We start from the raw sequence: 72,089 nt of genomic DNA on the forward strand, positions 1-72,089 counted from the left end.
TTATTATTAGGACTGTCAGAAATAAGGCATTGCACATTTCATTAAATGTTTAGCACTGCCATTTTTAAATAAGGCATCAACAAATTTAATTTGTCATTAGGTCTTTTTCACACAGAAAAAAGTTACGAACAGAGTATGTGTTCGTCAGTACATTAAGAGAGACATTCTTTACACATAATTTCTGAAACCCAGTAAAGAGCGACATTCAGTGTCATTACACAAAGACATGTATTCTGATGAATGTAATCTTCAGAAATTGCCAAACACAATCACTACACATATAATTTTGGTTTCGTTTTATATTTATCTAGAAGGTGTTAACTACAAAATTATGAAACTAATTGTTTAAATTATAATTTAGGGCTAAAAGGGCTATCAATCTACTAAAATATAGTAGACTATTATTTGTTATAATACTTATAATTCATATAATAATAATAATTCGTTACATTTATATAGCGCTTTTTCTGAGACCTCAAAGCGCTTTACATAGATGGGGGAATCTCTTCAACCACCACCAATGTGCAGCATCCACTTGGATGATGCGACGGCAGCCATATTGCGCCAGAACGCCCACCACACACCAGCTTACTGGTGGAGAGGAGACAGTGATGAAGCCAATCAGTATATGGGGATGATTAGGATGCCATGATGGACAGGGGCCAAGGGGCAAATTTGGCCAGGATGCCGGGGTTACACCCCTACTCTTTCGAAAGACATCCTGGGATTTTTAATGACCACAGAGAGTCAGGACCTCAGTTTTACGTCTCATCCGAAGGACGGAGCTAACTTGTTAAAATCAGTTTGTAACTCTTACCTTCTGTGTCAGTTTTTCTTTCTTTTCTTTTTTTGCAGATCCAGAAGATCCCGAGTGCAGCAACAATCATCAGAGATCCAGCAGAGATCAACACTATCAGAGACACTGAGACTGAAGGAGGAGGAGGAGAGAGTCATTAGTGTGAGTGAATCTGTATATAATATCACATATATCATCAGAGCTGTGGTACCTGCACATGTGTGACAGAGTGTGTTGATGTCCAGATGTGTGGTCTGGTTGCTGATGGGATTGTTCAGCACACAGCTGTAGGTGTTTTTATCCTGATATTCCACCTCCAGAGGTAGAGAGAGACTGATGCTGAGATCACACACACTGATGCTGGACAATACACTGATTCCTGCGTACCAGGAGAGAGTCGCATCACACACATTCAACACTGATGAACACACCAGTGAACAATTTGATGATGATGATGATGATGAACAGTGTGAAGAGTTACTGAAGATTCCAGGAACGGGCAGACGAGCTGAAAAACACGAGAGAATAAACAGAAATATGAACAAAACAATCAGTCTATTTTAGGTGTTGTGAATTGTAGTTTGTGTTGAGTGAGTGTTTAGTGCGTTAACGGTCACTGAATGTTTCTGTCAACAATTATTTAATCTATGATTGTATGTAAATAGAATATGTGCATGTTTAGAGAAATGACGTCTCTACTCACCATAGACAGAAACACTGAATGTTTTTGATGATTTTTTCGCTCCATTTATCTCTAGTTGATAAACTCCAGCATGTTCAGTTGTGGTGTTTGTGATGGTCAGAGATCCAGTTTGATCGTCCAGCTTCAGTCTGTCTCTGAATCTCCCATCAGGAACATCATTTGTGGAGAAGATTTGCTTCTTTTTATTCATTCTAAATATGAGAGAGTTGTTAGCTCCAAATTTCCACAGTATATCATCGTCTTCATGTATTTCAGTAAGATCAGTGTTTAGAGTAACAGAATCTCCCTCCATCACTGACACTGAATCACCAAACACACCTGATGAACAAACAGATTTACACAGATTAAGGTTTCTGATGGTTTACTAAGCCCGAAATCAGCTGTAGTTTTTATAGTTTACAAGTTGAGCACATTCAGAACAGCGGCAGAAACACAAAACTAAATGAACAACCACGTAGAGTTTGTCGCATTACTTAATGTTAAACACAGATTAACAAATCAGGGATTATTATTCTAATCTGGGATTTAAGTTCATCTACAGTTTATTTGGTCCACAACGATGGATTCGCAATTGCAAAAAACATTAACAATGTTAATATTCAATTTCCTTTTTTACTGACACCAGAAACTTCTCTCTGACATCAGCAGCTTTTGCAGATACAGAAAAATAAATGTGTAAAATGTCTTTATAAACCTGTACTGTCACAGAGAGATTGTCAGAAACAAGCAGAGAGAGACAACATTGCACCAGCGCTTACGTGATTGCCTGCCTGGAAATATAAAGGGGGGCAATTAATGGACTAATTTGGCAGCATAATTTTTGAATAAAGGACAGATAACCAGGCCCAGATGAAGAACACATGTAACAATCTAGACCCCTTCATCGTGTGTTTGCTACCCTTATTATTGATTTCGCAAATGTCAATTTTAAACAAGCACATAACCAAACACACAGTAAAACATCTGATTTTCATACTAAATATCCCAGGCTACTTATTGCATTACAAAATAAATCCATTATTGATATGAACTCAAAGCAAACAGGTTTCTAAAAACAGCTTTTGAACCTTTTTACTGAGCGTGTAGCAGCCACTGTATTACTCTAAATTGAAACAAAAAAAAAATTAAAAAAAAAAAATAAACCATAATTTTACTTACCAATCAGACTCCAGCAGCACAAACAGAATACAACAAACACATGAAACATTTTCCTCAGTTGTTCAGTGTCTGATGAAACTCTGCTGAAAAACACGTCTATATGTGTGAATCCTCCCACAACACAGTTTGACCCTCCTAGTTCCCCTCGCTGCATTTGATTATCATATAATGTTATAGTTCATCTGGCCTTATTAAGACTTTAACTGTTCTTAATTTGTGAAATACTCTTTATTTCTTATCATTTAACATAATATTTGAAAAGTAGTTGTCTGACTGTGTTAAATGGCAAAAGTAGAAGAATATCTAGTGAACTCTTCGAATTCTAGTGATTTTAAGATGGTTATGTATATTTATTCAGTTCTCAATTTTAGAGCATTTAAAAACCAAAGTAAAAAGTTAAAACTGTGTCTGATCTCATAGTGCAAGTTCTATTGAAGTTCATCTTCTGAGTCAAACTGAAACCTTGGTCGGTGTACTTGAGAAATGTGGTTTGATCTGGACCATCAGCTCTAGGTGAGAGTGTGTGTTCAGTGTATGTGTGTTAAGGTGAAGAGTTTCTTCCTGCCCTGCTTTTTATGAAAACGAGCAAGAAGGTGGCTGGCCACACACTGAATTTAGTACAGACTACAGAAGTCTATCAAAACTTTTTTTTTTCTGTAGTGCATCATGCATAAAGTGCAAAGTGAGTTTAAACTAAATGAATAAGAGCAAACGTTTCAGCACTTTGCTATCTTCAGTGCTCACTCTGCAACAAACATTCACCCTTTTGTTGGTAAATTAGCAATTAGGGGTCATCAGCTGAAATAAAATCAGCTGCTTTTTATGAACCTCACAGTTAATGCCCTCACAGAACAGCTTTACATACAAAAAAAAAAATACTGAATCCATAACACTAAGCCTATCAACAGTCAAGTCAGATTCAGAGGTCAATATAGACTCTCCCACACCGGCTAAAACCATAGACAGTATATAAACTGGACACAGCGACCCCATTGGATTCAACGGAGACAAGTGAAGTCAGTTAGAAGCACTCACTTCCTGATGGTCGAGCGTACTGCGCAGACTCAAACTGAGCTTGACGACGTAGATGTGACGTGAGCAGCCCGTCTGTCTTCTAGTAGCTGTGCCAAGAGAAATCTGTATCATTCCCTTCCGAAACTTGCAGAGACGGAGAGTGTGAGTAGGAGCTGTCCATGAACTAGGAGCAGGAGAAACTTTTGCTAAGTATTCTGATTAATTATTTTGTAATTTTGCCTCCACGTCCCCCCGATTGACTGCGAGCTTCTCCTCCTGTCCATACGGTAATTTCTTTACTGTGCGACAGAGAGTCGCAGGTTATGATGCAATCGTTAGCCTATTTTTACAAAAACTGCTTCTACGGGGCCATAACGTAAGATACAAGGTAATGGAGCCTTTTATACATTTCCGTGTTTCTTTAGAAATAAATAATGGACAAATGGAGTCTTTAAACGCCTCAGATGTAAAGTTATTTGCTGTCAAAGTGACGCCAAAATGAATGGTAGTCAATGGAATGCTAACAGCAGGTGATGGTTTGTTAGCCAATGGCGGCCCTCGGGGATGCTACGCTTTTCGGCCTGGTCAGACCGTGAGACTGATGTGTCTGCAACTTGGAAATAAATATGCCAAGAACGGCTAAAGATAATTCATCTCTATCGTCCATTCTTTTCCTCCTTATGCAACGCTAGTTGCAACAATAGTGTAACATACCTCAACACTACCGACTCATTAAATCAATCGGTGCCAAATTTCGGTTCCTGAGAAGTGAGATCGCATCTGGGCGCGAGAGTAAGACTATTTAAATACGAATCCTTTTCTGCGTGTCTCTGTGTGAATGTGGTGCAGACGCGCGGTCTTGTTTACCACACACACACTGAAGCACGAGTGACGCTCGCTGTGTTTTTCAGCCTCTGCAGTCTCACTATGAGAACATGAATGCATTTCCAGAGTCGCTCTGAGAGTCTCTGAAGTTGTGATGTAGTTAATCTGAATAATTTCTTCTTCTTTGTTTAGCTAGTAGAAGTTCTGAATGGCCGGTATCTTAAAAATTTTGTAGGCCAGTGGGGGAAAAGGTTAATATCAAATCCTGGTTATATCCAGGGGGGTTATCTATCAGCCGGAAACTGAAGCTTCCCCGGGCGCCGCCATTGATTAGCAGACCATCACCTGCTGTTAGCATTCCATTGACTCCCATTCATTTTGGCGTCACTTTGACAGCGAATAACTTTACATCTGAGGCGTTTAAAGGTGCATTTCGCAAGTCTCTGAGTTTTTGCAGAACTATGCCCCCTCTGGCGACAAGCGAAACTGCAACCAGAGGTGTGCACGCTGCATGACGTCACGCCCAGTCTCAAATTCCGTCCCGAATCCCTCTTATTTATTTTACTGTACAGGATTATAGAGGCAATCGCAGTGACCAGAGAAGGGCTCATTCAGCCCATCAGGCAATTGTTTAAGCATGTATGGGTTAGAAAACGGGTATTTTTAACATGAAATGTTGCGCAATGCACCTTTAAAGACTCCATTTGTCCATTATTTATTTCTAAAGAAATACGAAAATGTATAAAAGGCTCCATTACCTTGTATCTTACGTTATGGCCCTGTAGAAGCAGTTTTTGTAAAAATAGGCTAACGATTGCATCATAACCTGCGACTCTCTGTCGCACAGTAGAAAGATTACTGTATGGACAGGAGCAGAAGCTCGCGGGCAATCGGGGGGACGTGGAGGCAAAATTACAAAATAATTAATCAGAACACCTACTAAAAGTTTCTCCTGCTCCTAGCTCATGGACAGCTCCTACTCACACTCTCCGTCTCTGCAAGTTTCGGAAGGGAATGATTCAGATTTCTCTTGGCACAGCTACTAGAAGACAGACGGGTTGCTCACGTCACATCTACGTCATCAAGCTCAGTTTGAGTCTGCGCAGTACGCTCGACCCCCAGGAAGTGAGTGCTTGTCGCTGTGTTCATTTCTTATTCACCTTATTTTCGAACGCGGAAGTAAACATGGGTCCAATATCCGGTTTTTGTGCGGCACTTCCGTTTCCTCGCTTCCCTGGGCTAAATAACCATAGATATCATATATAAACGCTAGATGTCTTATGGCGCAGTCACTTCCGGCATCATCGTTCTGCCATCTTGTCACAGTGCTCTGTGCATTAAGGTGAATGATCAGCACGCACACAAATCCTCTTATCTCGCTGAAATCTTGACGGATTTACAAACGGTTTGGTTTCTTACAAACGTTATTAACGTGGCTATAATTCCGAATGCTTGAACATGTATGTTATAATTTTTCATATGTATGCAGTGTATGTATGCAGTGTCATAACTACATCTCTGACGTTTATAACAAACCAAACCGTTTGAAAATCGGTAGAAAAATGAGCAAGTTATGGTTATTTAAAAGTACATGCACCATTGAAGTAGTGAGCGAGTACACTGTGGCAAGATGGCCGCCACGTGCGGACGTCGACCTCCATTGGCCAGCAGTGCGCACGAGACATCTAGCCTTTATATATGATATCTATGTAAATAACAATATCGATCGCGAAGGATTATGCAGAGTTAACAGAAAAATGTTACACATGCCGTAGCAGATGAATACTACAAAGAACTAAAGCCCCGCCTCATTCAGTTAGGGTACCGGACCTGGTTGAAAACACTCATGCATCTAGCTGGCAGAGTGCCAAAACTTCGCCGGGCGCATTCAGCACCGCCCTAAACACAGTCGAGCCACCGCTGGACTAATATATCTATGGAGGTATTTTGTCATGTCAAATGTGTTAATAATGCCATCAGAATGCAACCAAAGCATAGGATAGCAATAAGTAGATGGCTATAAATAATTGTAAATAATACAAAATAAATGCCATGATCATGCCATTATGCCATGATCACTAGATTTTATACAGGGGTTACTACAGTGATTTTGTTTCTCCTTTGAGTTTTTATCATGGTTTTTATTGAGACTTCATAGCCCAGCCACTTTTCTGGTATCGGGTGGTCTTCTGTAGTTCTTGTGTTCACGAAATGAAAAGAACAAACATACGGTCGTTTCGATGGTTTCTTCAAATGTAAAGCTTTTAACCACAGCTTTTATTCATCAGGCCGGCGACACACTGGCTGCATGCGTGTCCGTTTTTATTTTGGCTCCCATGTTAACTGGTTAGAACGTGCACACTGCCTGCGTGACACGCGCGTCTCGGAAAACGCGTGCATGCTATAAATAGAATCGACGCCTATTTTTCACGCGACACGCAAGCGTTTTGGAAGCGTTTCCAGGCTAAATAGAATAGGAAAAGATGTTTGTATGTCATTTTGACATGAATACATATTAATAAATTACATTTTGATGGTTGAAAGTTTAGGTTTTGACAAATGCAGATATAAATGCAATGAAAAAAAAATATCCATTTTCTAATATTGCACCTGTCAATACAGAACGAAATATTCTGTAGCCTATTTTGCCATACTGCCGACGTTGTCTTTGCTGCTAACGTTATATATTTATGTTTAACATTAAGTATAGGCCTTCCACAACTCTCTCCCCATTATGTCGAATATAATCACCAATGAATGAGGCTTATCATATGTCACCTAGCAGTGCCGCGTCAGACACGTTTCTGGTGTGCAAAGACATGTAAAACGCCACGCAACAGAAACGCCACGCAGCCAGTGTGTCGCTGGTCGTAGGGCGCCTGATGATTAAATGTCAATGATTTCGATGATTAAAACACTCCTGCTCCAAGTAAATCTTTCTTTTGTACCAGTTATTATGACAACCTCTTGTGTTGATATGTTGATAGCTGTAGTCAAAAATAAGACGAGAAAGTTTACACCACAGAAGAAGAACAGAGAAGATTTAGCAGCATATTCCTGCAAACGTTGTGGTAGCAGACATGAGCCCCGGCAGTGCCCTGCCTATGGCAAAAGATGTTCGAAATGCAATGGAAAAAAACATTTTGCAAGACAATGCTTATCAAAAGACAAACCCAAGTCAGTGAGGCTAGTTGAAGATACTGACCCGAGTGAGACTTTCTTTGTTGGCATGGTGTCAAGTGACGATGTAAAAAATGATGCCATAGAGGAAAATGTTAAACACTTAGAAAATGAGGATACATGGATTGTGTCAGTGCCAATTAATGGTGCTTTAGTGGCACTAAGGATTGACACAGGCGCACAAGCAAACTTGATAAGCATGACAGAGATAAAGGCCATGAAATAAAAGCCTAAAATAACCAAGAAACCAGTGCAACTGAAAGACTACAACGGAAAAGACATAGAAAGCAAAGGCCAGTGCAGACTGAAAGTAACGGTAAAGGACAAAAGCCACAATGTACTGTTCTTTGTTGTACCTGAGGGCCGGGAGTCACTGATCGATGGTGTATCTTCAAAGAAATTGAACCTGGTAAGAAGAGTCTACCACATCAACTGCTCAGAAGCAGTAACTGCTCACACAGGAACAGTTGAGTCCATTGTGCTTCGTTACTCTGACGTTTTTAAAGGACTAGGATGCCTTCCGTGCACATACAAAATCAAACTCAAAGAGGATGCAACTCCAGTTATCCATGCTCCAAGGCGAGTTCCAGCTCCACTTCGATAGCGCCTCAAAAAGGAACTGGAAAGGATGTGTCAGTTAAAAGTCATCACAAAAGTAGAAGAACCGACAGAGTGGGTCAACTCAATGGTATGCGTTGACAAAAAGAATGCAAGCAAAGAACTGAGAATATGCATGGATCCAGGAGATTTAAATCAAAACATAAAACGTGAGCACTTCCAGATACCAAAACGGGAGGAAACTGCAAGTGAGATGGCAGGAGCTATATTTCTCCAAGCTAGATGCAGCACAGGGTTTCTGGCAAATCAAGCTGGACGACGAGAGCTCAAGATTCTGCACATTCAATACACCTTTTGGGAGGTATAGATTCCTGAGAATGCCGTTTGGCATAATATCAGCATATGAAATATATCATAGAGCAATGGACAATATGCTAGAGGGCCTAGAAGGGGTTCGTTGCTATGTAGATGATGTGGTGATCTGGGGATCCACGCTACTTGAGCACAATGAAAGGCTGACAAAAGTGCTCCAAAGGGTGCGTGAGAATGGATTAAAGTTAAACCGTGCTAAATGCCAATTCGGTGTGCAAGAAATAACATTTCTTGGAGACAAACTTTCTTCTCGAGGGATAGAGCCTGATGAAAAGAAAAGAAAAGCCATATTGGGCATGCCGCGACCCACAGACAAGAAAGGGGTGCTCAGAATAATGGGGATGATCAATTTTATTGGAAAGTTTATTCCCAACCTATCAGTGAAAACATCAGCATTGAGAGAACTTCTCCATGACTCCAATGAGTTCAAGTGGACATCGAGAAATGAGCGAGAATGGAATGCTCTAAAGATAACACTGACAAATGCACCCGTGCTTGCGTATTACGATCCCAACAAAAGGCAGAAGATTTCAACAGATGTGTCGAAGGACGGACTTGGAGCTGTCTTGTTGCAGGCAGAAGGAGATAGCTGGAAGCCAGTTGCTTACGCTTCTAGATCCATGACTAAGACTGAAACAAGATACGCTCAAATTGAGAAAGAATGTCTTGGACTAGCTTATGGATTACAAATCTTTCATTGCTATGTCTATGGGCTTCCAACATTCACAGCTGAGACAGATCATCGCCCCCTTGTAGCAATCATAAAAAAAAGTCTCAATGAGATGTCACAGAGGATTCAGCGGCTCATCATGAAACTGCAATGGTATGATTTTGAGCTTGTATATGCACCAGGCAAGCACTTAGTGCTGGCAGATGCGCTATCACAAGCGCCAGAGATGAGTACTGCTTGCTCCACTGAAAATGGCATTGAAAATCATGTCAACATGATCGTTGAGTCTCTACCTGTATCTCACGTTAAAGTAAAAGAGATTAGTGACGAAACAATCAAAGACAAAGAGCTACAAACAGTGATGGAAAACATTCACAGTGGCTGGCCCAAGGGGTCCTGTCAGAAATATTATCACATTAGATCAGAGCTAAGTGTGGCAAATGGACTGTTATTGAGAGACAGTAGAATTGTCATTCCACACAGCCTGAGGCCAGAGATACTTCGTAGGCTACACGAGGGGCATCTTGGCATTGAGAAATGTAAAAGGAGAGCCAGGAACGCCGTGTATTGGCCAGGAATCAACAAAGAAATTGAAAACATGATAGGAAAATGTGAAACCTGCAACAAGTACCAGAGCAAACAGGCAAGGGAGCCTATGTTGGTTCAAGATCTTCCCATTGCTCCTTGGGAGAAAGTTGGAACAGATTTGTTTCACTGTAATGGTAAAGACTATCTGCTAGTGATAGACTACTATTCAAACTTTCCTGAAATTGCTCTACTCGCAAGTGCAACATCCAACAGTGTCATTACTCATGTCAAGTCCATTTTTGCCCGGCATGGGATACCAGAGACTGTAGTGAGTGACAATGGTCCTTGTTATAACAGCAAGGAATGGCAACAGTTTGCAAGGCATTATGGATTTCACCATGTCACTTCAAGTCCACAACATGCACAGGCAAATGGCAAAGCTGAAAAAGGTGTGCATATCATCAAACAGCTTCTCAAAAAAGCCACAGACAGCAAGTTGGATCCTTATTTAGCTTTATTAAGCTACAGAACGGCCCCGCTTAAATTTGGTTTATCCCCAGCAGAACTGTTGATGAATCGCAGGTTGCGCACAACCCTACCTTCTTATAAAGACATCAAGGAGAATGCTGAGACACAGACAAAACTGGAGAATACAAAATGGAAACAAAAACAGCGTTATGACAAGTCAACCAAAACACTCAGACCACTTGCCAAAGATGATGTATGCGTATTCAAGACCAGGATGCTTGGAATCGAAAAGCAACTGTTCTCCAGGAGGTCGGACTGAGATCATATGAAGTAAGGACTGAGGAGGGTCACGTGCTCAGAAGGAACCGTCGCAACCTTCTCAGAACCAAAGAGACTTTCAGAGAAACAGAAGATGAAGATGATAGTGCTTCTGTGTCACATGCAGAAACAGTGCCAGAACTGAAATCGGAGCGATGTGTGCATGTGGACACAAGTGAATGTCACGCAGGGTCACTTGTCCTAAGGAGATTTGAGCGTCAAGTCAGAAGACCAGTCAGACTCGATCTGTGAATGAATGGACTGGACATGTGATGTTCTCTTCTTGAGTGTAAAAAAAAAAATATATATATATATATATACACTGCTCAAAAAAATAAAGGGAACACTTAAACAACACAATGTAACTCCAAGTCAATCACACTTCTGTGAAATCAAACTGTCCACTTAGGAAGCAACACTGATTGACAATCAATTTCACATGCTGTTGTGCAAATGGAATAGACAATAGGTGGAAATTATAGGCAATTAGCAAGACACCCCCAATAAAGGAGTGGTTCTGCAGGTGGTGACCACAGACCACTTCTCAGTTCCTATGCTTTCTGGCTGATGTTTTGGTCACTTTTGAATGCTGGCGGTGCTTTCACTCTAGTGGTAGCATGAGACAGAGTCTACAACCCACACAAGTGGCTCAGGTAGTGCAGCTCATCCAGAATGGCACATCAATGCGAGCTGTGGCAAGAAGGTTTGCTGTGTCTGTCAGCGTAGTGTCCAGAGCATGGAGGCGCTACCAGGAGACAGGCCAGTACATCAGGAGACGTGGAGGAGGCCGTAGGAGGGCAACTATCCAGCAGCAGGACCGCTACTTCCGCCTTTGTGCAAGGAGGAGCAGGAGGAACACTGCCAGAGCCCTGCAAAATGACCTCCAGCAGGCCACAAATGTGCATGTGTCTGCTCAAACGGTCAGAAACAGACTCCATGAGGGTGGTATGAGGGCCCGACGTCCACAGGTGGGGGTTGTGCTTACAGCCCAACACTGTGCAGGACGCTTGGCATTTGCCATAGAACACCAAGATTGGCAAATTCGCCACTGGCGCCCTGTGCTCTTCACAGATGAAAGCAGGTTCACACTGAGCACATGTGACAGACGTGACAGAGTCTGGAGACGCCGTGGAGAACGTTCTGCTGCCTGCAACATCTGTGAAGAGCACAGGGCGCCAGTGGCGAATTTGCCAATCTTGGTGTTCTATGGCAAATGCCAAGCGTCCTTTAGGATTAATTTTAGTATGGATAATGTACCCCTAGATCCTTTCAAACCATTCATCAGAATACACACAAATACATGCATACGATGTACTGTGTACAGTATGTTTACATGTAAATGTATACTGAAATGAATCCCGTTTACAGTAACGTTAATGTTATAAACATCAGTTATCCACTCATTAACCATTTCTCCAGTTTAATTTCAACTGACCACACTGCTAAATCTGCTGCAAATGGTTGTTGTTGTTGTAAATGTATTCTACATTATGGGAGCACCCAATTTCCTTCCAAAATTAAACACAAAAACGTATTAATGATATTGTATGTAACGGTTAAGTCATTTAAGTGTCAACGTAATAATCAATGTAGCCTACATTATGCGTCAATATTTACAGATAATTGCTGCAAATATAGCTGCTGCTGTCTGCCCCGCTTAAAATCATTGGCAACGCGGATTTGTTTGGAACTATTGAGAGCTACATAAACCACGTGACTGCGTGGCGGCGAGATCAAAGTGTGTCGCAACTCTCATATTTAACGGCTCTGAATAGAACCAGAGCACCAAAGAGACAGAGCAACAGTTTCAATCTTCTTTTATCCTTTCCTGACCATGTGACTAAAACCCAGATGTGAGACATTCAAACTGACCAATCAGATAATTACACTTCCCCCACTGTGCTAAAGGTGTGACAATTCATCAACCCCCAAAGTACAAACATATTGGCCTACTGGTCTAGATCACTAGGTGATAGGAACTGCAAATGGTCCTTGTGGTGGAAAGAGGGCATGGAAACAGTAAAGCAAATATCTTTGTTCATTTAAAATATCTTGGATTATTTTCAATCCTACTATGCTTTAATATCAAGTTACTGAAAACACAAACAAACATAAAAACACATTTTTACATTCTCAGACTGGATCTCTGATCATCACAAACACAGACTCTGGACTCAATAAACATCAACCGCAGAATCATAAAGAGCTTCAGTGTTTCTGTCGTTAGTAAGTGTAATTTATTTATTTACTGCATTTTTCTTTAAAATACACTTTTTATTTAAATACACTTTAGTATTTTGAAATCAATGCTGTCTTCGCTGAAATTGGCTTTGAAACTATTTTCACTCAGAAATTGCTACCAAACTTCACAAATAATTACAAATAGCACAATAGGTGAATAACATATTGGATTAATGTGAAATTATTCACATAATGTGAAAGTAGAAAGAATGAAATATTTTCTTGCCCTCAAAATCTTACTTTGAATAATCATTTTTATGCTGTAGAGCCCAAGCCCTGACTTCCAGCCTTAAACTCATGTAAATATATTGTTAGACTGCTGTACAGACACTATATTGACTTCCTGTTGACGAATGCGCATGCGTCGCGTCTGAACGCGTTGTTGTCGTTGGAGCTCCATCGATTTGATTTATAATTCTTGATTTTCTCTTTAAACTCACTTACAACGAACATTTTCTACTTTTCCTCACTGAGAAGCACTGCTGCTCAAACCTCATAGTTACAACGCGGACTGTTGAGCAGACGTACGCGTCTCAAGCCTATCAAGCCGCTTGTCTCGATTTCTGACGCGACGCCAAAGCCCATTCATTTACTATGGAACTACGCCCCCGCAAAGCATGATGGGTCGCGTCGCGTCGATTTGGTCAACAGCAGCGCTGCAAAAAAGTATCTCGGTGGATACTTTATGCAAATGAGAGCGTCAAAACGCGGGGCAGCAGCCAATGGAAACTCGGCGGCGAGAATTTGTGTATGGGCGTTGCTATGGTTTCATATTTCCCCAAGCAGCGAAAACGTCACAGGCTCAAAAATTGATCGGACGCTGATGGACAAGCGGCTTTAGTGATCCAACAACAGATACTCTTATAGGTTACTCCTGTGGATCACGGCTGAACGTGTCTTCTCCACACTCATTTACAAACATTTTTTTCGCCTATCGTGCGTCTACTCTACACCCGTACCACAAAAAAAAAAACGGATTATATCCAAGACTTCAGTCATAAACTAGTATTAATATTGATAGCATCACTGGTAGCGTCGTTGCTAACGTACTGTCCATCTGTTAAAATGGCGAATATATCAGATGCAAGTAGTCTACCTTTTGGTGCAGGTGAGGACACATTTGAGCTGCACGCGGTGCAGTCTGAGCTGGAAGCTGTTGAGAAACAGATCCACGACCTTTTAGTCAGACAAGCCGAGCTGCAAGACCGGCGTCTAGCTCTTGAAACATCACGCGCCAATGCACACAAATGAGTGATTAACGTTACTAACCTGCTGACTCCGACCTCGTCTACTCCGTGCGTTTCTCAGCATCGGTCCCGAGCGCCGAGTTCGCGATCAGCCATGGTCTCGTTCATTCCGGCTCCAACACGCCATCACGAAGCCTGGATGGTTCCGCAGCGGAAGACGCGAGTCAGGTCTAGACCAAGAATCTCTCCGCCCTTCCCGGTTTTCGAGATATCCACCCAAAACCGCTTCTCCCCTCTTCGCGAAACAGAACGCGATGCTGTAATCATCGGCGATTCCATCGTTCGGCACATACACGCTACGTAGTTAAAAGTAAGGTGCACAGTCACTGCTTTCCTGGTGCTCGTGTTTCTGACATCGCTGCTCGCGTTCCCGAGATTCTAAACGGTGACGAGCACGTCGGAACTGTTGTCCTGCACGCGGGAGTGAACGACATCAGGCTGCGCCAGACGGAGGTTCTGAAAAAAGACTTCAGGAATCTGATAGATACGGTACGCAGCACATCGCCCGAAACAACGATCATTGTGTCAGGACTGCTTCCCACGTACCGACTAGGACTTGAAAAGTTTAGTAGATTATTCGCGCTAAATTAATGGTTAATGTCATGGTGCAGTGAGCAGAAACTGCTCTTTGTAAATAATTGGAATCTGTTTTGGGAGCGTCTTAGGCTTTTCCGTGCTGATGGCTTACACCCAAGTAGAATCGGAGCAGATCTTCTGTCGGATAACATCTCCAAAATGTTAAATACCTTTTGACTAGTGCCCAAAAGTCCAAATCATAGTCTCTGCTGCACCAATTTAACTGATATAAATACTAGTGTAGAACATTGTATAGAAACCGTGTCTATTCCTCGTTTAGTGAGATCAAATAATAAATCTACTGCAGGATCTAGGAAAAATCTAATTGTTATTAAAACAGAAAACGTTGCTATTAGTAAACAAAAACAATTTCTAAAGCTAGGTCTTCTAAACATTAGATCACTCACACCTAAGGCAGTTATTGTAAATGAAATAGTCACAGATAATAGCTTCGATGTACTTTGCCTTACTGAAACCTGGCTTAAACCAAATGATTATTTCGGTCTAAATTAATCTACTCCATCAGTATACTCCTATAAGCATGAGCCCCGTCTGATTGGTGGCGGTCTTGCAACGATCTATAAAGATATTCTTAATGTTACTCAGAAAGCAGGTTATAAGTTTATTTCGTTTGAAGTACTTGTACTAAATGTTACGCTCTTAGATGTTAAAAAAACATCCCTATTATCTCTAGCCTTGGCTACCGTATACAGACCGCCTGGGCCTTACGCTGAATTCCTAAAAGAGTTTGCAGATTTTCTCTCAGACCTATTAGTCAATGTCGATAAAGCATTAATTGTTGGAGATTTTAATATACACGTAGATAATCAAAATGATGCGTTAGGGGCTGCGTTTACAGATTTATTAAATTCATTTGGGGTCAAGCAAAACGTTACCGGACCAACTCATCGTTTTAATCATACACTCGATTTAATTATATCACATGGAACCGATCCAACCGATATAGATATCATTCCGCAAAGTGATGATGTCACTGACCATTACATGGTAACTTGCAAATTACGTACTCCGGTAATATATCATGCTGCGCCGCGTTATCGACCAGGCAGAACAATCCTTCCATCCACCATAGATCATTTTTCAAATAGCTTATCTGATCTGTCTCTGCTGCTCAGTGAACCCAAACAAGCAGATGAACTAGAGGAATTAACTAGCACTATGAGCACCATTCTCTCTGGAAAATTGGATATTGTCGCACCCATTAGATTAAAAAAGGTCAGAGAGAAAAGTAAAGCACCATGGTACAACAATACTACGCATGTTTTAAAGAGAGAAACCCGTAATTTAGAGCGTAAATGGAAACAAACTAATTTAGAGGTCTTTAGAATCGCGTGGAAAGACAGTATGTCACGTTATAAAAAGGCCCTAAAAGCAGCCAGGGCTGAGCACCTCCGCAAACTAATAGAAAACAACCAAAACAATCCTAGGTTTTTATTTAACACCATGGCTAGACTAACAAATAAACAGATGTCACCTGAACAAAATATTCCGTTACAGTTTAGTAGTAATGATTTCATGAAGTTTTTCACTGAGAAAATAGAAAACATCAGAACCACAATTGTAAACGTTCAATCTTCGATCGCGCCTCATAATTCAGCCTCAATTATCACCCCGCAAGAACAATTACAGTGCTTTACATCTATAGAACAAATAGAGTTAAATAAACTTATCACTTCATCTAAAACAACAACATGTTCATTAGATCCTATACCTACTAAACTATTGAAAGAAGTGTTACCTATAGTGGAAGAGCCTCTCCTCAATATTATTAACTCATCTTTATCTTTAGGTCATGTTCCAATGTTTCCACTGGCAATTATAAAACCTCTCATTAAGAAACCACAATTAGACCCACATAATCTAGCAAATTATAGACCCATTTCAAATCTTCCTTTTATGTCTAAAATACTAGAAAAAGTGGTGTCCGCTCAACTGGGCTCTTTCTTGCAAGAAAATGACATCTAAGTTTCAGTCTGGTTTCAGGCCGCATCATAGCACTGAAACTGCGCTCGTTAAAATCACAAATGATTTACTCTTAGCTTCTGACCAAGGCTGTATCTCAATACTAGTTTTACTTGATCTTAGTGCTGCGTTCGATACTATAGATCACACAATACTCTTAGATCGACTACAAAATTATACAGGTGTTCAAGGACAAGCATTAAGCTGGTTCAGATCATACCTATCTGACCGCTACCATTTTGTCTATTTAAATGGAGAAAAATCGATCATAACTCCAGTAAACTATGGAGTGCCACAGGGATCTGTGTTAGGCCCTCTGTTATTCTCAATATATATGCTGCCACTTGGAAATATTATAAGGAAACATGGAATTAGTTTCCATTGTTATGCTGATGACACTCAAATATATATTTCATCACGGCCGGATGAAAACGCTAAATTATCCAAATTGACAGAGTGCATTAAAGATATAAAAGATTGGATGACGCGCAATTTTCTTTTATTAAATCCAGACAAGACAGAGGTAATACTTAATGGTTCAAAAAACCACCTACAAAACCTCGCTCACTACAACTTTAATATAGTAGGATGTCCTGTTACTTTATCCTCTACAGTAAAAGACCTGGGTGTTATACTAGACTGCAACTTGTCTTTTGAAAATTATATTTCATATGTTACAAGAACAGCCTTCTTTCACCTTAGAAACATAAGCTACGTAATATGCTATCAGTTTCTGATGCAGAAAAGTTAGTTCATGCGTTCATGACCTCGAGACTAGATTACTGTAATGCTTTATTAGCTGGTTGTCCTGCATCCTTAATAAACAAGTTACAGTTAGTCCAAAATGCCGCCGCAAGAGTTCTTACTAGATCAAGAAAATATGATCATATAACACCGATTTTAACATCGCTACATTGGTTACCTGTAAAGTTCCGTATTAACTACAAGGTATTGCTACTGACTTATAAAGCCCTAAACGGCTTAGCTCCAGTCTATTTAACGGATCTTCTATCGCTCTACAATCCATCGCGCTCTTTAAGATCACTAAATTCGAGGCTTCTGGTCATACCTAGGATATCCAGATCCACCAAAGGAGGGAGGGCGTTTTCATATTTAGCGCCACAACTCTGGAATAGCCTTCCTGATACTGTTCGTTGCTCAGACTCGCTCTCCCAGTTTAAAACTAGATTAAAGACGCATCTCTTCAGTCAGGCATTCATATAATATTTTTAATCTTACAGTTAAATCCGGTCTCTAGTTCATAAACGCCAGAGGAGAACTGGCCCCCGACTGAGCCTGGGTTCTCCCAATGTTTTTTTTTTTCTCCATTGGGTCACCTGATGGAGTTTTAGGTCTCCGTCAGGTCACTTGATGGAGTTTTTCGGTTCCTTGCCACTGTTGCCTTTGGCTTGCTCAGTTGGGGATATTTTGGGAATATTAATTTATTTTCATCAATCAATAAATTCCACTAGAAACAAACCTTGTTGTATTATTTTAATTTAATACTGTGAAGCTGCTTTGATACAATTTGTATTGTGAAAAGCGCTATACAAATATACTTGACTTGACTTGACTTGACATATCATCAGTATAATAGTGTTTCCTGATGAGTTCACAGTGATGATGCTGTTCTTCAAAAACACACCAGATGGAGCCATTAATCAGTTCAATTAATATCATACAACTGATAATCAATGTAGAAAAGTGTTAATATCAAAGGATTCACCTTTTGACCTTTACTCAAGCCAACTAGTTGTTCAACTCAGATATTTATTTAATACATACTTATATTGGATGGTGTAGGGGATTCCTGGCTATGATAAGATGATGTTCTAGTATGCATAAGACTTAAATACTACTGTATATTATCATCCATTGTGTACATCTCAGATGCACTATTTTCACTTGCTGGACAATAAATAGTTGAAAAAAAAACATAGACGCACATTGAAGGAGGGAGCTGATCTGAGGTGGGCTCTTTTGACAGATAAACAAGCACGAGACCACCCTATTGTTCCAGACCTAAAGTCTTTTTTTGGGCACAAGATGGAGCTCTGCAGTGGGAAAAAACAGTTTAACCCCTGCTGTTAAATTTAAGCAGCATAGTCACTGAGGGGGACAAGTCCGCCCCAATAATTAGAAATGGACAAATTCCCCCCACCCCCAATATTTTTTTAATTAAATTTTTAGTCTGGTCTGCCTCAGCGGTCTACCAGCACTCATCAATGTGAAAATGGTTGAGATGAAAATGGCTCTCCCCTGTGAAGGCCTCCTTCCCTTCCCTCTAGGCCTACTTCTCCACATGGCTATGCGGACGCGATAAATAATTCTGTATAATAAATATTTAAGGCCAGACAAGTAGTTTGTTGAGGGTTGGTTTGCAAAAAAGGACTACATGCCTGCGCACATATATATTCAAACGCGCATACCTGAACACGTGATGCACATGTGCGCGACGTCGGTGTTTGCACAGAGGTTTGCCCAGAGGTTGCGTAGATATGCACAGAGATAGCGAATAATCGTTCGCACCTTTAATTCGAACCTATTTTCGGGAGTGCGTTCTGGAGACACCAGACACTCTCTTGTGCGGATGAGCGGGCCAGAGCGCATTAAGTCAAGTCAAGTCATCTTCATTTATATAGCACTTTTAACAATGTAGATTGTCTCAAAACAGCTTTACAGAGATAAACGTATAATTTAAGGTAAGATTGTTTTGGCTTTATAGCGGTTCTTTAATAAAGTTATTTTCCAGCTAAAGTTAGTTTTGATTGATTCGCTTCCGTCGCAACGATCATTTGTTATTAAATTAGGGGCCGCCAAGACGACACCATTCTCTCTACACAAACTTTAAACGCAATCCTGTGAGAAATGGTGATGGCGTTCACATGCGCATTAAGAATTGGTTCTATAGTTATGTGCGTTTGAATATATGTGTGCAGGTTTGGAATTCCCTACAAACTAAGCCTAAACAAATTACTGGTGTTTCCTTATAGTTTTGATTCAGAATTTTGTTTTATTTTATTTTATCAATTCGGGGTAGATACGCAAATTGAGTTTTCCCGACGACGCTTTATCTGTTGAGTGGTAAATGGATCCTCCATAGGGAGAGACTAGTTGGCACTTCAGCACTGCATTGACATCGGGTCCAGGCGAAGGTCCTTCGTCAGATCTGGATACGGCCTGGATCCGGCATGCTGCGGGAAAACCTCGGGATAAACAAAGACACTAAAATTAGCGTAGATGCCATTCTTCTCATGATGTAACAAGTACATCAGGATTTATGGGAAGTGTTTCCGGTTCCAGCTGACCTAATCTATGCAGCCTAACATTGAATTATAGAAGTCTATAATGTATTAGCCTATGTGAATGCTATGTCAAAGAGATGTGTCTTTGATCTAGCTTTGAACTGACAGAGTGTGTCTGCTTCCCGGACAATGTTAGGAAGACTGTTCCAAAGTTTTGGTGCTAAATAGGAAAAGGATCTACCGCCAGCAGTCGATTTTGATATTCTAGGTATTATCAACTGGCCGGAATTTTGAGATCGCAATAGACGTGAAGGAGTATAATGCGTTAAGAGCTCGCTCAAGTACTGCGGAGCTAAACCATTTAGTGCTTTGTAAGTAATCAGCAATATTTTAAAATTGATGCGATGTTTAATAGGGAGCCAGTGCAGTTTTGACAGAACTGGGTTAATATGGTCATACTTCCTGGTTCTGGTAAGAACTCGAGCTGCTGCGTTTTGAACTAGCTGTAGTTTGTTTATTAAGCGTGCAGGGCAACCACCCAGTAGAGCATTACAATAATCTAGCCTTGAGGTCATGAACGCATGGACTAATTGTTCCGCATTTGTCAATGAGAGCATATGACGTAATTTAGATATATTTTTAAGATGGAAAAATGCGGTTTTACAGATACTAGACACGTGACTTTCAAATGAAAGATTGGTATCAAAGAGCACACCCAGGTTCCTAACCGACGACGAAGACTTAACAGAGCAGCCATCAAGTGTTAGACAGTATTCTAGGTTATTACGTGAGGACGTTTTTTGTCCAATAATTAGAATCTCTGTTTTTTCAAAATTTAGAAGTAGGAAATTACGAGTCATCCAATTTTTTATATCAGCTATGCATTCTGTTAATTTAGTGAATTGGTAAGTTTCGTTAGGTTTTGAAGAAATATAGAGCTGAGTATCGTCGGCATAACAGTGGAAGCTAATTCCATGTTTCCTAATGATATTTCCTAATGGTAACATGTACAGAGTGAACAGCAGCGGTCCTAGTACTGAGCCTTGTGGTACACCATACTGAACTTGTGATCGATGAGACATCTCTTCATTTACTGCTACAACAGACCCCCCAACAGACCAACAGACCAACAGACCAGCAAAATCCGATTCATTTTCTCCATAGGATATTGATTTTCAGCCATAATCTCTAAACCATCCAAGGTAGATTGACCACGAGGCTACGAGGTTGTGAAACGAAAGTTTCTGCTCCTTTAAAGCCACAAGGTATGAAATTGACCTTGTTATTTGTGATCTTCTGAAATACACTACCCACAATTCTAAGCAAAACAGTGACGTCTCTGATTGGTCGAACTCGCGCCACGGTTACCATGGCGACGTTTACCGCCCCGCGAACGGTTTAAGCGATCTGAAGTTTATATTTATCTGCTCTATTAGTTGTTGAAATGGGCCCCCAGATGCTTAAGGCCGCCGCTGGTCAGCTAAGTTAATAAGTAATGATCTTTACAACGGAAGTGAATCGATCAAAACTAACTTTAGCTGGACAATAACTTTATTCTAGAGCTGCTATAAAGCCAAAACAATCTGTTACGCAATTTCCAATTATCACTGTAAAGCTGCTTTGTAACAATTCATATTGTTAAATGAAGGTGACTTGACTTAACTTGACATGTCCAATCAAATCAAAGTAGGCGGGGTTAGCAGAGCATGAATTTCCATCAGTTTAAAGCATAGGTGTAATTTGCGGGTGGGACATGTCCCCACCACTTTTTGCTATGGTCGATATTGTCCCCAGCACTTTTGAAACATCTCACGGCACGAATGTACAAATAAACAAAACATCTCCAGTTAACTAGCAGAGCATTCATTTTGTTCGTTTGTTAAATAAGAGGCGATCTAGCACTGAAATGTGTTGTTTTTTAAATCAAGTGATCACAGTGCTTGTTGCCGCTGCGATCAGTGGCGCGGATACTGTGTTTGTTTGTGGCTCGCGCACATGTCTTCACTTGGATGCGCGCTTCAATCCGTTGTGGAGACTCTCTATTCGTTCCGGTGAAATTACAAAACAAAATGCACACAAACGTGTCGCTGCCTGATATATAACCACTGAAAAACATAATCGGTTTTGATGAAAAAAAAAAAAAACACTTGACTGCGGATTAGAACCCAGAACCTCTGACACGCTTGGCAAAAGTTCTGCCCCTGGACCATTTAAACACGTGCTTAAAATAGTAAATAGTCAGATCAACATATAATAGGCCCCATTAAACGACTAATTAAACCCAATCAATGTACTATTTAGATCGATTGCTGGACATCGTAATGTTATTGTACATACATCTGTTTTATGATTTAGCATTGTGTTAAGTATAATCACTGGTACACCTCTCCACACTCTACAAGAACTGAACTCATCCAGAGTGAGTAAAAGGGCTGGCAAAATCACTCTGGACCGCTCATTTAGAAGTGTATCGTGATGCCTGTGTCTGTCATGTAAATGTTTTGTCATGTCAGAGCCAAAATACTGTTATTTGTCAAACCCCTCCACAGGTTGAAAGATATATGTATGTGCATGCAATAAATGGCATTAAAAACATCTAATGAACATCCTTTTAATAGTGAATTCCTAGTTTTGACACTAGATGGTGGTCTAACACAGTATGGATACTACTTGTACACACTTTTTGTATTAATGAAATATCAATTTATTCACCTTATTTTTTAACGTGGAAGTATCATGTTTTCTGTGAATGTGCGATACTTTTTTTATTAGCCTCATAGGGAAATTATGAGAAGAATATATCAAAGTTTAGTAAAACTTTGCCTTAGCCATCCACCCATCAGATCAAACCACATTTCTGTTCAGATGTGAATACACGAGATGCACAGTCTTCATGAGTGTTTTGCATCTATGTTTTAATGAGATTTTCACAAATGGTCTCTTTAAGACTTTAATTATTATACTTTAAACTTTGATCCTGCTCTACGTCTGCTGGGATGTCCTGATACAATATGGTGATTCTCACCTAAAACTCAACCATAGACTCGGGTGCTTTCACACTCAACTTGATTCTATCGAACTCTGGTGCGTTTGTGTGCATCTTACGTCTTCGCAAACATGCACGGCGTATGATAGAAAACAGAGCTTATTTATTAACTTTTTTTTTTTTTACTTTTGAACTAATTTATTAATTTGGTGCTAGTAGCCTATACGCAGCTGAGTAAACAGCACAGGTTTACTGTGTCTGTGTGTGTCTGATAGTGTGTGTGTCTGTGTCTGTGTCGCATAAAGGTGGCTTTCCGCTACTTGCAAACGGACTCTTTTGAGGATACAGTGGATTTGTGCAGGCTCACTCTCGCTCGTATCCAAGCTAAATCATCAACACTATCATCCCTTAAATGTGTTTTATTTAACTAAATACATCATAATCAGCTAAAACGCATGAGCAGGATACTTTACTTCCTGAACAAGTGTGTACCCGAGTCCATGTTGCTTTCACATTCATGCGAACCGCAGCACGGTTCGAGTGCAACCGAACTCAGAGCACCTCCTCCAGGTAGTCTTGGGTTCGGTACCCCAGTGCGCACCCAGGTCCGCATGACTGCGTTTACATTAGCGATTTTTCATGCGAACCGTGCCCCGTTCCTAACTAAAGGCCAGTGGGAAAGCACCCTAAGGTTGTCACAGTTGGGTCTTGTACTGAGAAAAAGACTGAAGTTTGTTCATCATCTCGTTGTGAGAGGTGCATAATCCACATGATCCTCCTCTTTTACTTTCTGTAAAAACACAACACAAGATAAATATAGTTATTGTATATAATTCTTTTCTGAGGAAATTACATGAAACAACATCTTCTATATCAGTGGTTCTCAACCGGTTATGCTAACATGTTTATCTGATACAAGAACTTAAAATTAAGTTTAACAAAACATAATTAGTTTATATTAGCTCTTAGTCTTGTTGAAAGACTATGTTTGTATACAAACCATTAATTGTTTTCCTCAGTATAATTACAATCATTGAAAATATTACAGATCCTTTGTAGATGAAGTTTAGAGGTCCTGCAGTCTTTCAGTGTTTCTCAGTTGCTTTAAAAATGTATTACATTTCAAATTACTAATTGCTTGCTAAAAATTTAAAATTGAACACAATAGGAACATAACATAAGTGTTCCTTGCATTGATAATCTAATGACTTTTATTAAACATCTGATTTGGTGCTGTTGTGTGTGATGGACCATTATACAGTCAAAAACACAATTTGCACACACTGATCTCCATCTGACTCACTGCTGAAATGACACAGAGAAACACAACATAAATTAATAATACATTTTCTTACCGTTTTCTGTGCTTTTCTTTTGTAGAACGCTGGTTCAGTGTAAGTGATCTCGTCTTAGCGAGTCTCAACTGTTTCTACAATAATAGATGCATTAAAACTACAAACCTCAATACTAATTAGATCTGATTCTTTACAACATATGTTATTAATAATATTATAGCTGTCAATGTTAAAGCACATATATTTTTATATATAAAAATATTATATATTATATTTTTATTATATATTTTTAAATATACATTATATTTTCATATAAATAATCGCAAAGGTGTTAACTACAAAAAAATGACAATTATTATTTTATTTTTAAATTATATTTAGGGCTATCAGTTGACTAAATATATTTAGAGTATATTTTAGAGTCTAAAGTTTTGTTTATTATAATGTTTAAAAGCAGTAAACACTTGCCTGCTCTGTCAATTTTTCTACATTTCCTGCAGATCCAGAAGATCCCGAATCCAGCAACAATCATCAGAGATCCAGCAGAGATCAACACTATCAGAGACACTGAGACTGGAGGAACTGAAGGAGAGGAAAAGAGAGACTTTAATGTAAGTGAACGCATCAGTCTGATCTCCAACAGAAGACAGAGATCAGGTCAGTAAACACACACATATATCATCAGTGCTGTGGTACCTGCACATGTGTGACAGAGTGTGTTGATGTCCAGATGTGTGGTCTGGTTGCTGATGGGATTGTTCAGCACACAGCTGTAGGTGTTTTTATCCTGATATTCCACCTCCAGAGGTAGAGAGAGACTGATGCTGAGATCACACACACTGATGCTGGACAATACACTGATTCCTGCGTACCAGGAGAGAGTCGCATCACACACATTTAACACTGAACACAACAGTGAACACGATGATGATGATGATGATGATGATGATGAACATTGTGAAGTGTTACTGATGACAGGAACAGGCAGATGAGCTGAAAAACATGAGAGAATAAAGATAAATATGGGTAAATCTAAACCTCAATCTTATTTTGAGAGTAGTGTGTTCACTGTCAGTAAGTGTATCTCAAACTATAAAATATTTCAGTGTATAAATATTTAAAAGAATATTCTGGGTTAATTTTAAGTTAAACTCAATCTTATGCAATTTTGACAATGTTGTTTGTCACAAAAATAATTTTCCATTTGTCCACCAGAAAAGCAAAAATCTATGTTACAGTGAAGCGCTGAATGGTGTGGAAGCTTGTTTTTTTTTTTTTTTTTTGCCACAAAAAAAAAAAAGTAAAAAAAAAAAAGTAAAAGACTAAAAGTAAAAGTACTTTTTTCTCGCAATTACGAGTTTATATCTCTCAATTCTGAGAAAAAAAATTCTGAATTGTGCAATTAAACGGAAATTACCATTAAGTTAAGTGGCGGAAACAAGTTTTCACTGAATGGGGCCGATCTGTAAATGGTAAAATACTCACTGTTTCAATAGTACAGCCACATGATGTGAACAATGTGTGTGTGTTAACATGGTTTTAGTGTGAAAAATCACTATCACTATCACTATCAAAAAATCGCTAACCTTTTGCCACGACAATACACCATAAACCGTAGTGCTTCTGAAGTTTCATTTATATCCTCCAAATATTGGCCTAATTCGTATAAGTGCCTCAACTTAACCTCCAAATGAGAGATGAGTCAAATTTTTTCTTTGTGGTAATCGACATAATGCTACAAATGCTGTGGGTTGAGTTTTACTTGTAAATGTGTAAAGGACGAGACAAATATTCTCAACTCACCACAGACAGAAACACTGAATATTCTTGATATCAGTGTCACTCCCCTTATCAGTAGTTGATAAACTCCAGTATGTTCAGTTCTGGTGTTTGTGATGGTCAGAGATCCAGTTTGATCGTCCAGCTTCAGTCTGTCTCTGAATCTCCCATCAGGAACATCATCAGATGTGGAGGAGATTTGGGTCTCAATGCTGATTTTAGCTATCAGAGACTTTTCAGCTCCATATTTCCACAGTATATCTTCATCTTCATGTATTTCAGTAACATCAGTGTTTAGCGTGACAGAATCTCCCTCCATCACTGACACTGACTGTATCTCATTTGTTTCGGCCCCAAACACTCCTGATGAACATGAACAGAAAAAGAACAGATTAAAGCTTTTGTCAGTTTACAACGCTTGAAATCAGTTCGTAACCTTTAACAGCAACAAAGACACAAAACAATATGAAAAGTCACAAATATGAACAGACAAATTTGAGGGAATCAATAATGTGATCTTTACAATGATTTGCTGTAGAGCAAAATAAAAATTATATGATAAATTATTTACAGCTTGAAAGTTTAATTTCAATACATTCAGTATTCAATACATTTGTTATTATTGAATTCCCATTACGTTTGTACTTGTCTATGATTACTGCAGAAGAATAAAAAAAGATTTAAATTATATTTTTAAAAAGTGCTAGGGAGGATTTGCATTTGTAATCATTGAAATCAAGATTTCTAAACCAACAAGAGAGATTTGATCGCAGTGGATGAAAATAATCTAATTTGAACCGTCGCAGGAGTTTATTACTCTGAGATGTGAATAAACAACACAAATATGTTTTTAACTTACCGATCAGACGGCAGAAGCACAAACAGAACAAAACAAACATGTGAAACATTTGCAGCTGTTCAGTGAAACGCCTGATCTAATAAGACTATCAATGAACGCACAACAGATCTCAAACACAAGCTTGTGAATCCTCCCCTGACAGAGTCTGACCCTCCTAATGCACACACACACACACACACACACACACACACACACACACACACACACACACACAGTACAGTGCCTGATACTTTTTGCCCGAACCCAGAGTACTGTCCTGCCAGGTACAGCTTTGAACTTTAATCTACAGAAACTTGATGAGAAACTGCATTTGACACAGAGACAGAAAAATAATAGAAACACAATGATGATATTTAACACTGCCATTCACAAGTTTAGTCTGTAAAAGTTATTTATTTTATATTGGTATTTTGAAATTTGATATATATATAGTAAGAACCGAAAGCAGCCTAGTATTATTGATCTAGACGTGAGGTCTTATTTTGAACACTAGATGGCGCTCTATACAGAGGCTGTTAGATTAAACTAACCCATTATGTATGGGAAAACGCCTATTTCTACATTTAAAACTATTTATTTATAATATTATAGCAGATGATCTATATATGTATATAATTTTTGAATAGGGTGTGATATATGAAGCTTTTGCTCCTCTTGCTGGAAATAATTACTAAAACTACAGTAGCACTGCGTATCAAAGCATGAGTAGAATATGTGTATTCCCTTGAATATCAATAGCCTTAATATTTCATATTTCACAGTAATATCACAGTTCGAATATCACAGTATTTTGTGCACATGGTCTGAATTAAGAGTCAAACATGAAAATGCTCCAGTGGGACAGAACATTTACAATAAGTTCTTGTGTTACAAACAATGCAAAGTCTCCTGAAGTTTTAGGAGATCATTTCATCAATCAATCTTTGAATATCTCACTTCAAACCCGTCAGAATGATCCGGCTGTTTGTCCGCTGGGATTTTCTCATTATTCTCAAAGGAAAACTAGAGGGAAAGACTCAATCCTGCTGAAAATGAATCATCTTCTCATGCTGATAGACACATACTCCACAATACTCTCCTCTTCAGCTCTCTGTAAACGGCATCACACAACATAAGATATTTTAAATAATAATAAAAAAATAGTAATTAGGCTATATCTGTGTTTTTGAAATATATATATATATATATATATATATATATATATATATATATATATATATATATATATATATCAGTGGCGATTTCTTTAAGACTGCAAGGGAAGCTCGGCTTCCCCTATAATGTCAAACAATGAATGGTCAAATATGTACTATTGTATTAACATTTTATTGACTAAAAATGCGTTAGAAAACGTTCATCTCAAAGACGAGTTCGTTCAGAATCAGTTACATACAGCAGGTCGGCTGACTCGATTTCCTTCTCATACACTATGGAGCTATTCTTGTGCCAATAAAAATGAACGTAGCTTTTCAAGAAACTAATGAAAATATAAATTGGAACTAAATAAATTATCTCTAAAACTGAAAAAGAATAAATCGCAGGCAAATTTTTTGACTTTGTTTTTAATACACTGCATGTTTTGCTAACTATTTCTCATATTTCAATCGCTGATCTGAACTTACAAATGCGCTTCCAGAGTTTTCACTTACGCTTCTGAAGTTTTCGTTTACACTCCCAGAGTTTTCGTTCGCCGTTCTGACACATTTCTCTCGTGGGGGCGGGGCTAGTAGCAGTGTGTTCTCATTGGTTACTGAGCTTTTGATTGATAGCTTCGTGACCTGGAAGTGAAGACGTCAGTGGTGTGTTTATGTGTGGATGTGAGCGTCTGTAATCGCAGCTTTCTATTTCATTTTAGTGATATTAAGTTTATATCTGTATTTATTTGCTGCTACACTATATTGTTGAGATGATCTCTTATAGAAGGAATAGTACAGACGAATGATATTTATCATTAACGTTAGTCATCGTCGCTATATCAGGAGGATACTGCTACTGGATAACGTTAGCCTACTCGTGGTAAGTCTGATTTTTGTTTTTTTTAATACTATACTAATACTATTTATAATACAGTACTGGCTTTTTTCAGGTGGAGAGGCATTTTAGAGCTCAGTAAGAGCCCATAACTTTATACAGCTGAGCTGTGTTGTCTTGATTTAACTGTGTTAGCCCAATCATTACATGACTTCCCTGCTGAAAAATCCAGCTAAAACCAGCCTAAGCTGGTCAGGCTGGTTTTGGCTGGTCTCCCAGCCTGGTCATAGCTGGTTTATCAGGCTGGTTTTAGAGGGGTTTTGAACACTTTTTTAGCTGGTCAGGCTGGTCTAAGCTGGTTAGCCTGGCTGGTCTTAGCTGGTCAGGCTGGTCTTAGCTGGTCAGCCTGGCTGGTCATTGTTGGGCTTAGCTGGTTTTAGCTGGTCAGGCTGGTCTTAGCTGGTCATTGTTGGGCTTAGCTGGTTTTAGCTGGTCTTAGCTGGTTTTAGCTGGTCATTGTTGGGCTTAGCTGGTTTTAGCTGGTCAGGCTGGTCTTAGCTGGTCAGGCTGGTCTTAGCTGGTTTTAGCTGGTCTTAGCTGGTCAGGCTGGTCTTAGCTGGTTTTAGCTGGTCAGGCTGGTCTTAGCTGGTTTTAGCTGGTCAGGCTGTTTTTAGCTGGTCAGACTGGCTGACTCTATGTCTTCTCTATTTTTCCTGCCACTGTGTGTTGTGACAAATAATGTAAACAATTCCAAGTATACTTAAAATAATCTTCAGGAGCACAGGCAACAATTCAAACAAATTCCTTTTATTTGATATTGCAGCCCCTTAAAACAACCCATTGATATGCTAACAGTAATGTACAAAATTATTAATTGAAATGATTAAAATGCTAAAAACTATAATAGTAACTAAAGGAGAACAATAACAGAATTATAGAGATACATTTTACATTACATTTTTCTTTTCTTTTTTTATGACATCTTGTATTTTTTGGGATATGTAATACCCCACTTGCTTCTCCCGCTTCTCTTTCTCCTTTTTTCGGGTTCTTTTTGTTTGAGCCAGTCACTGAAGCAGACTTGAAAGATAAATAATTTAGATTATTAATTTGTCACTTTTCAACTAGTAAAACTTAGAAAGGTAATCAACTAATGTAAAACCGTTTTACTAAATTGGCTATGGCTACATAAAGTATATGAATGAATGAATGAATAAATGAAATAACAGATTACCTCTCAAAACTTGCAGCTTGGATGGTGTCAGGGGAGGCTTTGCAGAGTGTTTATTCACACACTTCTGCTCTTTAAAGTGTTTGTATGTGGATCTTCAAGACAAAACATAAATGAGCTTCAATTGTATGAAAAAAAACACTCTTCAAAATATCTTCTTTTATGTTCTACAGAAAAAATAAACTTATACAGAATATATTCCAGTTGGTAGCTATAAATGTTGTGACGTTACTCCTACTTTGGCTACCACATCAGAGCTGCATTTTTTTTAAAGATCTCAATATTACAAATAAGAAGCTGTATTTTTTTTCCTACAAAGATATCTAGTCATTTCAGTGAGATCTTAACAATTTGTGTGGGACCTTTCAGCACGTGTCAAGCAACTTTAGTCTGGGTAGATGCCATATTTAATTCTAAGTGAATCAAAAATGAGGCTGTGTGGGATATGCATACAGTCAGTTCAAAAGTTTGTACCATCTAAATGTGCTGGATCTTTTTACTTCATCACCACCCATGTTTTCTAAAGTTGATTTTTTTCAATATTTCATCAACATAACAGTACATTTAACCGATTGTAAGTCTGTCTTTTACAGACAGTGTTAGCTGTAGCTTTGATTTCGAATTAAAAGTCAATATGTGATGATCATTAGCTTTAATGCAGAACATCAATAACTATGATTGGGACTGCCATATATACATACATTATAATGAGCAAAATATTGCATTAAAAACGTTGTCAATTCTTTGGGATTAGTTGCTGTGTTTCAGCCATAGACTGTAAAAAAAGATGGACGACGCCCCTTCGCTCTCTTCCATTGATGAGAACTGAAGCCCGATATGGCGCTGACATCTTGGGGCTTGAGTTTGCGCAGTAGCGATCTCAGGACCTTCAGGAATTTCAGTATCAGTAAAAAATGTATACAAATAAATAAATAGCCCTGAGTATGGTGTCTGTCTCACTGGCCAACATAACTCAAAACAGACCTAGAGAAATAAAATAAAATATACCAATGACCATGATATCCTGTTATCATAATAGTTAAATAAATTATTATAACTACGACCATTATAACATTATATTTGTCGCCTATTATTTAGCCTACAGGCTTCTCAAGGACAATCACACTGAAAAAACCTGGGGTTAATGATTTTAAAATGTGAGACTTCTTTCAAAAGCATAAATCTTACAGACCCCAAACTTTTGGACAGTAGTGCATTGTATGTTTGAAGTGGTTTTGCTTACTAATCATATGGTTCATAGCCATGGAGATTTTCTTGGACGGGGGTGCAGCAGGCCTTCAGCATGATGATCTACAGTAGGAACGTTCATGCAATTTCACAGAGCCAACACTGTTACATAGGATTTACAATAGGGTTTATTACAAGAAACCAAGCCAGAGCAGAGGTGAACTGCAGAAAAGAGAAAGAATTATATATTTAGATAATATATTAAGATAATAATTATATATTAATATAAATAGATGCATATGAAATTAATAATTCACCCTTTGTTGTAGAGGGTTTTTTCCTGTTGCTCCTGAAATCACTTTTTTTAAATCACTATTTTTAAGTGACGTCACTGATTAACAGTGCAGTGCATTCTTTTAGGTTAAATAAATTAGCTTACTTCCAATCACCCATTGACAAATTACCAGCAAAACAAAACTATCAAAAACTGTTATCTACACAAAGATGTGGTTAAAACCCCAAACTTTTATCAACAAGAGCTCCAGTCAGACTATAGTTAGCCTTAACGTAAGTTAGGCCTAACTTACCTCTTCTGAAACTGGTTGAGATGCTAACGGACTTTTTCGAAGACACAAAACCATTTCTATAAAGTAAATATTCAACAGGAGCGTGTCAATTACACGTAATAAAGGTGTCAGGGACGTTTGTATGTATTATTTGTGTGAATTTGTTGACTAAACTCACCTGAAAGCAATGAAAACAACAGCGAGAGACGAGTTTTGCTGTGTGTCAGTTGATGACGTTTCCCGTTTCCATCTGCTCTCGCGCGCACAGCGCGCTCGCTCCAGTGTTTGAATGCGAATGTTCGAATGTTCACGCGCACGCACATTAAAACACTTCAAAGTCACGCAGCATTTAAATAAACATCTAGAATTAAAAAATCATTAATATTAAATCATGAATTTAAAACTCATTGTGTAGTTATATGACCCATTCATGTGCAATATGCCAGGTTTATGGCAGGCGAGTAAAAAAAATTGTGACTGACAGAAGTATTAAAAGTTTTTTATTTTATTTTTGAAAAATTCAATTTACATTTATATAATGATAAGTTGCGTTAGAATACTAATAATTGCGTTATATTACTAAATGGCAAGCAAACAAACAAACAAAAAATCTGGGTTCCAGACGGTCCCAATAATTAACTAGTGATATTATAATCAACTTCGTCTATATTAACTTATTGTGTGTGTGTGTGTGTGTGTGTGAATTATTATTATTATTATTATACATAATTTTATATATATATATATATATATATATATATATATATATATATATATATAATATTGTGAGATGTTCATCAGCTTGGCTAGGCTGGGAGACCAGCTAAAACCAGCTGACCACCAAATTGTCCAGGCTGGGAAACCAGCTTGACCAGCTAGGAAAGGCTGGGAGACCAGCTAAAATAAGCTATAAGCCAGGCTGGGAGACCAGCTTGACCAGCTAAGCCAGGCTGGGAGACCAGCTAAAACCAGCAAAGCCAGGCTGGGAGACCAGCTTGACCAGCTAGGCCAGGCTGGGAGACCAGCTAAAACCAGCTAAGCCAGGCTGGGAGACCAGCTTGACCAGCTAGGCCAGGCTGGGAGACCAGATATAACCAGCTAAGCCAGGCTGGGAGACCAGCTTGACCAGCTAGGCCAGGCTGGGAGACCAGCTAAAACCAGCTAAGCCAGGCTGGGAGACCAGCTAAAACCAGCTACTTCCAGCTTAAACCAGCTAAAACCAGCCAACCAGCTTAGGCTGGTTTTAGCTGGATTTTTCAGCAGGGTTGTTTATCTACATTCGGTTACAGTGTTCGATTAGATCATATTTGCTTCGATTAGATCATATTTCCCCCCAGCCACCCCAAACAACATTGAGCTAGAGTACTGTACAGTAGCCTATCTGTACTGTATCAGTCAATGACTGATGCCATAGGACCAGAGTGCTGTCAATCACTGCCTGATTCAACTTTGGCAATGTAAAGCCTTTTCTACCATGCCAATAAAGCTATTTAAACCTGAATTTCTCAATTGCTGATTAATTTGCGATGCAAAGTTTTTGAAAGAGGAGAGACACGACTTTACCACAGAACACGTCTCTGTTCGTAATATGTAAACACTCAATTATTTTGAAGTATCGCCCTGATTGCAATATTTATTCTGATTACTTTTGTGTGATAAAGATTACTGATAAAGCTATTATATGTATCTAGTATGAGTAACAAATTGCTTTTTCTGTGTCCACATTTGACTAATAATAATGAAAAAAGTGCACTTCAAATGAACATTTCTTTGACAAATGTTAAATCTTTAATAGTCTTTAATAATAAATATATGTCCACTTAATACATGCAAGTAATTATGACTGAAAACATCCAGCAACTAGGGAATGCACAGCCATGGATATATGTTTATAAATAGGGCTATACAGCCATCTACTGGTTACACAACAGTATTACAGATGATAAATGCTGTTTGACTCCGAGGTAAATATTTAGTACTGTAAAATCCCTTAAATATATATATATAATAAATATTTTAAGTCTGCAACTTGTTACTAGGGGAGTTCAAAGCAGTTTGTATTGTTAGATTATAATACATTTCTTCTCTCATTTTCCAGGGAGTGGAGCAACTTTTCCATAAACAAAATTCTGATGCTGACACAGAGGATGGAGTGATAGTACCAGAGATCCACTGTCCCTTTCAGACAATAATCTTACTTTGTTCAGACACATCACCTTTGAATGACTGGGATCTTGATCTTCAGACACCTGATTTATTTTAATATAAACTAGCAAATATTTAAATTTCCTCTAGTCTAGATTAAAACAAACATAGTTTGCAAGTACACAAGAGGTTTCACTTTATTCTTATTAATCTATGATGATCTTGGATTAGCATACCAATAGCATATGAATGTTGAGGGGATAGTTCACCCAAAAATACAATTCTCTCTTATTTTACTCACCCTCATGCTGTCCCAGATGCATTTTACTTTCTTTCTACAGATAAACACGAATTAAGATTGTAAGGACATTTGTTGTAATCCATCTCTGCGAGTCCTAAAGACGCTTTAAAAACCACACACAGTGAGCGTGACGGTAATCCATGCGACCTCAGTGGATGAATCAATGCCTTCTGAAGTCAAACAATAGGCTAGATAAAATAATAATAATCTAAACTGTTTTAACTATTAAAAATCTTACGTACATGGGTTACAATCCACTCGTATTATGGACTCACAGAGATGGATTATTTCCTTAAAACTCTTTGTCTATGTTTATAAGTCATATACATCTGGGATGGCATGAAGGAGAGTAAATGATGAGAGAATGCTCATGTTTTGGAAGGACTATCCTTGCACTGCTTGTGTCCAGTCACTGCTTTGCTATTGTACTGCAACAGGAACTGCTCAAAGAATCATTGCAACATTTAAAATGTATATGAATTTTTAAAATGTATTCTGTATTTGTAATTGTGCATTTTGTATAGTAATGTATATCATGAGAATACTGTGCATTACATGTATATTATGCAGTTAATGTTTTGTGGATTCTGGTCTTTCCTGTCACAACATAATTGCATCCAAGACCTCTTTGACACTTGTGTATATGCTTTAGTGACAATAAAGAATGTACATTTATTTGAATTCATATTTTCAATTACATTAATTTAACTGGTTGTATAAGTCACGATTGAAACGGTTGATGATTGTTCAAATATATTTAAATTAAATGAAAATGTTAATTAAATGAAATAACTAAATATAATTATCAATTAAAAAAAAAAAAATGGCAGTAAGAACATTCTTTGTGTGACATATGTAATGAAATGCCCTTTGAGGTCTGTATCTGACAGCAGGCCACGACTGTAATTTTCATTTTGTTTAAATTCCTCTTATTTAAGTGATCATTAATTTTGATGGTGTAAACGTATATCATGCTAACAATGAGTAGTGTGATGGCCATGGCTGCCAACCTTGATTACCTGGTTGAAGTTTGACTTTCTTGACGGCTGAATATATCACACACGTTTGCTAATATACTCTTTAAATTGTAACAGCTGAACCTAATCAGATGAGCCTAACATGCAAAATAATCATCAGGAAGAAACAAATGTTCTCCGAAAACATTGGACACCACAATATTTTAAGTATTATATACAGACAGTACTTTAATGTGCAATTACACCTGAATAGACTGAATAGATCTCTTGTGCTCCTAAAAACCTTCTGCCAACTAAGTAGTAGCAGCAGGTAAATACAGATAAAATTAAAAAACAAACATAACTTATCACTAAAATGAAATAGAAAGCTGCGATTACAGACGCTCACATCCACACATAAACACACCACTGACGTCTTCACTTCCAGGTCACGAAGCTATCAATCAAAAGCTCAGTAACCAATGAGAACACACTGCTACTAGCCCCGCCCCCACGAGAGAAATGTGTCAGAACGGCGAACGAAAACTCTGGGAGCGTAAACGAAAACTTCAGAAGCGTAAATGAAAACTCTGGAAGCACATTTGTAAGTTCAGATCAGCGATTGAAATATGAGAAATAGTTAGCAAAACATGCAGTGTATTAAAAACGAATTCAAAAAATTTGCCTGCGATTTATTCTTTTTCAGTTTTAGAGATAATTTATTTAGTTTCAATTTATATTTTCATTAGTTTCTTGAAAAGCTACGTTCATTTTTATTGGCACAAGAATAGCTCCATAATACACTCCCGTAGCGTCAGTGCATTTCCCTGTTGAAGCCCAGCTTCCATTGACTTCAATGGGGCTGCTTCGAACAGTTTTTTTTTCAGCGCTTCGAAACTAGACGGTCATTGGATAAATGCTGCGATTATGTCCCGCCCATGGAAGCTCAGCTTCTCTGGGGGTGAACGGGGAGTGGGCTGGCCTGGACTCCGGGCTTCCGCGTGATGATTGGAGGGTCTGTCGAAAGGCTGCGTCTCCTTTTGATTGACAGCGATTTCATACAATAAAAAGTCGCTGATGTTGAAGCTGTCCCATCGCGGATTTTTCAAAGACAAACTGCTGCAATCATTGCTTGTCGAAATTGCTAGCCAATTTTTATAATACATTTCACACAATTATACATTTATACCTTTATTATATTATTACTTATTATATATTTTTATATTATTATTATTAGTAATAATTCAAAAATAATTAGTAAAATAATTAAAAACAAATCTTATTATTAGTAGCATTATTATTATACTTTATTAAATTATTATTTATACCTTTATTATATTATTACATTCATTTTTCACAGAGCATTTTCTTGAAAAGGAACGTAGAATTTACGTATAAATAAATGAATAATTTTTATGATGTAGGCCGAAAATGAGCTTCCCCTCTTTGAAAGACCAGCAGCCGCCACTGATATATATATATATATATATATATATATATATATATATATATATATATATATATATTTAGTATAGTATATTTATTCAGGTCATATTTGCTGTTGAGTGGAAGCAAAAATGAGTCAAGTAATTGTCTCTGTAATTTTAATTCTAGAGGTATGCGTATGCCTACAATACAATACAGTCTGGACACAACTTAAAATACCAGTAGGCTACACATTCAAGGGAAAATGCAAAAATAATAACAGCATCAAGAAACTAAATCTTGTCAGAAAAAGAAGTGCTTAATGATATTTTGTCTGGTAAGAGTTCCTTCTTTAATGGCTAGCCTACTAATTTTTCCATAGTGATCTGTACTTAAGGTTCCTTTTGAATCGTATTTACAAGTAAGATGATGTATCCCGTATCAAATCAATAAGGGACGGGATTTGTCCCGTATTTTTCATTAGGCCCACACAAAGTTGAATAAAAACATAAGGATTTTGCAGTATGGATAATACTAATAGCAAATATAAAAATATCAATTTCACAAGAAGTAGCAGCTAGTAGAGAAGCTCATTGCATGATTGCATTTTAGCGTCTTTGTTTCTATAGCGACGGAGTTTTATACGTCATGCCATGATGTAGGCTACAAAAAAAAAAAAAAAATCTGAATTTAAGTTTAATATACAAACTGATCACAGCAGTCAGATCACGCAGTTGTCACTCAAGTGATCATTTATATTTAACTTAAATTCAGTTTTTTATTATTATTATTTTTTTTATTTGTACAGACTAAAACCACCGCGCATGCTCGTCCAGTAGCATATACGTGGAATAGGCTGAGCTGAAGAACAGATGGGCAGAATTTCAAAGGCTCCCATGTTCCAAAATGATTTTACGATCAGAATCATGATAATGTGCTGCAAATGAAGATTTTCTTTAATTCGCTTTCGGTGATCTTGATTTTACTCTACCATGGTAAGAAGAACTTCTTACTTACAATCTCTCCAGTCTCCACAGGTGTTTTCTGTGACTCCTAGTATTATGGTTAGCTTTAGTAGAGTGTGATTCGATGTTCACTTAGTTTTCTACAAAGCTCACTCTATTTTGCTGTAATTCGATGTAACCAGGGCTGCAGGGCAGTGGACCTGATCGCCAAAACATTCACATTAACGCGTTATTGACTGGAGCGTGCGAAAAACAAACACCTAAAGCTAGTGTTGAAACGGCGTGCATGAAAACTCTCAGTGCCACTGACAACGATAAATAGTGATGGGATAAATATTGAACCATTTGCTTCGACTGTTCGAAACGCCACACGCTAGTTGAGTGAGTCCTGCTGGTCAAAACAGTGCTCAAAACAAAGGAACAAAAACTCTATTCATGCATAAACACCCTTTACAAACTCATTGCAAATATTTTATTAGCAGTAAAATCTATCAAATAGGCGTACAATTAACTAGCCTAATCATCTAATAAGATTATGTTGTCTTTATATTATTATATAATATTTTATCAACAGAAGAATATTATTCTTTCATCAATTTTCAGAGCTTGTTTTGTTTGTTTCAGTGATTGCTAAGATAAACCGGCCAGTAAGAGACACTATAGGCTATATGTCTACTGAGGTATAAAACTGATCAGAGATCAGGTAAAAACCATAGGCAATTGTTGGTTCTCAGTGAATCCGTATGATTCATGAGTCCACAGAGATCATCGTCCTCCAGCCGCTGGAATTCTGAGAACAGTTATGTTACGAAGCCTACAGAGAACGCGACTCAGTTTGATTCACGCTCCGAAATTGATTCGAAAAAAGATTCGTAAAAGTTTCGAAGCTTCATGTGTTCCGAAAAAGCCCCCTACCTCACATAACATAATTATTATTAACACTTTTTTTTTAACCAGTGATTTTAATTGTTTGAAAATTAATGTTTGCAATAGGCTAAGGTTTGAAGTGAAAAACTGTTAGCTAATTGTCTCATGGGCGTCGGAACCATTGTATATGGGTGGGACAAGACCCACCCACTTTTTAAGACCAATGATATTGGACCCACTCACTTTTATATTAGTAAAAAAAAATTCTGGAGGAGGACCCACCGACTTTTTTTTGCTTCCGACGCCCATGAATTGTATAGTAGCCTATAGTAGCCTATTTGTCTTGCCCATTAGATAAATTAGGCCTACGCAAATGCTGAAACGCAGTACCTGTCAATGTCAATGTCAATCACAGTGAACGATCGCTGCTGACTCCACTAAACAGGGCTGCGTTCCTCAAAAACAAATCATGTCGTAAGAAACCATTTTATATACTAGATTCTGCGATCAGTTTAGGATTACGATGCTTTTGGGAGTCCAGAACAATCCTTGTCAGATGACAGAGAAGCATGGGGACTTATTTCCCAATAAACAAATGGAAAGTGCATGTAACGTTTCTTATAATTAGTTTAATGCGATTATTATATATTTTTAATTTAATTAAACTTTAAAAGTACAAATGGATCATGCTATGTTCTGTAGGCTAATTGTTATTAATAAATTATACACTGTCAGAAAAAGTGCAATCGTTGTACCTAGAGTATCCTACCACAGCCTGTCACTGGCAGTCCCTTTGGGAAATGAACCATCTGGTTTACTACAGTTCAACTATTTGCAGTAAAACTGCAGTAACCACACATTTACCCTAGGTAAACATTTTAACCATGATATTTGTAATAAAGCCATGGTAATGATAATCAATCAATCAATTATATATATAGCCGCTCTGTGATGTCATCGTCCAGCTCAGTTCAGCTGTCATATAATGGTGTCAATGCAGGCAGAAGGCAGATCAATAATGTTTTTGAACTAAGCAAGCCAAAAGCCAAAGTCGACAATGTAATGGCAATTTTCAAAGGTTAATCAAACAGCATCAAAAGGCATAAGAAAACTTTCAGAGGCAAATTGTAATAAAGAGAAAAAGTTTATTCTCTGAGAGAATTCTGTTCACAGTTACCGCAGCTACCCGGTATCAGGAAGACAGAACCTAACAGACTCAACAAAAACAGACATTTTATAGTGTCTTCTCTGACACTATACTCCTCCTTACTGATATCCCCATATCTTAACCGGTTTGGACTGGCTTCTACCCCCCTGAGCAGGCCAAAAGGCTTCCATTCATGACTTAAATAATCTCCTGTTCCCCTCCTGAGAGGGCATGGGACTTCACTTTATTACTAAACAACCCCTGTATTCTCCTGACTGAACCATTTCTCGAGCCCAGGTCTTACAATCTCCCTGGCCCATCCGTTTTATTGCGTCTGTTCCTTCCTGTCCTCCGTCAGCTGCTAAGATACTCACAGAAATACATGATTCAATGAGATTAACAATGGTTTAAAACAAATGCATATAAGAAATACTGAATTTTTCCACAACAACAGTCATCAAACTTAACTCTGTAAAATTAATATTCCAATGTCCGTTTGAGAAGAGAACTTTGGCAGAAGGTAAAAGAGCTGAGCCAAGACCAGCATGCAGGTTTTTTCACCACATTGATTTTTTTGGTAACACTTTACAGAATAAATATATATATTTTAGTTTGATAATGTTTTTTATTTTGTATTTTTAGGGGATTTTATGGTACTAAATTATATTTACGCATGTATTTATAATCCATTTATTCACTTTTTAAGCATAGACCTTAAAATTAAATTTCTAACTTAAAGCTACACTGTGTAGGAATTACTCCCATCTAGCGGTGAAATTGTTTATGACTACCAACTGAATATTACTTTCTAGCTTAATTTTAACTCCTACGGTGGCCGTATTATTTCAAATCTGCCGGCAGTCGTGAGTAATCTCCCCGTCGCATTCGTCACGGTGCCGCTGAGTGTAAAAACGTGAAAGGCAAAGCTTGAATTTCCAGGTATGTCCCTCTTTGGCTAATGTATTTTCAAGATGGAGGCGCAATATTGACTGCCGCCATTCGAGCAGCTCACCCATATGTATTATATTTACCCATATGTATTATAAATGGTAGATTCTATGCTTAAAGGTGCTTTGCGCAAGTCTCTGAGTTTTTGCAGAACTATGCCCCCTCTGGTGACAAGCGAAACTGCAACCAGAGGTGTGCACGCTCATGGACCACACGCACACACACGCTTGTACGAGCACAAGCTGTTCATAACCAAAGGAGCATCAGCCACACAAATCTTTGGTTTACAGTCATAATGTCTTCAGAGGTAATAAAGTTATAAATCTGCAAGTCATTTTAAATATGTGAAAGGAAAGGCATTTGAGTAAATTACACACTTTAAAAGGGGGGTAGTAGAAAACTTCGGTTTTTGTTTCCATCTATCTCCATGTTGAACTGTTTTATGTGTTTACTGTATCCACTTATGATTGTATTATTATGGAAACACGTTCATGAACAATACAAGTTCCATCCATCCATCCATCTTCTACCGCTTATCCGGGGCCGGGTCGCGGGGGCAGCAGTCTAAGCAGGGATGCCCAGACTTCCCTCTCCCTAGACACTTCCTCCAGCTCTTCCGGGGGGACACCGAGGCGTTCCCAGGCCAGCCGGGAGACATAGTCTCTCCAGCGTGTCCTAGGTCTTCCCCGGGGTCTCCTCCCGGTGGGACATGCCCGGAACACCTTCCCGGGAAGGCGTCCAGGAGGCATCCGGAAAAGATGCCCGAGCCACCTCAACTGACCCCTCTCGATGTGGAGGAGCAGCGGCTCTACTCTGTGCTCCTCCAGAGTGACCGAGCTTCTCACCCTATCTCTAAGGGATCGCCCAGCCACCCTGCGGAGAAAGCTCATTTCGGCCGCTTGTATCCGGGATCTTGTCCTTTCGGTCATGACCCACAGCTCATGACCATAGGTGAGAGTAGGAACGTAGATTGACTGGTAAATCGAGAGCTTCGCCTTGCGGCTCAGCTCCTTCTTCACCACGACAGACCGGTACAGGGACCGCATTACTGCAGAAGCTGCACCGATCCGCCTGTCAATCTCCCGTTCCATCCTTCCCTCACTCGTGAACAAGATCCCAAGATACTTAAACTCCTCCACTTGAGGCAGGAGCTCTCCACCAACCTGAAGCGGGCAAACCACCCTTTTCCGACTGAGAACCATGGCCTCGGATTTGGAGGTGCTGATTTTCATCCCAGCCGCTTCACACTCTGCTGCAAACCGTCCCAGTGCATGCTGGAGGTCCTGGTTTGATGAGGCCAACACAACAACATCATCCGCAAAGAGCAGAGATGAAATCGTGTGGTCCCCAAACCTGACCCCCTCCGGCCCCTGGCTGCGCCTAGAAATTCTGTCCATAAAAATTATGAACAGAACCGGCGACAAAGGGCAGCCCTGCCGGAGTCCAACACGCACCGGGAACAAGTCTGACTTACTGCTAGCAATACGAACCAAACTCCTGCTCCGGTCGTACAGGGACCGGATAGCCCTTAGCAAAGGGCCCCGGACCCCATACTCCCGGAGCACCCTCCACAGGCCGCCGCGAGGGACACAGTCGAATGCCTTCTCCAAATCCACAAAGCACATGTGGATTGGTTGGGCAAACTCCCATGAGCCCTCCAGCACCCTGTAGAGGGTATAGAGCTGGTCCAGTGTTCCACGACCGGGACGAAAACCACACTGTTCCTCCTGAATCCGAGGTTCTACTATCGGCCGGATTCTCCTCTCCAGTACCCTGGCATAGACTTTCCCAGGGAGGCTGAGAAGTGTGATCCCCCTATAGTTGGAGCACACCCTCCGATCCCCCTTCTTGAAAAGAGGGACCACCACCCCGGTCTGCCAGTCCAAAGGTACTGTCCCCGACCGCCACGCGATGTTGCAGAGGCGTGTCAGCCAAGACAGCCCCACAACATCCAGAGACTTGAGGTACTCAGGGCGGATCTCATCCACCCCCGGTGCCTTGCCACCGAGGAGTTTCTTGACTACCTCGGTGACTTCAGCTTGAGTGATGGACGAGTCCGCCTCCGAGCCCTCAGCCTCTGCTTCCTCAATGGAAGACGTGACGGCGGGATTGAGGAGATCCTCGAAGTATTCCTTCCACCGTCCGGTGATATCCCCAGTCGAGGTCAACAGCTGCCCACCTCCACTGTAAACAGCGTTGGTAGGGCACTGCTTCCCCCTCCTGAGGCGCCGGACGGTTTGCCAGAATCTCTTCGAGGCCGACCGATAGTCCTTCTCCATGGCCTCACCGAACTCCTCCCAGGCCCGAGTTTTTGCCTCCACAACCACCCGGGCTGCAGTCCGCTTGGCCCGTCGGTACCCATCAGCTGCTTCAGGAGTCCCACAAGCCAGCCAGGCCCGATAGGACTCCTTCTTCAGCTTGACGGCATCCCTTACTTCCGGTGTCCACCACCGGGTTCGGGGATTGCCGTCTCGACAGGCACCGGAGACCTTACGGCCACAGCTCCGAGTGGCCGCGTTGACAATGGAGGTGGAGAACATGGTCCACTCGGACTCAATATCTCCAGACTCCCTCGGGATCTGGTCGAAGCTCTGCCGGAGGTGGGAGTTGAAGATCTCTCTGACAGGAGATTCGGCCAAACGTTCCCAACAGACCCTCACAGTACGTTTGGGTCTGCCGAGTCTGTCCAGCTTCCTCCCCCGCCATCGGATCCAACTCACCACCAGGTGGTGATCAGTTGACAGCTCCGCCCCTCTCTTCACCCGAGTGTCCAAGACATACGGCCGGAGGTCGGATGAAACGACCACAAAGTCGATCATCGACCTCCGGCCTAGGGTGTCCTGGTGCCATGTGCACTGATTTTTTTCCCCGGACATGTCCGGACCGGCCGTCGAGATCGTCCAAAATGTCCGGGATTCAGTTTTTGCTTTCTACAGTCGCCATTCATTGTTTACATGCACACCTTTTGTTTCAATCAGACTGAATTCATTCCGACTGGTGAATCTGAATGTAGTGTTTACATGAACGCTAAACAAGTGATCGGTTGATGTGCGTTTTACCATTGCTAAGAAAATTCCCGCTCCTCCGTGAGAGATACGAGACCGGTGCGTCTCGCAGGCGCTCATCAGTAATCACGCCACCGGCTTTTGCGTTCTACAGTCGCCATTCATCATGTTTACTGTGGCGAGCAGGACGAGGCTAGAGCCGCGGGAGAACAACGCGAGGCCGGTGGCTGATCGGTTGATGTGCGTTTTACCATTGCTAAGAAAATACCCGCTCCTCCGTGAGAGATAGCCCACGAGACCAGTGCGTCTCACAGGCGCTCATCAGTAATCACGCCACCGGCCTCGCGTTGTTCTCCCGCGGCTCTAGCCTCGTCCTGCTCGCCACAGTAAACATAATGAATGGCGACTGTAGAATGCAAAAGCCGAATCCCGGACATTTTGTGCGATCTCAAAAACCCGAGCAGACTAGTCACGGAGACTCACTTGTAGCTTAGCTTTATTGTTTACAACTGCTCTGTAACCGGTAGGCGTGGCTTGGGGGTGGCCTCGTAGAGCAGCGAAGCAAGTGCATTCTGGGAGTTGTTGTCTTTCATCCACATGAGCCAAAAATACATTTTCTGGCTTTTCTCATTCTAGAAGGCTCCAAATTCAAAAATAATTTCACATTTCTACTACATAAATGACCCAATTTAAATACAAGGCAAGGCAAGTTTATTTATATAGCACATTTCATACACAATGGCAATTCAAAGTGCTTTACATAGAAGAAATTAAAATAATTAAAGAAATAATAATAATTAAAACAGTTTAGAAAAATAAAATAAAATACAGTACAGTACAAACAGTCGGACGAGCATTGGCACAGTGCTCATTCAGTAAATGCATAGTTAAACAGATGTGTTTTGAGTCTGGATTTGAATGTGATTACTGTAGGAGCACATCTGATCTCCTCTGGAAGCTGGTTCCAGCTGCGGCTGGCATAATAGCTAAAAGCAGATTCGCCATGCTTAGAGTGAACCCTTGGTATTTCTAGCTGATATGATCCTAATGATCTGAGTGATCTGTTGGGTTTATATTCAGTGAGCATATCTGCAATGTATTGAGGTCCTAGGCCATTGAATGATTTATATACCAGTAATAATACTTTAAAATCAATCCTAAATTTAACTGGGAGCCAGTGTAAAGACCTGAGGACTGGTGTGATATGTTCATATTTTCTGGTTCTGCTCAGAATCCTGGCGGCAGCGTTCTGTATGAGCTGCAACTGTCTTATGGTCTTTTTGGGAAGGCCAGTGAGGAGTCCATTACAGTAATCCACCCTGCTGGTGATGAAAGCATGCACAAGTTTCTCTAAGTCTTGTCTGGAAACAAAGCATCTTATTCTTGCAATATTTTTCAGATGATAGTATGCTGATTTAGTTATTGCTTTGACATGACTACTGAAACTAAGGTCTGACTCTAGTGTCACACCAAGATTCCTGACTTGATTTTTAGTTGTTTGACCCCTAGAGTGAAGGTATGCGTTCACCTTGAGAACTTCATCTTTGTTTCCAAAAGCAATGACTTCAGTTTTGTCTTTGTTTAATTGAAGAAAGTTTTGACACATCCAACTGTTTACTTCATCAATGCATTGGCACAGGGAGTCAATGGGGCTGTAGTCGTTAGGCGATAGGGCTAAGTAAATCTGTGTGTCGTCTGCATAGCTGTGGTAAGAGATTTGGTTCTTTCTCATTATTTGGCTCATTGGGAGCATATACAGGTTGAACAGGAGTGGTGCAAGAATTGAGCCTTGAGGGACTCCGCATGTCATGGATGTCCACTCAGACTTATGGTCTCCTATACTCACATAATAACCTCTCCCATCTAAGTATGACCTGAACCATTTTAGGACTATCCCAGAAAGCCCCACCCAGTTTTCCAGCCTGTCAAGTAGTATGTTATGATCGACAGTGTCAAATGCAGCACTGAGGTCGAGTAGCACCAGCACTGATAATTTGCCTGAATCAGTATTTAAGCGAATATTGTTTATTATCTTTATGAGTGCTGTCTCTGTGCTGTGGTGCGGTCGGAAACCAGATTGAAAATGGTCAAAGGATCCATTCAAGCTCAAGAATTTGTTCAGCTGATTGAAGACAACTTTTTCAATGATCTTGCCTATGAAAGGAAGATTTGAGATCGGTCTATAGTTGCTTAAAGGGATAGTTCACTTTGAAATTAATTTTTGATATGTTTTAGCTTACCTCAAGGGCATCCAAGATGTAGGTGTCTTTGTTTCCGCAGTAGTTTCAATTTTGATATTTTTAGGTCAAACCGTTCTTGTCTGTCAGTCATATAATGCAGGTCGATGGTCACTGTCTCAAAACACAAGCACAGAGTCCAAATTAAAACAATTCCCCATCGTCCAAATTAAACAATTCCCCATCGTAAGTACACATTGATGGCCTAAGACACGAAACGAGCGGTTTGTGTGAGAAAACGAACAGTATTTATATCGTTGTTATCTCTTGAACACAGCACACGTCCAAATGATCTGACGGCGCGGGCGGGTATAGATATATACATGGATGTCGCCTTGGCTACGGTTTCGTTCCAATGAACTGCAGTAGCGAAGGCGACATCTAGTGTATACATCTATACCCGCCCGCGGGCGGGTATAGATGTATACACTAGATGTCGCTTGGCTACGGTTTTGTTCCAATGAACTGCAGTAGCCAAGGCGACATCTATTTATATATCTATACCCGCCCGCGCCGTCAGATCATTTGGACGTGTGCTGTGTTCAAGAGATAACAACGATATAAATACTGTTCGTTTTCTCACACAAACCGCTCGTTTCGTGTCTTAGGCCATCAATGTGTACTTGCTATGGGGAATTGTTTAATTTGGACGATGGGGAATTGTTTTAATTTGGACTCTGTGCTTGGGTTTTGAGACAGTGACCATCTACCTGCATTATATGACTGACAGACAAGAACGGTTTGACCTAAAAATATCAAAATTGAAACTACTGCGGAAAAAAAGACACCTACATCTTGGATGCCCTTGAGGTAAGCTAAAACATACCAAAATTTTATTTCAAAGTGAACTATCCCTTTAATATGGTCTTATCCAGATTGCTCTTTTTCAGGAGGGGCTTGACAACTGCAGTTTTCAGGGAGTTTGGAAAGCTCCCAGAGAGAAGTGAAGCATTTACCACTTCTAGAAGATCTGCTTCTAAACTGTTTAACACACTTTTGAAAAAAGATGTGGGAAGTGTGTCAAGAGCGCAGGTTGATGTTTTAAGGTGCTGTACGGTTTCTTCCAAAATGTTGCCATTAATTTCTTTGAAGTCAGACATAGTAGCTACTTTCTCAGGTGGTCTGGTCTGTCTGACCCCAGTGCAATACACATTCATCTTTCCAGAGGTGAAGTATCCCTTTAAGAGAATACTTGATTAGTTGGTAGAAGTAATTATATATTAATGAGCACATATCATTTTGAAATAACGAAGTGTTTTTGCTAAGAATCATGTAAAGAATTGTTAAGCTCTTAGGGCTAATTAATACCCGGTGGCAACCACCAAAGATTGTCCGATCAGAACAAATAAGTGATGTCCGTTTAGGAGGAGCCAGATGCAAACACCACTCATAGACCACTCATTTTAAACTTGAACTATTTAATTAAGTGTGGTTCTAGAAAGAGAAATAAGAATAAAAGTATAAATATACACACTGATAAAACATCAATATGCAAGTGAATACAATCTGTATTTCGTATGACATTAACACTGGAAATATGTCTATACAGCGATCGTATAATAGGATTATCTTACAGACACGTGTGCTACTGCATATTTGTTAATCACGTCCTTAAGACAAATTTACGCACATTCACAGTGTAAATAACGCAGTATAATAAAGATTAACTTACTCTTTGATGCACGCACACATGTGATTACTCTTTATCGATCGCGGATGAACTGGCGTTCTCATCGCGTTAGGTCCGTCTTGCGCATATAGTAATAATAGCGCTCGTACCTCAAACTAAACTGCGTCAGCATCAGGGTCCTAACAATAGGCGAGTAACTTACTGCCTGACTACAAAGCAACAGGGAATTAAATATCACATATACATAGAACTATATGAATATATTAATGACTGTAAACATATGACTTTAAACAGATTAATGACTGGCCCTCATTTTAGTACAGCCGCCCCCAAATGTGTTTGCAGATTTGCATCTCGGGCCAGTACTCCCAGTCATTCAGGGAGTGGAGGGAGCTTAATCAGTCTGACAACAGGTCTGATGTAGGTTCTGTCTTTGACCTGAATTTCTGCGGCTCTTACTTTATTATCGGCTCCAGCAATGACAGCTTTCACAGTCCCGATAGGCCAGAGTGCTCTGGGGAATTGTGGATCAGCAATCATAACTACTGTCCCTACGATCAGGTTGTCTTTCTCTTGTTGCCACTTCTGGCGAGACTGGAGTCCGGGCAGGTAGTTACGCAGATAACGGCTCCAGAACTGGTCTGCCAGTATCTGGCTGTGTTTCCAGCGTCTGCGGCTGAGCAGTTCAGATGCAGGGAAATGACCTGAGGCAAGGCAGAGTCTAGCCGGCCCATTAAGAGTGAGTTAGGGGTTATTGGGTCCAGATCAGCTACATCCGAAGATACATATCCCAATGGCTTTGAATTTAAAATTCCCTCAATTTCAATTAAGACAGTCCTCAGCACTTCCTCTGTGACAGTTTGAGCACCAATGGTGGTGTACAGTGCAGCTTTAACAGATCTGATTTCTCTTTCCCATGATCCTCCAAAATGTGGGGAGTTTGGTGGATTGTACTGAAAGTTGATCTGTTGCTTGGCAAGTTCCTTTTGCAATTGAGGGTGAATATTGTTGAAGGCTTCTTTAAGCTCATGATCTCCACCTTTGAAATTCGTACCCTGATCAGAGCGCAACTCGTGAGGTTTTCCCCTACGGGCGATGAATCGACGTAGAGACATGAGAAAAGAGTCTGTGTCGGCTTGAGAGAGAAGATCAATGTACACTGCCCTTGTGGTCAAACATTTATAAATGATACCCCAGCGTTTTTCATTTCGACGCCCAATTTTGATGGTAAATGGGCCGAAACAGTCCATGCCTGTGGAGTAAAAGGCCGGCTGGAAGAGTCTTAAACTTGAAGGGGGTAAGTCAGCCATTTTAGGGATATTGGGCTTGCCACGCCATCTTTGACACTCAGTACAATGATGCTGAATTGAACGAACAGCTTGACGACCTCTCAAGATCCAGAAGCGTCTTCTGATTTCAGCAAAGACCCTTTCAGTACCAGGGTGATGGAGCTGTGCATCATACTGCTGAATTAGTAGCTTAGTTACTGGATGGACTGGGTCTAGGACAATTGGGTGAAGAATGTCAGGGCTCAGCAGATGACATCTTCGGAGTCGTCCACCCACTCTAATCAACTGCATGTCAGAATCAAATTCAGGAGCTAAAGTCTTTAGACGACTGTTTGAGGAGATGAGTTTCCCTGCTTGTAACTGAGCATATTCGTCAGGAAAACTCTCCATTTGAGACCGTTGGATGAGGCTAAGCTCAGCTTTCTTATAAGTTTCAGCCGTGACAGTGTCTGTGGGACTGGCCGCCCCGTGAAGGGTTCTGGCTGATGCGTCTACAAGCTCTTGAAAACTGTTGTATTGAAATGCATTAACTGAATGCTGGTCATCTTGATTTATTAGAAGATGGAAGGATGTTGGTTTGCGCAGTTCTTTTGAGGTGTCGGCTGGATCTAGGTTGGGCAATTTAGGCCATGATGAAGGAGGTTTCTGCAGAAATTCTGGGCCATTCTTCCAGCGGGTAGGTTTGGCTAGCTGAGCCAGTGACATGCCACGAGTAATATCGTCAGCAGGGTTGTCTTGAGAGTGCACATAGGACCATGATTGTGACTCAGTTAGGTCCTGAATCTCCGCAACTCTAGTTCCTACAAACACTTTGAAGTGGCACGAGTCTGATTGAAGCCAGTTGAGAACGGTTGTAGAATCAGTCCAGTATTTGAAACTGCTGATGTCTAGTGTGAGCTCTCTTTTCAGAACTGCTGCCAGTTGTGCTCCAGTAAGAGCAGCGCATAGCTCAAGTCGGGGGATTGTTTGCTGCTTCTTTGGAGCTACTCGTGATCTAGCTGCCAAGAATGACACCTCTATTTTTCCCTTTTTATCTTCAGTGCGGAGATAGGCTACAGCGCCGTACGCTCGCTCTGAGGCATCACAGAACGTGTGCACACTTCTTGAGCTGGTCAAGGGATCTACCTTCGTAGTGTAGCATCTGGACAGTGTGACACTGGAAAGTTGTGGAAGCTCGTCTTCCCATGTGAGCCATGCATTTCTGAGGTCTGTGGGCAGTTCAGGGTCATCCCATTCTCTCTTTTTGTCCCAGAGCCTCTGGACTATTATCTTAGCTCTAGTGGTAAATGGGGTGATGAATCCTAATGGATCGTATTGACTGGAAAGGATGCTATATATGTGTCGCATAGTGGGCTCAGTTTTTACAACATGGCCATGTTTATAACCAAGTGTGTCGGATCTGCACTGCCACCTAAGTCCCAGTGTGCGCTCCTGAGGGTCTGCTCTGTCTGAACTAAACCAAAGCTCATGGTTCTCTGACCTGATTTGCTGCGGCAGGTGTTGCAGGAGTTGGGGAGTGTTACTAGCCCACTGGCGCAGATCAAATCCACCCTCGGCCAGAAGATGTCGCATGTCATCCACTAATTGCCTGGCAGTCTCAAGAGAGGGGACACTTTGCAACCAATTGTCAACATAGAAACAACGCTCTATTGATGCTCGTACCTCACTGTCTGGATGGCTGTGATCAGTGACATGTTTCCTAAGAGCAAAGGTTGCACAGCACGGACTGCACGTGGTGCCAAAGGGTAACACTGACCATTGGTAGACATCAGGTGGGTTAGTTGTGTTCAGGTCTCGCCACAGGAATCGCAAGAATGCTTGGTCTTCTGACAGGAGGCGCACCTGATGAAACATCCCCTTTATATCGCTACTAATGGCTACTGCATACTCTCGGAAACGGAGAAGTACTCCCAGCAAGGTCGCACCCAGAGCTGGCCCAGGAAGGAGATATTCATTCAGGCTCAGCCCTTGGAATTTGAAGGAACAATTGAATACAATCCTGTTCTTTCCGTTGTGGTGGACCATGTGGTGTGGAATGTACCACCCTTGAGTCTGTACAGCTACGGATTGGGAAATTTTCTTCACATAGCCTGCTTCTAGCAGCTTGTTTATCTCGGACTTGTACACTAGGGATTTCTCAGAGCTCTTTGCCAGCTGATTTTCAGTCCTTCGCAAATGAGGCAGTACTGCTTCCTTTGCAGCAGTTAGAGGTGGAGGACTGGTTTTCCACAGAAGAGGGGTAGCGTATCTTTGCACACCATCAATTTCAACCCTCATTGTTTTATCTTCCAGCATGCGCACAGCTTCTGCATCTTGCTTTGACCTTGTCACAAGCCGTTCATTTTGGTAGGGTAAGATGTCCATCTGCCACAACCTCTCAACTTGACTGAATAGATCATTAGGTGCAAGGCTTACAGATGTAAACAAGCATTGTTGTGTGTGAGGGATGTGTTCGAGGAACTTTGATGGACCTTGGAGTGTCCATCCCAAATGAGTTTTCACAGCTGCTGGACCTCCAGGGGGTCCTAACCGAACTGGCTCAACAGGGGTGATCAGTTGTGGGTAATCTGACCCAATGAGCAGTAATGGCCTTGCGTGGTCGATTGACTGCAGAGGTAGGCCTCTGAGATGGTGATATCTCCTTTGGAGCGTTTCAATTGGGTAAGAATGAGGTGATAGTCCAAGCTCCTCAGCTGTGAAGGCTCTTTTGATTGCAAAGTTGCGATCTGGTTGTGTGACAGGACTCACTGAGAATGATACTGTGGAGCCACGGATGATGCGGATATCTTGACGCACTGTGCGAAGAGACAGGTCTTCAGGCTTACCGTGAAGGTGGAGTTGCTGAGCTGCCTCATGGAGAAGTATAGTGCGCTCGGAACCATCGTCTAGCAATGCATATGTATCCAGTGAAAAGTCTCCATTGCGTATGATGACTCTGCACAATTTCAGTAACACTCTACTGCCAGTTGGTCGATCGACGTACAGAGTTTCTATAGTGGTGCTGGTAGACTGTGTGATCTCTGCAGTTTCTTTGGTCGCATTAGCACTCATTTCGTTATTGACCTCATGCAGAATTTCGAGATGTCTTCTTTGACACTTCTTGCATTTGGCCTTAAGAGTACACTGACCTGCTTGGTGATCACGTCCACATTTCCAGCATCTCTGATTAGATCTGATCCAGGTCACGATTTGCTCTTTAGTCAGCAGTTTGAAGTTTGAACACTGATTGAGATAGTGCTGAGTTGTATTACAAAAGGGACAGTATTTCTTTGGTTTCTCTAGTGGTCTCACCTCAGAAACTGCATTTCTGTGAACTGATTCATCCTTGGAAACTGGCCTTTGCTCACTTCCATGGAAGATGGCAGTAGATTTGTGAAATACTTTGGGTACTCTTTGCTGGTCTTTGCGGAAACTCTGTCTCTCTCTGCCAGAGTCAACAATGAATTGGGTACCGTCCCCTTGCACCCTCACCTCATACTCCAGCCATTCTGCAAATTCAAACAAGGTAGGGATAGGTGTCTTGAGTGGATTGACATACCTCTTAAAGTTTGCTCGGAGATCGTGAGGCAATTTAGCGAGGAGTCGGGTGACGTGAGACCCACAAGTCAGTTCTGTACGTCCAGGACTTCCTAACTGATCCAGCATTCCGACCAGGGCCCGTACCTTTAGTGCGAAAAGCCTGAATGCTCTGGTGTCACCACTTCTAATGCTGGGTCCATCCATCAGGACAGCAATGCGTTGCAGTGCAAGTTGATGGGGTTGCCCATAGAGTTCTGTTAGAGCCTGCATGGTATGACTGTAAGGGTACCTGCTGTTACAGTAGGAGTCAGCAATGAGCAATGCTTCTTCAAGCTTTAAGTGGTCCATCAATATCTGGAACTTAAAGCGCTCTGTAGCGTCGGCAGGCAGGAGATTATCAAGAGCTACCTTTAACCTGGCGAACTCACGTGGATCCTCTTTAGTGAAGTTAGGAATGGTAGGGGTTGGACCTCGATAAGTGTTCTCTTGACTGGGTGGCGATGAGGGACCATAAGGTCTCTGTCGCCTAGAGGTAGGGCTGTAATAGTGTGTGGATAGCTGCCTTGGGTGTTGGTAACGTTCATCAGCACGCTCCGCCCTCTGGGCTGTTGATGCACGTTCTGGCGATGGCGAAAACTGTCTAGATGGCTTGGAACTCGCCTTCATCCTCTGCAGCTCGTGGATAATCTCATCTATTCTGTCCCGTTGACGTTCTGCGTGCAACTTATCCTCTCTACGTTTCACTGACTTATCGCTTTCATAACGTTGATCTCTTTGATCTATTGTTGACGTTACTCTGTAGCGTGATGGTGAGGTAGAGGCTTGATCCTCAATATTACACGTTGAGTGTCTGGGCAAAAGAAATTGTTGAGATGGAGACACTGGCCTTGGAGAGTGAGCTGCGGAGTGTTCTCTGAGGTCATGTCTGAGTTGACGGTTCTCCTCTTCCAGATCCTTTAGCCGCATCTGCAGTACTTCAGGAGAGAAGTGTGGATTTTCCTCATTGGCAGGAAAGTGATCAATGTTAGCAACAAGGGTGTTGGGAGGTGGTAATGAACCTCCTGTAGCCCCTATTAGCTGTTCTCCCTCGTTGGAATGGTCTGAGGGTGTGTGCGCTGATCGGTGCTCTGGCACATAATTCACCTCATAGTCTGCGAGGTACCTTGGCATTTGCGTTCGACGACGGGAGCGAACTGTAGCATCACTATTCTCCTCACTATGTATGGACATTATGTTAATTCAGAAGTTGCCAGATCCGGCTCGAAGGACCATGTAAAGAATTGTTAAGCTCTTAGGGCTAATTAATACCCGGTGGCAACCACCAAAGATTGTCCGATCAGAACAAATAAGTGATGTCCGTTTAGGAGGAGCCAGATGCAAACACCACTCATAGACCACTCATTTTAAACTTGAACTATTTAATTAAGTGTGGTTCTAGAAAGAGAAATAAGAATAAAAGTATAAATATACACACTGATAAAACATCAATATGCAAGTGAATACAATCTGTATTTCGTATGACATTAACACTGGAAATATGTCTATACAGCGATCGTATAATAGGATTATCTTACAGACACGTGTGCTACTGCATATGTGTTAATCACGTCCTTAAGACAAATTTACGCACATTCACAGTGTAAATAACGCAGTATAATAAAGATTAACTTACTCTTTGATGCACGCACACATGTGATTACTCTTTATCGATCGCGGATGAACTGGCGTTCTCATCGCGTTAGGTCCGTCTTGCGCATATAGTAATAATAGCGCTCGTACCTCAAACTAAACTGCGTCAGCATCAGGGTCCTAACAATAGGCGAGTAACTTACTGCCTGACTACAAAGCAACAGGGAATTAAATATCACATATACATAGAACTATATGAATATATTAATGACTGTAAACATATGACTTTAAACAGATTAATGACTGGCCCTCATTTTAGTACAAATCAACTTAAAAAATTACACAGTGTAGCTTTTAACTGTCGTAAATCTTGAATGATTCAGAGCACAGACTTTAGTTTGATCTCTTCTCAAAGACGATTATTGTTGAAGTGAAAAAAGTTTTAAAAAGTGAACTTAAAAAAAGTTACAGAATTTTACGTTTATTGTTATGAAAATTGTGCAAAAATACTATTTTCAATTTTTATATAAAATATATATTTTCAAAAACATGTTTTAGTCTAAAACTGTGAGAAAATCAAAGCCATACATCTAAACATGTTGTGTTAAAAATTTGAGCTTGATTTCTCAAAAATTTAGCTTTTAGTAAGATTTTGTTTGGCTGCAGTACCAAAAGTTTAAATAGATGGAATTTGTCTCCCATTCATTTCCCACAAGGAGCACAAATGTGACTATTTTTTTCAGGACCATTTAACCTGTTCGAATTATGTCCATAATTTATTTTTTTGTGTTGTGCCAAAACCTTTACCAAGTTTCGTACCATTCCGATGAAGTTAAATATATATATATACATGTTTTGGTCTGTGGGATTCTGCCCGCTGCTTATTTACCCAATAGTATTTCAACACCTCAGGTTGCCAGTTGGTGCTAAACACAGCATATCACAGTCATATAAGCCAGTGAACAAACTGAGTCAGAGATCACAGATCTACCCGACCTAAAAAGCCTCAGTATCAATAGAGAGTGTAGTGTTCACACACAGATGCGAGTTAAACTGAACTATTAAATCGCATACTTTAAAGTGTTGACTAATGTAACTTGAATGCAATATGAGAAAAGCTTCTGCCAAATTAAAATGTAATGTAGCTAAACACTATTTATGTGGGAGATTCAAACCGCAGGATTAAAAATATATTGTAGAAAAGCTGTTCATTTCTTCTCCAGGTGTTTTTGGTGTTGGATCAGAAGAAGTGTCAGTGATGGAGGGAGATTCAGTCACTTTATACACTGGTGTTGAAACAAACCAAGAAGAAGATATTAAATGGTATTATAATGACATTCGCATCGCTCAAATCAATGGAGATCTCAACCATACCTGTACAGATGTTCAGTGTAATGAAGGCACTGAGAGATTCATAGACAGACTGAAGCTGGATTATCAGACTGGATCTCTGACCATCAGAAATATCAACACAACACACTCTGGAGTTTATGAACTGAAGATCATCAGCAGCAGCAGCGTCAGTGGAAATATCTTCAATGTTACTGTTCATGGTGAGTTAGTGAATGTTTAAATGCAGTTTATATATGTTTAAACTGTATTGTTAATTTGCCTGAATTTATTTATTTTTTCCTCATTTATAATTCTTACAGTATTCGGGATCTCGTACAGTTTTTCCACTGACAAGTTGTTTGTTGTAGCAGTTAATTTTTTCATAGGAAGCTGCAGTTGAGCTCAGAGGGAGTCGACAGTTTTTAATCACACCATCTCTGATCAGCTTCTGTTATTATCTGTTTAAATGAGGATTATAATGTAAAATATGTAAAATGGGTTTGAGTACAAAACATATCATTTCTTTTCAGATCGAACTTTAAGAAAGGGCTTATGCAATTTCATTCGTTCTCTCATGTTGTGGTGTTTGTTGTTTTCATCTAGAACTTTAATCAACTGTTGGTTTGTGTTTCAGGTGTTTCTGCTGCTGAACGAGAAGAAGTGAAGGAGGGAGAATCTGTTACTTTAGATCCTGGTGTAATAAAAAGCACAAATGATGTGTTGACGTGGTATTTTAATGACATTCTCATCGCTGAAATCACTGGAGATCAGAGTAAGATCTGTACAGATGTTCAGTGTAAAGAGAGATTCAGAGACAGACTGAAGCTGGATCATCAGACTGGATCTCTGACCATCACAAACACCAGAAACACAGACTCTGGAGAATATAAACTACAGATCATCATCAACAACAGCAGCTTCAGCATCACTAGAGTGAAGAGATTCAGTGTTTCTCTCATTGGTGAGTGTATAATTCAGCCATTAAATGCATTTTCTTTTAGGAATACAAAAAAAAGTTCAATATTTTTAAATCAACCCAATAACGGATGGGTATGGACAGTTTAAAAAAGTGAACTTTGACTCGATGACACTTTGACTAATGTTATTAACTTTAGTGCAGTTTTCCTGTGAATTGTTTTCTGTTGAGTGTCTTAGTGATTTTAACTGCCGGTGCCATTTATAAGTTAAATCAATATCATACAACTGATGACCAGAAAGGTGTATGTAAGGTAGAGAGGTGTAAATATGAGTCAAATATATTGTTAAACACTGGGTGTATTATCAGTCGAGCTGTTAACATTGTCTGTCTGTCTGTCTGGATCTGTTCCAGGTTCAGGTCTGTCTTCAGGAGCTGTAGCAGGAATAGTTGTTGGTGTTCTGCTGGTTTCTGCAGTTGTAACTGCTGGTGTGATTTACTATCGTCACAAGATCTATACAGAAGTACAACAGCACGTAAATATTACATATAGCAAGGAATATGAATTTAATTCTATATACAAACATAAATGTAAACTGTGAATGAATAGTCATTTTTTGTATAGTTCACCAGTGAGGCAGTCGAAACTATCAAAAACACAAATAATGCCAAAATTAATTAAATAACAATTCATATTAAAACATAAAGTGTGAATTTTTTTCAGATAGCAAGTCTTGTAAGAAAACGCCAATACAACAGTTTAAGCAGTTTTGATGTGATATTGAAATCATAATACGTAATTTTGTAATACTGAAGTACAGGAGATGACAGTTTGATGCAGTTTATAGACAGTGTTTAATATTAAGGAAATGAAAACACAAATCTGTAGTAGTTTTTGTGTTTGTGTATCTGAAACATCAATCCTCCTCATTACTTTAACCTTCTGTGAATCTGTGTGTTCTTACAGGAGGATGATGCTGATAACCCACCACATGATCCCAATGACATTCCTTTAGAGGACATGGGAAATCCTTAAATCAGACTCAGGCCGAGGCTCCCAATAAAACAATAAAACAATTTAACATCATTAATACATTGAAATGGACACTGAAGAGAATTTGTAAGATGGAGAGAAGATCAGCTGAAAGTGAAACTCTCTAATTGTCACAATTCCAAGATTTCAGTCGGTACCAACACCAGTGAAATGTCTGAATTTGTGTATTTTTTTGTGATTTACATTGTTTAGCCTACATTTAGCCTTAAACACTATATAACTGTAGGGCTGAGCGAATATGAATATGAAAATTGGTAGAACTCTTTACTGCCCTAGTACTTCAGAAATCCCTTTAAAGGTGTACATGTGAATTAAATGTGTCACAATGACCTTCATCATCACAGTATGCTAATGCCTATCTAGTGCAAGGGATTCATCAATATGCTGATTGAGGACTGTTGGGACACTCCAGGCACAGGATGGATCTGTCGGGAGAGACGGAGTCATTTGCACCTCAATGACACCTCACCTCATTTACAGTACTGTATATGCTTTCAACTACATATTGTTTATCTACTAGTGTGTTCTAACATGTAACTATGCCATGTTTAGTTTCATCTGACAGCTTATAACCTGAACTGAATGGTTATGAATGTAATATAGGTATTAAAGTATCCTAAGGTAAAATAGGTACTATTGCTTAAACGTGTCACGATGTGACAAAAAGCAGGTGGAACTTATTCCCGCTGAAGCAGTGTTTCTGGTGGGACACTTGTGAGTGAAACTCCGTCCCCGGGCCTGTGTGTGCGTCTGTTGTCATGACAACCCCAACAGATTGGCAACAGGTGTGGGGAATTTACTCGGAGAGTTTGGAAGAAGCCCTGTTAGCAGTTGAGAGGATAACTAGATTAAAAAGTTCGTCGAGACAAACTTTAAGTTGGCTTGAGAAAGCCGGACCAGAAAGTTTGAAGAAATTTAAAGTAGTTTGGAGTTTAAAGTAGTTTGAAGTTTAAATTAGTTTGAAGTTTAAATTAGTTTGAAGTTTAAAGTAGTTTAAATTTTATATTAGTCTAAAGTTTAAATCAGTTTGAAGTTTAAAGCAGTTTAAAGTTTAAAGTAGTTTACAGTTAAAAAGTTGTTGGGGGTTTTCTAGTGGGTTGCTAGGGTGTTCTGGGTGGTTGCTATGGTGTTGCTAGGCGGTTGCTAGGGTATTCTGGGTGGTTGCTAGGGTCTTCTGGGTGGTTGCTATGGTGTTGCTAGGCGGTTGCTAGGGTATTCTGGTTGGTTGCTAGGGTGTTCTCGGTGGTTGCTAGGGTGTTCTGGGTGGTTGCTATGGTGTTGCTAGGTGGTTGCTAGGGTATTCTGGGTGGTTGCTAGGCGGTTGCTAGGGTGTTCTGGGTGGTTGCTATGGTGTTACTAGGCGGTTGCTAGGGTATTATGGGTGGTTGCTAGGGTGTTCTGGGTGGTTGCTATGCTGTTGCTAGGCGGTTGCTAGGGTATTCTGGGTGGTTGCTAGGCGGTTGCTAGGGTATTCTGGATGGTTGCTAGGCGGTTGCTAGGGTGTTTTGGGTGGTTGCTAGGCGGTTGCTAGGGTGTTCTGGGTGGTTGCTATGCTGTTGCTAGGCGGATGCTAGGGTATTCTGGGTGGTTGCTAGGGTGTTCTCGGTGGTTGCTAGGCGGTTGCTAGGGTGTTCTGGGTGGTTGCTATGGTGTTGCTAGGTGGTTGCTAGTGTATTCTGGGTGGTTGCTAGGTGGTTGCTAGGGTATTCTGGGTGGTTGCTAGGGTGTTTTGGGTGGTTGCTAGGCGGTTGCTAGGGTGTTCTGGGTGTTTGCTATGGTGTTGCTAGGCGGTTGCTAGGGTGTTCTGGGTGGTTGCTAGGCGGTTGCTAGGGTGTTCTGGGGGGTTGCTATGGTGTTGCTAGGCGGTTGCTAGGGTGTTCTGGGTGGTTGCTAGGGTGTTGCTAGGTGGTTGCTAGGGTGTTCTGGGTGGTTGCTATGATGTTGCTAGGCGGTTGCTAGGGTGTTTTGATGGTTGCTATGGTGTTGCTAGGCGGTTGCTAGGGTGTTCTGGGTGGTTGCTATGGTGTTGCTAGGTGGTTGCTAGGGTATTCTGGGTGGTTGCTAGGCGGTTGCTAGGGTGTTCTGGGTGGTTGCTATGGTGTTACTAGGTGGTTGTTAGGGTATTCTGGGTGGTTGCTAGGGTGTTCTGGGTGGTTGCTATGCTGTTGCTAGGCGGTTGCTAGGGTATTCTGGGTGGTTGCTAGGCGGTTGCTAGGGTATTCTGGATGGTTGCTAGGCGGTTGCTAGGGTGTTTTGGGTGGTTGCTAGGCGGTTGCTAGGGTGTTCTGGGTGGTTGCTATGCTGTTGCTAGGCGGATGCTAGGGTATTCTGGGTGGTTGCTAGGGTGTTCTCGGTGGTTGCTAGGCGGTTGCTAGGGTGTTCTGGGTGGTTGTTATGGTGTTGCTAGGTGGTTGCTAGTGTATTCTGGGTGGTTGCTAGGCGGTTGCTAGGGTGTTCTGGGTGGTTGCTAGGCGGTTGCTAGGGTGTTCTGGGGGGTTGCTATTGTGTTGCTAGGCGGTTGCTAGGGTGTTCTGGGTGGTTGCTAGGGTGTTGCTAGGTGGTTGCTAGGGTGTTCTGGGTGGTTGCTATGATGTTGCTAGGCGGTTGCTAGGGTGTTTTGATGGTTGCTATGGTGTTGCTAGGCGGTTGCTAGGGTGTTTTGGTGGTTGCTATGGTGTTGCTAGGCGGTTGCTAGGGTATTCTGGGTGGTTGCTATGGTGTTGCTAGGCGGTTGCTAGGGTATTCTAGGTGGTTGCTAGGATTTTGCTAGGGTGTTTTGGTGGTTGCTAGGATGTTGCTAGGCGGATGCTAGGATGTTCTGGGTGGTTACTATGCTGTTGCTAGGCGGTTGCTAGGGTGTTTTGGTGGTTGCTATGGTGTTGCTAGGCGGTTGCTAGGGTGTTCTGGGTGGTTGCTATGGTGTTACTAGTTGTCACAGATGGTTACTATGGAGTTTTTATAGAGTTCTTAGCATGATCTTGGCATGATTTAGCACTTAACTAATCGCTATTAGCATGTAGCTATTCACTGCTAGCATGTGTAGCATGTTGGAAGTGCTGTTTGCTAGCATGAGTCAAAAGAGCCAAACCTCATCTCTATACGATGTTCTGATGCAGAGTTATAGGTCTTGTAAAACGGTTGCTAGGGTACTCAAGTTTGGTTGCTATGGAGTTGCTTGGGAGCTGGGAACTTTAAACTTAAGAAGTTTAAAGTGGTTTGAAGTTTAAAGTAGTTTACGAGTTTTTGAGTTTTGAGTTTATAAGTTTAAATGAGTTTAGAGTTTGTTTAAATGAGTTTAGAGTGTGTGTGTGAACACACACACACACACACACACACACACACACTCGGAGTTTATGAGTTTAGAGTTTATAAGTGTATAAATGGATGAGTTTATAAGTGTACAAGTTTTTGAGTTTAGTTTGTAAGTTGAAATGAGTTTAAAGTTTATAAGTTTAAATGAGTCAGATCAGTTTGAGTGTCTGAGCCGAATTTGGAGTATGTAGAGTTAAAGCTCTAGGAGGAGTTTGTCTTGTAAATTTTTAGGGTCAGAATAATAATAATAATAATAATAATAAGTTTAAATAGGATTTCAATATGTTGGCTCTCTCAAGCCAACTTAATAAGTTTAAATAGGATTTCAGTAAGTTGGCTCTCTCAAGCCAACTTAAGTTTAAATAGGATTTCAGTAAGTTTAAATAGGATTTCAGTAAGTTGGCTCTCTCAAGCCAACTTAAAAAGCAGGAGAGAGAGGCGGTTGTTGTTGGTCTTTCTCCCCCGTGAGAAGTCGTTTTATTGGGCAGTTGCAGTTATTGGAGTACTGGTGAATGAAGAGGAGAGTGTTGGCTTGATGAGAGACTTGAGGACAAACAGAGGGAGAGTGAAATACCCGTTTGCATTTGTTGCTGGTTGCTGATGGGATTGTTCAGCACACAGCTGTAGGTGTTTTTATCCTGATATTCCACCTCCAGAGGTAGAGAGAGACTGATGCTGAGATCACACACACTGATGCTGGACAATACACTGATTCCTTTGTACCAGGAGAGAGTCGCATCACACACATTCAACACTGATGAACACACCAATGAACAATTTGATGATTGATGATGATGAAGAACAGTGTGAAGAGTTACTGCTGATGACAGGAACAGGCAGACGAGCTGAGAAAGATGAGATAAATAAGCAGAAATATGGATGAATCTAGTGTTATTTTTGGTTCATTGTGTTGATGAGCAGTGATTGTCTCATCTCAAACTATAACATAATTAAACATTTCAATATGTAAATATCTAATAAAACAAGAAGCACAGGACGAATTACATCTCGACTCACCATAGACAGAAACACTGAATGATCTTGATGTCAGGTTCACTCCAATTATCTCTAGTTGATAAACTCCAGTATGTTCAGTTCTGGTGTTTGTGATGGTCAGAGATCCAGTTTGATTGTCCAGCTTCAGTCTGTCTCTGAATCTCCCATCAGGACCATCAACGTGAATAATCCATATTTTCTACAGGTTTCAGCTATAATGTACTTTTAAGCTCCATATTTCCACAGTATGTAGCCTTCATCTATTTTATCAACGGAAGTGTGTAAAGTGACAGAATCTCCCTCCATCACTGACACTGACTGTATTTCATTTGTTTCGGCAGCAAACACTCCTGATGAACATGAACAGGTTTTCAGATTAATGCTCATGTTGGTTTAGAAAATCTGAGATCAGTTTTTAACCTTTAACAGAAAAGTCACATATATGAACAGGCAGACATGAGAGAATCAATATAATCAATATAATTTCATCTTTTAATTTCTTTTAAAATGATCTGCTGTAGAATCAAATAAAAATTATATCATACATTAATTACAGCTTGACATTTTTAAATATGCTGAATATATTCAACAGATTTTTATTTGCTGAATTTCCAAGACTTTTGTAGTTGTTTATGATTACTGCAGAAGTATTTCAAATGATTTAATTTTATTTATTTTTTTATACATTTCTTAGGATGATTTGCATTTGCATTTGTACTCATTGACATTAAAATACCTTAAGTGAAGTTCACAACTTAATTTCGGGAGGGCCGAACCCATCTAATCTTTCAATTAACTGCAGGAGCACATAAGCAGCCGCTCACCTTGCTCTGGCATCAGCTGTTCCCTCCACCTCCCCAACTCCACCTTGTAATGGATTTTCACAATTAATACCGTTCCAAATTATTTTATATCCTATCCAGGACGTAGAAATAATCCCGCTGTAACTATAGAGCCTATCCTATAGTTGTGCCATTAAGAGTTAGGTGATCAGTCTTTACAACTTCGTATTCTATTATAAAGATAATAAACCATGATCATAATAGTTGATTACAAAGATAGCATATTATAATGATAATAGATGTCCTCATCGTAATATAAGTCTACCTTTTTAGGTACCCTTGGACCGTGTTTGCTATACAACAATAACCCTGTCGTAAGCTGCCTCTTTGGCTAGGCTATCAATCAATCAACAGTTCACAGTCATTATTCTTATATCAGAAATAATGCTCACCCTTTCGTAGTTTTCCCTCCAGCTAGGACCTTTCCTGATCCAGGAAGGAAGAAGGTGAAGCGTACTCAAAAATCCAAGTTCCAGACAGATGATTGTAATAAATGTTTAACAATATTTATTAAAAGAATCAAATTGAAAAGAATACTTGTTACAGATTATAATAGAGTACTGAACTAACAGAGGAATATTAGCTAGGCATAATAGCTTCCAAGCTATTCTCCAAGTTGGTTCCAAGTTGGAGATTGCAAGGAAGAGCAGTAAGTCTTGTCCAGTTTTCTTCTTTTATAGTCCGAATTGAGGTGCCTTTATCATATTTACTGTAAAGCACACATGATTTCAACATCACATGAACAACTGCTGATTTCAGCTTGTCTCTAACAATTTTCCGATGTCCGCATGACTGTCCAGCAGGGGCGGCTGGCCAATAGAGGGCGCTAGGGCGCCGCCCCCCCCATGAGCCAGACCACAGTTTATGAGCCACACTCATTAAATAAATAAGTAAATACATACATAAATCATACACACAAATGTCAGTATTTGTGTGTTTGAGATATTAAATACACCCATATGTGAAAAATATGATAGAAATTCAAAATATCTGCTTTTTCTACACATCCCCTTCACCTGCATGCACGTCTCATCAGCTCTGGGGCGCTGGGAGAAGTCGCCCCAGGAAGGCGGGTCTGTGGAGCAGCTTAGCCAATTACTGATTTAAGATATACATGTTTGACATAAACTGTAGCCAATCAGCGAGCTCAAATCTAGTCAGCTATGGGCGCTTCTGTTTAGCGCCCCAAGCTGCGCGCGCCCATCTCTATCAGACAGCGGTCTATCAGCCTGGCTAGCTGGATGTGGTCATGCTAATGCCTTGTTTTGCTTTCCATGATTACTTTTTAAAACAACAGTGACAGATCCAGCATGGACAGTTACCGGAGTGAGGGACCTGTCTGAGAAAGTAACTAAACTGTTTGAGTTAAATTTCAAATGCAAATGGAAAGTTTGTGCAATTTGTTTGTTTTTGTGTAAGAATGCCTCCATCTTGTAATAGAGTGCCGAAGTTATGACGTCACTTTGTAGGCCAACCCGGAAGTTAGCGGCGCATGGGTTCCCTCGATCAAAAAGCTATGCATTTTCCCCATAGACTTTTGGAAAATCGCAAAAAATAAGATCTGTGTTCAACAAAGAGTTGTGACCCTTACACGTTTTGTCTATCAAGATAATCTTTACAAGTTAATCCAAAATGTATACATTTTGAAGCCTAAATAAAGCCGTCAGATATAAAATGCTAACGGTAGGCTATAAACGGACTACAGCACACCATGGTCGCGGATCAACGTCATCATCAAGCTTCCACAAGCTTCAGCTTTAACTAATGCTGTTTACAAATACAATCATATTATTATAAGTGGGTAAAAGCCAAGTTCACAAATATCAGGGTGCAGGACCCACCCTTTCTATAATTATATCCAAACAAGTTACAATAAAAGTCAATAAACCAGGTATTATTTTGAATCTTTTAATTAAACACATTTCTCGACGTAACGTTAGCCTTTAATAAAACTGCAGCGGATCTAATCTATTAAACAGTGGCAAAGTAAACAAGCTTTTAGATATTTTAAGAGAAAGACAAAAGGTATTTTAGCTGTTGATTTGATATGAAAAACGTTTACTCTTGCTAGCCTTTATAACTCCATCTGACCGTCAAAGTAACATTAGCGTGTTAAGCAATATGCACTGTTGGAGCCATTCTGAGTAGTGGAATGGGATGGCGCTGTTTCTGCCACAGGTCTATTTAACACTGGGGTTAATTAGTACAGGTGTGGCGTACAGCGAGGCATATGGTTTTTGACCGTGAAACCCATGCGTGAGCCGTGAGACACGGCGAATTGTAGACTGAATTGTTTATGTTTTTGTTATTTTATTAAATGGATTGATATATCCAACTTTAAGTTCACAGTTTTGAAAGTGTATTATTTATATTTTAAGCTACAAGGAAACAGCACGCCGGTAAACACGCGTGCAAAAACGACTTAAATGTGCGCCAACATGCACCATTAAAGTTTCGTCGTGGCCACATTAAGGCAGTAACGTTAAATACGGTGTTCACATGGAAATCATCGTTGTGTGAGCTTACCTTACGGCACGAACCCAGAGTCTCTGCTGGGTAACATCGGACGGAAAACGGTAAAACGAGCATCTTTCATTCGACGACTTGTGGTTGCATCTCGGGACAAAACACCATTCAAACTACAGTCTCTCCACAGAAATAAAGAACTGGTAATCGTACCTTAATATCACATAATTCTGTGTACAACAATATTTGGAAAAACTACAATTTGAAAAGAATAAATATATAACGTTATGTATATTAACTGAAAGGTAAACTTCTAAGAACGTGAGGCTGAAACGAACTTTATTATGAACAATGCACAGGACAATATGTACAGAGAACACTACAAATACTGTGCAACCTGCACAACAAAAAATGACATGTACAGACCAGAGGATAATAACATATGAATTAATATATAGAAGGGGGAAATGAAAAATTACACAGTTCCTTCAGGAGATGAAATGTTCTTGTAGCCTTCATATTTTTGAAACGCGGGCTAGTGAGAGATTTCCTGTTGGTCATGATGATGACGTCTAAAGTCTCCGCCAAAGGATGTAGTCCCTTTTAGCAACTTGTTAGCAACCACCGTTGACACAATAAAGTAAAAAAAAAAAAAATCACAAGCAGGTTATAACTGGTGTGTTTTATGTCATAGATCAAAACGTGAAAATATTTGGGCTTTAACCACAGACCTTATTTCAGCCGATTTAGCAAAAACCCATTCAAAAAACCCATAGACTTTAGGGCGAGGGAACCGGAAGTGCTAAAATGCTAACTCACTTCCGCGTTTTAGCCTACAAAGTGACGTCATAACTTCGGCACTCTATATGGCATTAAATAATTACTGACTTTTTGACAGAGCACTGGTATCATGCAGTTTGTGTTAAATTGTGTTTGGGTGGTTAATAGGCTACTAATAATTATTTGTAATATTATTATTTTTTTTCGCTTTACAAAGATATGTAAAGGCAGTGGTTCTCAAACTGGGTTTGTGGTGGTTCTCAAACGGTGAGGTGACAGAAGGGGGTGCGGGAACAAAATGCTGAATTTTGCCGTTCCTTTAATACTAGTGCTACCTCATCTTAAAATACGATTTAAACTGAGCATGCATTTCTCTCAGGTTAAATGTTGTAAATACATGACATCCGATCAAATTACCTCATATTTTGCGGTCAAAACTGTCTGCGTTTAAGCAGCGTGTATATGACAGGTCTCGTGCAGATTGCTGCCTCGGCAAATCGCGCTATACTGCCGTTCTCGACAATGTACGTTACCTTTGTAAAAGTAAGGATTTAGCACTTACTAGCATGAATAACAAATATAGACACAGGCTGTGCATGGAGATCGATATAATTCAAACTCTCTTCGATACAAAGACATACCCTGTGTGAGTTCCTGTGTTTAATGTTGATCACATGAAGATCCACACGATTGCAAATGTCACATTGATTTTATGCAACAGTTCAACAAACGAAATATTAATATTAAGTGATGTTCATTTTCAACACAGTTGTCAGTATTTTTACAATAACATAATAGCTCCAACGAAAGCCACAGCAGAACTGCAGCACACAGCAGTGTTTGTAAACGAATCTGCGGCTTTGAACGAATCATTAGAGTCAATGATTCAATGATTAATTCATAAATACTGCCACTTGCTTCATTTCTGAATGACTCACCACCTACTGGCGGTTTTAATTTAATATTTAAAAGCATCACTTCGTTTACATCATTGCATATTTATCTATTTAACTTTTATTTTATTTAAAGCATTATTTATTTTATAAAGGTATTTGTAAAGGTTAAAATGCACTTGAAAAAATCGATTTAAGGGGGCAAATATTGTCCCTTACTGAAAAAGGTGTGACTGAAGAGTGTGGGTACGCAGAAGGATATTAAGCCTCTTGGGGTACAACTCTAAAAAGTTTGAGAACCACTGGGAGTGGGTTAAGGAATAGAACAAAATAAACATCAAAGCACAATACACATACCAAGTGCAGAAAGTAGGCCTAATAGCCTACTCCCATGGTTTGAATATGACACAGCCCCACCTAAGATATTTTTCACCAGCCGCCACTGCTGTCCAGTCAGCGGTACTTCCCCAGAAGATACAATAGCTCTCCTGTATGTATGGACAAAGACCCTTGTCACTGCTCTCTCATGTGACTTGAGAGTAGCAGCAATGGACAGAAAACTCTTTATTCAGAACAATATTGTTATACAGTCATATTCCTTAGTAACCCAGAAAGCGCTTCTGCAGCATTATTAGTTACAGACTTTTTATTGTGACCCTTTCTGCGTTGTCGTCTAGTTTGGGGGGTGGGTGAAGTGAATGAAACGCCGCTCTCAAATGGAGCCTCGTGACTCCTCATAATAACCTACATAATTTAGGCATCTTGCTAGCTACCATACTCATAATCTAAGCATTAGTAGTCCCACTGGGGGGTTTATCTATAAGCTTGAGTTGAAGCTGCTTCCTCGAGCCCCTCCACTACAGCAAGCCAAATATACTTAACCTTATTATCTTAAAAATTATATGGACAAAGGAACTTGTGAAACAACAAAAGAGATTTGATCACAGCAGATGAAAATAATCTAATTTGAACTGCAGCAGAAATGTCTAGAAATGCTAAAGCATGCTATTAATGCCATGAAACAGGAAGTTGTTGTAACTGAGGCATGGAATGTCCAATTTGCCCCAAACTTAAGAGTTCTGTCCTGAACACACGTCCATGCTCATATTCAGTTATAGTCATAACGCCACCTGCTGGCAACAGGAAGTGACATGTTTAACACTGTTGTGGTCTCCTAATAACATATAAAAAAGTGCCAGCAGGTGCTAAACAGGCTAGCAACATACTAGAAACATGCTAAAACATGCTAGCAAACACTAAAGCATGCTATTGCTGCAATTAAATAGGAATTTGCTGTAACACAGGCATGGAATGTCCAATCTGCCCCAAATTTAATATGTAACATGCAAGAAACATGCTAGCAACACTTAGCTAAGTTCTAAAGCATGCTAGAAAAGCTAAAGGAAGTTGTTGTAACTTAAGCATACAATGTCCAATCTACCCCAAACTTCACACGTTCGATAAGAGTTATCTCCTGAACACGTCCATGCTCATATTCAGTTATAGTCATAGCGCCGCCTGCTGGCAACAGGAAGTGACGTTTAACACTGTTCTGGACTCCTAGCATAAAACATAACATAAAAAAAATGCCAGTAGGTACTAAACATCCTACCAACATACTAGAAACATGCTAAAACATACTAGCAAACACTTAGCTAAGTGCTAAAGCATGCTATTACTGCAATTAAATATGAATTTGCTGTAACTCAGACATGCAATGTCCAGCCTACCCCAAAATTAATATGTAATATGCTAGAAACATCATAAAACATGCTAGAAATGCTAAAGGAAGTTGTTGTAACTTAAGCATACAATGTCCAATCTGCCCCAAACTTCACGATTGATAAAAGACCTGCACTGAACACATCTACATAGCGATATTCAGATATAGACATAGCCCCACCTACTGGCAACAGAAACTGACATGGTTAATGCAGTAATGCAGTACTAACCACATAATTATTGTGTACTAAGCATGCTAGAAACATACTAAACATGCTAGCAACTAGTGATGTAGTACAGAGACCGGTCTCAAGACCGATTTCTGCTTTCTCTGACTCGTCTTGGACTTGTTCCTTCAAAGACTCGGTCTTGACTCGGACTTGGCATAGGCGTTCTCGTCCCCATCACTAGTCCACTAGAATACATACCACTAGAAAATGTTTATTTGCTCTGCATGTCCTAACTATGATTAAAAATGTCAGGGTGGGCTTAACATGTTGATGACAGAGCAGCACTGCTGAAGCAGTTTAGAAAAATAGGCAGAAGATGATGCATGTGATAGGGATTTTTTTTTAATGATAGTAAAAGCATAGTCCATATTAAGACGTTAAGACTGCTCCTCTAAACAATTCCCAATCTAGCTTAGTCTGTAGCAGTGATGCGCGGTTGATCCAAAATGAGCGGGTGCCTGCGGTCACCCGCGGTTACGAGTCATCCAAAAATATTTTTAATGATATTCGGGTCGCGGTCGGTCGGGTCGTTTTAAATAGAGATGCCAATTAAACCTTTGTAATTTATATAGTACTAGACACAATTGTCTATGAAATACATAGGCCTACACTTTATTGTCTGAAAAACTGTCGCGAAGATGACGCACGAGCTGAGTCTGCAGGTAGAGATGGAGGCGGCAAGAGAAAAGGTGAAGACTGGGGAGTGGAAGCTCCGCAAATACACAAGAAAGAGCAAAGTGTGGGAGACATTTGCCGAAATAATGAAAGACGATGACCAAATTGCTGGCTTTGTCATGTGTAGCCTACTTCTTGCGATGCTATTTACACATTTGATAGCCACAAAACTGGCACGACCAACCAGGCACTGCGCCAGGATTCCAGTTTTGGATGGGCCAGACCAATTGTGAGTGGGCCTTAAATTAAAAACATCAAAAAAAAAAAAAAAAAAAAAAACACGTTATCTAGTCAATGCTTAACCTAATAATAAAAAAATATTGACTGATATAGCCTACTGTTATGTGCGTATACATAATATAGATTTGAATAGCTTGATGCTCCTTAAATATTTTGTTGCATTGTTAAAAGTTTCGGGGTTCTGACCAAACAAGAGCGCTTTGGAATCTCCATTACGCATCATACCTGGGCTGCATTTTCCGATAACATTGTCTCTTAGCGCGCTACGAAGACTCTTAAGGTAGGCTATAACTTAACTAAAGGTAGGCTATACTACCACTAAAGGCCTATCATTGCTAGGCGTCTTCAGAGCTATCATCCACTCACGAGGCCGAGGCGCTGAAAGGCAGAGGCGCTGGCGCCCTCCAAGCAACGGCGCTGTTTTTGGTAAAACATGATTTTGACGACTTCATCAAGTTTTGTTTTATAGAAAACTCTTTTTAAAAGATTTTCATTTTGTATAAATTGTATCTTAATTTTGATCGATGTTTTATCAATCAATTGCCCGTATTTAATAAGAAGCAAGCAGACAATGTGCACGATCACTTGCATTGCATGTGAATTGGAGGGCGCCGAAACTCCGCTTGTTTCTCACAGATTTGAGAAATATAGGCTATATATTACAGAAAGCTTGAAATGTCTACTTTTAAACAAAAATATTCAAATCAAAAAAAAAAAAAAAAAAAAAGGCTATTCTCTGATTATTAAGTAGCCTAATTCATATGAAATGTGCATTTCTCTCTGGCGTCTTTGCAGCAACACAGAAAACACCAGTTTATTACTAAACAATTAAATGTCTCCTTAATAATTTAGACACATTCATAATCATTACTTTAACCAGTTCTTTGTGGCAAGCTTTATGCGTGCGGTCATAACGCTTATTATCCTGTAGGATATAGCCTATTTAAGTAGCCTAATTAAATTAATATGCGATTTGTCCACGAATGGCTTATAGTCGACTAGAAAAAAAATAAAAAATTGTCGGAGCCCTTATAACCCCTTATAACATATTTTCGAACCAGGCTTAGGCCGTTCTGGGTTGAGCAATAACTGTCAGCTGGTAGGTCAGGATGTTCTTTCAGCAGACCTGTAAACCTGTGACCCTTGACCCCTCACATGCAACATCATATTACACTGTTCTGACTAGAGGTTTTCATGTTAGCAAGATGTTTTGGTCTGTTTCCCAAGAGGAAGATTTTCCAAATATCTTTTCTTAAAGATGGAACTTTAAATTAAATGTAAGTGTTCATGGATTAATTGGTTTAGTTCAGGGTTCCTCAAACTCTGTCTTGTAGGGCCGCTGTCCTGCAGAGTTTAGCTCCAACACTGATCAAACACACCTGAGTAAGCTAATCAATGTCTTCAGGATCACTACGAACTCACAGCTAAGTATGTTTGATCAGGGTTTGAGCTAAACTGTGCAGGACAGTGGCCCTCCAGGACCGAGTTTGAGAAACCCTGGTTTAGTTGATTAATTCATTCAATTAGATGATAATTTAGTTTTTACTGCTTTTTTCCTGAAAGAATTTGGCCAGATTATGGTTTCAAGTACAAAACTCTCTCTCTCTCTCTCTCTGTGTAATTCTCCAGATTTCTGCTGTATCTGTGGTCAGATTCAATCTGGTCTCTGAAGATTTGATTTTGTGCATCAATCTTTGAAAATACCAGTGTCACGACACGCACAAACAGGGAATTAGAGATCCAAAAGCAGTGTTTATTTAAAGGGTAATTAGTACTCACAACCAGTCCAGGCAAAGGTCAAAATCCAAAAGGCAATCCAAAAACATAAAAGAAACAGGCTCGAATTAACAACAGAAGTGTGGGGACAATAGACAAGGACTCAGTGACAAACACTGAAACAGACAGGGTATATATACACAAGTGCTAACAAGGTGACGAGAAACAGCTGTAAGGCAATGAACAATCAGTGACAGACAGGATCATGGGAATTGTAGTGAGAATGCATAGACACCGTGAAAACTGAGGACCTCTAGTGTTTAACCCAGGGAACCACCAGACACTGTGACAACCATCATATTTCACATGACATGATATTAAAAAATAAAAACTGCTCATCTACAAATGTATATTTACTTGTATTTTGTGAACCTAAAGAACCATCAGCATTGCACAGTAGAGGACAGACACGATTCATGACGGATGACAGAAAGATCATATAGTCCAGTGGTATAATAACAATATCTTAAACAAACATTTATTCATTTAACAAAGGATTTTATCCAAATGACTTACAAAAAAGAATAATACAATCAGAAGTAAATTTTACTTACAAACCACAACACAATATGATATCATACCACATTACTGTAAGTACTAAAGCTGAGTCAGTGCAAGTGAAAACAAACAACAAACTATACCAATACTACAGCACTAATGGTGTCAATTCAAAGTTCAGAAAACATCCTGCAATCCAACAATAGGCATATTGCTTATATAAGAATAAAAAAGTTGTTTCAAAAACATAAAATGAACTAATACTCATGTAAAACACTGCCATATTTCATAATTATTTACATATGGCGGCTTTCATTCACTTGGACTTTATTTACTCCTTCACAACTTATTTTTCTGTGACTGTCTAAGGGATAGTTCACACAAAAATGAACATTCAGTGATTTACTCACTCTGATGTTGTTACATCATTATTATTGTTGTAGCCAATTTTGATATGTGTTATATGTTTTTTGTTGGTGGTAAGTTAGATGGGGGTGACGCTCTTCCCCCTGCACACTAGGGGGCATAGGCAGGGCA

The 72,089-nt window shown here is 40.0% G+C and overlaps 1 protein-coding gene and 2 long non-coding RNA genes across 4 annotated transcripts; 2 read left to right on the forward strand and 1 right to left on the reverse strand.

Annotated features, from left to right (window-relative positions):
- Nucleotides 1-28,242: 28,242 nt before the first annotated feature.
- On the forward strand, nucleotides 28,243-34,884 carry LOC311084837. Its single transcript, XR_014606635.1, has 2 exons — nucleotides 28,243-28,817; nucleotides 33,856-34,884. It is a non-coding gene; the product is annotated as an uncharacterized lncRNA (long non-coding RNA).
- LOC311084827 lies at nucleotides 29,074-32,453 on the reverse strand. The gene is made up of 3 exons (XR_014606625.1): nucleotides 31,247-32,453; nucleotides 30,007-30,987; nucleotides 29,074-29,852 (listed from the first exon to the last, which is right to left on the reverse strand). It is a non-coding gene; the product is annotated as an uncharacterized lncRNA (long non-coding RNA).
- A 2,524-nt stretch (nucleotides 34,885-37,408) lies between the features above and the next one.
- Nucleotides 37,409-57,756, forward strand: LOC311084791 (uncharacterized protein). 2 transcript variants are annotated; one of them, XM_084117075.1, is made up of 5 exons: nucleotides 37,409-37,579; nucleotides 55,044-55,373; nucleotides 55,787-56,113; nucleotides 56,483-56,592; nucleotides 57,036-57,745. In XM_084117075.1, exons 1-5 carry the CDS (start codon nucleotides 37,528-37,530, stop codon nucleotides 57,102-57,104), a joined length of 888 nt encoding a protein of 295 aa, XP_083973201.1. In that variant the 5' UTR covers nucleotides 37,409-37,527; the 3' UTR covers nucleotides 57,105-57,745. The 2 variants fall into 2 exon arrangements, with proteins under 2 accessions (XP_083973201.1, XP_083973200.1); XM_084117074.1 differs by having other exon boundaries at nucleotides 37,419-37,579; nucleotides 56,483-56,604; nucleotides 57,036-57,756.
- Nucleotides 57,757-72,089: the final 14,333 nt, after the last annotated feature.

Source organism: Abramis brama (assembly GCF_963993115.1).
Source record: "Abramis brama genome assembly, chromosome: 6".
NCBI classification, from domain to species: Eukaryota; Metazoa; Chordata; class Actinopteri; order Cypriniformes; family Leuciscidae; genus Abramis; species Abramis brama.

Bases quoted from the DNA above. Each gene is read 5' to 3' on its own strand.
- LOC311084791 (XM_084117074.1), top strand. From the start codon at position 37,528: ATGAAGATTTTCTTTAATTCGCTTTCGGTGATCTTGATTTTACTCTAC. The intron at 37,580-55,043 runs GTAAGAAGAACT...TTTCTTCTCCAG, and splicing joins CTTGATTTTACTCTACCATG to GTGTTTTTGGTGTTGGATCA. The intron at 56,605-57,035 runs GTAAATATTACA...GTGTTCTTACAG, and splicing joins ATACAGAAGTACAACAGCAC to GAGGATGATGCTGATAACCC.